The sequence below is a fragment of the Arachis stenosperma genome, chromosome 9, assembly GCF_014773155.1.
Source record: "Arachis stenosperma cultivar V10309 chromosome 9, arast.V10309.gnm1.PFL2, whole genome shotgun sequence".
Lineage (NCBI taxonomy): Eukaryota > Viridiplantae > Streptophyta > Magnoliopsida > Fabales > Fabaceae > Arachis > Arachis stenosperma.
The window spans coordinates 53,895,087-53,967,175 of record NC_080385.1 but is presented as its reverse complement, the minus strand read 5'-3'; the positions used below and the strand labels follow the sequence as shown (position 1 = coordinate 53,967,175).

The window sequence follows — 72,089 nt, the reverse complement described above, 5'->3', positions numbered from 1 at the left end:
ATCAACCATGCGTCGTGTATCAGGAATCCAAGAGATATTCACTCAATCTAAGGTAGAACGGAGGTGGTTGTCAGTCACACGTTCATAGGTGAGAATGATGATGAGTGTCACGGATCATCACATTCATCAAGTTAAAGAACAAGTGATATCTTGGAACAAGAACAAGCGGAATTGAATAGAAGAACAATAGTAATTGCATTAATACTCGAGGTACAGCAGAGCTCCACACCTTAATCTATGGTGTGTAGAAACTCCACCGTTGAAAATACATAAGAACAAGGTCTAGGCATGGCCGTGAGGCCAGCCCCCAGTGATCTAAGAACTAGATGTCCGAAGATGAAAAATACAATAGTAAAGGGTCCTATTTATAAGGAACTAATAGCTTAAGAATTACAAAGATGAGTAAAAGACATAAAAAATCCACTTTCGGGCCCACTTGGTGTGTGCTTGGGCTGAGCAATGAAGCATTTTCGTGTAGAGACTTCTCTTGGAGTTAAACGCCAGCTTTTGTGCCAGTTTGGGCGTTTAACTCCCACTTTGGTGCCAGTTCCGGCGTTTAATGCTGGGATTTCTGAGGGTGACTTTGAACGCCGGTTTGGGCCATCAAATCTTTGGTCAAAGTATGGACTATCATCTATTGCTGGAAAGCCCAGGATGTCTACTTTCCAATGCCTTTGAGAGCGCGCCAATTGGGCTTCTGTAGCTCCAGAAAATCCACTTCGAGTGCAGGGAGGTCAGAATCCAACAACATCTGCAGTCCTTTTCAGTCTCTAAATCAGATTTTTGCTCAGGTCCCTCAATTTCAGCCAGAAAATACCTGAAATCACAGAAAAACACACAAACTCATAGTAAAGTCCAGAAAAGTGAATTTTAACTAAAAATTAATAAAAATATACTAAAAACTAACTTAATCCTACTAAAAACATACTAAAAACAATGCCAAAAAGCGTACAAATTATCCGCTCATCATTTATGAATGTTGAAATTGTTGGCTCTTGAAAGAATGATGAAAAAAAGAGAAATGTTATTGATAATTTGAAAAATCATAAAAATTGATTCTTGAAGCAAGAAAAAGCAATGAAAAAAAGAGAGAGAAAAAGAAAAAGAAAAAGCCAATAGCCCTTAAAACCAAAAGGTAAGGGTAAAAAGGATCCAAGGCTCTGAGCATCAATGGATAGGAGGGCCTAAAGAAATAAAATCCTGGCCTAAGTGGCTGAACCCAACTGTCCCTAACCATGTGCTTGTGGCATGCAGGTCCAAGTGAAAAGCTTGAGACTGAGTGGTTAAAGTCGTGATACAAAAAAGTGTGCTTAAGAACTCTGGACACCTATAATTGGGGACTTTAGCAAAGCTAAGTCACAATCTGAAAAGGTTTACCCAGTTATGTGTCTGTGGCATTTATGTATCCGGTGGTAATACTAGAAGACAAAGTGCTTAGGGCAACGGCCAAGACTCATAAAGCAGCTGTGTTCAATAATCAACATACTAAACTAGGAGAATCAATAATACTATCTGAATTCTGAGTTCCTATGGATGCCAATCATTCTAAACTTCAAGGGATGAAGTGAGATGCCAAAACTATTCAGAAGCAAAAAGCTACTAGTCCCGCTCATCTAATTAGAATTGAGCTTCATGAAAAAACTTTGAGATTGCCTCTTGATCCTCCTACTATCCTATTTTATTTATCTAGTTGCTTGGGGACAAGCAACAGTTTAAGTTTGGTGTTGTGATGAGGGGATATTTTATACGCTTTTTGGGGTATTTTCATATAATTTTTAGTAGGATCTAGCTACTTTTTAGTATATTTTTTAGTTTTTATGAAAAAATCACATTTCTAGACTTTACTATGAGTTTGTGTGTTTTTCTATGATTTCAGATATTTTCTGGCTGAAATTAAGGGACCTGAGCAAAAATTTGATTCAGAGGCTAATAAAGGATTGCTGATATTGTTGGATTCTGACCTCTCTGCACTCGAAGTGAAATTTTTGGAGCTACAGAAATTCAAATGGATTGCTCTTAATTGCGTTGGAAAGTAGACATCCAGGGCTTTCCAGAAATATATAATAGTCCGTACTTTGTCCAAGTTTAGACAATGCAAACTGGCGTTTAACGCCAGCTTTCTGCCCTATTCTGGTGTCAAACGCCAGAAACAAGTCACAAACCAGAGTTAAACACCAAAAATAAGTTACAAACTAGCGTTTAACTTCAAGAATAGCCTATGCACATGAGAGCTTCAATGCTTAGCCCCAGTACACACTAAGTGGGCCCAGGAGTAGATTTCTGCACTATCTATCTTAGTTTACTCATTTTCTGTAAACCTAGGCTAGTTGAGTATAAAAACTACTTTTAGAGATTTATTTCGTATCTCATGACATTTTACATCTGAAACTGTACCTTTGACGGTATGAGTCTCTAAATCCCATGGTTGGGGGTGAGGAGCTCTACAGTGTCTCGATGAATTAATGCAAGTATTTCTGTTTTCTATTCAATCTCGCTTGTTTCTATTCTAAGATGTTCATTCGCACTTCAACTTGATGAATGTGATGATCTGTGACACTCATCACCATTCTCAACCTATGAATGCGTGCCTGATAACCACTTCCGTTCTACCTTAGATTGAATGTATATCTCTTGGGTTTCTGGTTCACGAGTTTGACTGCCTCTCCTGACAACAGAGCGTTCAATCCGTGAGTCCAGAGTCTTCATGGTATAAGCTAGAACCAATTGGCAGCATTCTTGAGATCCGAAAAGTCTAAACCTTGTCTATGGTATTCCGAGTAGGATCTGGGAGGGGATGTCTGTGACGAGCTTCAAACTCACGAACGTTGGGCATAGTGACAGACGCAAAAGGATCACTAGATCCTATTCCAACATTAGTGAGAACCAACAGATGATTAGCCATGTACATGGACCCTTTTCACTGAGAGGATGGATGGTAGCCATTGACAACGGTGATCCACCAACATACAGCTTGCCATGGAAGGAGACCTGCGTGCATGAAGAAGAAGACAGTAGGAAAGCAGAAATTTAAAGGACAGAGCATCTCCAAAACTCCAACCCATTCTCCATTACTGCGTAACAAATATTCCTTTCATGCTCTTTCACTTTTCACAATTAAAACTAAGAACCCTATTGATATCTTGACTAAGAATAATAAGATAACCATAGCTTGCTTCAAGTCGGCAATCTCCGTGGGATCGACCCTTACTCACGTAAGGTATTACTTGGATGACCCTTCCAGATCCCCTTTCTAAATCAAATTCTCCTCTATTTATACACTTTCCAATTCAGTCTTCAAGTCCTTGGATTGGGCTTTTTGGCCAATGTTGAAGCAGGCTCGAATGGGTTTTGGTTGGTACTTGAATTCTTCTTCAGGAGAACGTAACGTTCTTAAAGAGAGCGTAGCGTTCATACACCCACGCGTACGCGTCTCCCGTGCGTGTGCGTCATTCAGCATTTTGGTGAATCCACGCGTACGCGTCATCCACGCGTGCGCGTTGCCTTCAGCTCTCTTAAAGAGAGTGTAGCATTCGCACCAAGAGCACTCTCCCACGCGTACGCATCGCTCACGCATACACTTTCCCTTCCACGCTGTAGCTTCATCCATGCGTGCGTGTGCTTCTTCACAAATGCCATATCCATGCGTACATGTCGATAGCCAATCTTTGAATCCAACTTCGAAGGCATCGCATGTGCTCTTTGTGGAAAACGTAGCGCTCTTCGTTTGTGGAACGATGCTCCTTCCCACGCATATGCGTCGTCCACGCGTACGCGTGCCCTTTCGAAAATGCTACTTCCACCCGTACGCGTCACCCACGCGTACGCGTCGCTATTCAAGTTTTCTTGGGTGAAGAATGTAGCGCAGCATAGCACTATGCTGCTCTTCTCCCTTGCTTCCTTTTTCACCTAATATCAATCAAACAATTCCATCAAAGTTTGCTATAATTACAAGGTTTTAGCATCATTCATATCATCAAGTAAAATTTGCCTAAAATCTTATGAATAAGCATATAAACAACCATGTTTAATTGAATCAGGGGTGCCTAAAATTCCACTCCAATTACTTACTTATTACCTAAGAAATGCATGAAAACTAAGTAAAAATGAATGAAAAAGGCTTGTGAAACTAGCCTAAGATGACTTGTCATCAAGTACGCACACTGGCCAATTTTTCTCTTGTGCATATGCACACTAGCCAAATCTTCCAACCCCAACTTCGTGTAATGATCGAAGCCGTTAGTGTGCTAACATTGGCACCTTCCTCCTTGTGTAGTAGCGTTGGTGAGCTAACTTTGGTCACTAATGTTGCTTTCTTCCTTGACCAACGTTGGCACTGGCGTTAGTGGGCTAACTTAGCCACTAATGCCAGCTTCTTCTTCTTCTTCGAGCACGTTAGCACTAGTGTTAATAACTAACTTGGCCACTAATGCCAGCTTCTTCCTTGTAAAACACATTAGCACTGGCGTTAGTGGGCTAACTTGGCCACTAACGCCAGCACTTCTTCATTGAGCCAGCGTTAACCATGGCGTTCGTATGTTAACTTGGCCACTAATGCCACAGCCTCTCTTCTTCTTCTCTGTTTCTCCTTTGCTTCTCCTTGCCTATCATCAATCAAACAAGTGCATCAAAGCTTTGCCGTAATCACAAGATAATGCATCATTCAATACATCAAGTAGTTCTTGCATAAATCTAATGAAAATGATTATAATTCAATTATATATGATGAATCAAGACATGCATACATAAATCATCCAAATGCTTGCTTATTGATGAAGATAATGCGTGAAACCAAGTAAAAACTATAGAAAATTGCTTGTGAAACTAGCCAAAGATGCCTAGGCATCAAGGGTCAAAATTGGCCCAAAAAGCTCAAGTGAGTTGCTATCCCTAACTATACGCTTGTGGTGTGAAGGTGTCAAGAAAATCTTGAGATTTAATATTTAAAGTCGTGATCCAATGCAATAAAGAGTACGCTTAAGAACTCTGAGCACCACTGTCTAGGAATTTTTAGCAAAGCTAAATTCGAATCCAAAGGGTTCTCCCAGTTAAGTGCTTGTCGCGTTTATGTATCAGGTCGTAATACTTGAAAATCAAACGCTTAGAGTCACGACTAGACTTAAAGGTGCAAAGCACAAAAAAGAAGCTATATTCAAGAATCAAGAAAAACTAAAAGAGAAGAATCAATAATATCATCCGGATTCTAGTTCTAAGGGATGCCAATATTTCTGAGACTCAAAGGAAAGTGAGGTGCTAAAGCTATTCACAAATAAAGAACTAATAACCCCATTCAGTAATGGGAACTGAGCTTCATTGACAACTCTAAAACCTGATGTATTTTTCTCTTCTATTTAGTCCAATCTTGTTTTTGGTTGTTTGAGGACAAGCAACAGTTTATGTTTGGTGTTGTGATAAGTGAATATCTTATACCTTTTTTCATAGCATTTTCATAGTGTTTTTAGTTATATTTTATTAAGTTTTAGTATGCTTTAGTGAAAAATTCATCTTTTGGATGCTACTTTGAATTTTTGTGTTTTTCCTACGATTTTAGGCAAATTTCGGGCAAGTTTGGCAGACTCTTGATCAGGGACGAAGAAAGGATAGCAGATGCTGTCAATCCTGACCTCCATGCATTCCAAAGAGTATATTGTGAGCTACAGAGATTTAATTAGCGCGGTCTCAACAACATTGAAAGCTAACTTTCAGAGCTTTCCAGCAATATATGATAGTCTATACTTCATTTCCAGAATCATGCCCAAAACTGGCGTTGAACGTCCACATCTGAAGTTTAGCGCCCATGAAGGACCAGCCCTAGCGTTGAATGCCCAAAACTGGCATTCAACGCCAGGTAGGGAGCAGAGAGCAGCGAGTTCAGCCACTAATGGGTGTTCAACACCCATTCTCCAAGTTGAACGCCAAGTCTTGACTGAAGCAATCACCAATGTGGGCCCAAATTGGATTTTGGCACTCCTTAGTTTATCTAGTCTTATCTTTGTACTTTTTAAATTAAAATTAACATCTTTTAGAGTTAGCATCTCCTATTTAAAGAGGAGATCACTTATGTTTATTATCATTGGATCATTGAACATTATTTTCGTTTTCTTTGTAAAGCATGAGTAACTAAACCTCTTAGGTTAAGGTTAGGAGCTCTGCTTATTCCCATGGATTAATATTATTACTTTTCTATTTTAATATATGTTTGATTCTATTTTATGATGTATTATCCTTCTTTATCTAAATGAATTTGGGGTGGAATGGAAGTATGACCCCTTATTCTACATGAGTTCTTACGATTCCTGACCCGAATAGTATTGAGCTATAGCTTGAGAATACATCACCTGAATCAATAACTTATCTGGGCTAATTGAGATATATGACATAAAATCTCGTTAGTTATGGGTAATAAGGTTCCTGTGGGCTAAGGCTAGAATATTAAGCTTCATTCTCTTATCCGAAAGATCTGACCTTGTTTGTGGCACTTTAAGTAGGATCAAGTGAGAGTGAATTGCGTGAGCTTCATCCTCGTTCATATTAAAACACAATTGACAACGGCATTTGATATGGATTAGAGGAGATTAATTGACCACGACCAATGGCATTAATCACTTACAGCTTTGCCATAAAATGAATCATTCATTGTTAAAGTGGTTGGTAAAAAGTATTAATCTGGAAAGATAAAGCATCTCCAAAGCCTTAACTGATTTCTCATTATTGTTTCCACGTGAATTATTTACTGTTTTCTTTACTATTTTATTTTATGTGCCTACAACAACAACCAGTATCTTTTTATTCGCCTGACTAAGATCTGTAGGATAACTACTGCTTGCTCAATCCAACAATCCTCGTGGGATCGACCCTCACTCATCTGAGGTATTACTTAGAAGACCCGATACATATACCGGTGAAGTTGTGCGAGTTCAATTTCGCGCACTAGTAAGCATAAAAGATGGCTCTCCAGATAGATGTTGGCCCCCTAGTTCATTTGCAGCATTAGCCACATCTCCCTCAATCATTATATCATCTTCCTTCACATCTTTAGCTAGACCAAACAATTTCATAATTACTTTCAAACTCTTCGTTGCTTTCAGTATTATAACCCATCCAGTCTATATTGCATTTCAGAAAATCAACATCATCAATTTTCTTAAACTAAATATACAACTCGATAAATGAGGCATGTGCTCTAGTTTGATGGTAGGTCAAAAACATTCCTTGCATACTAGCTTCATCAGTCACATACATTATTTGAAATTGAACGAAACTACCAAATACTAGCACATGCTATCTGTACAAAATATTTGTTACTCTCTTTAGTATTTGATCTATACTTTGAGAAAGGACACTCATAAGTCCTTTATATGTTATTGAAAGAGGAACAATAATAACACATGGATTTTCACATAAAAAGCTCACGTCTTCATGTGTATGAAGCAAAATCTGATCATTATAGTATATTTTTAAACTAACATAACCTTCCATTTTATATACTCGTCACACTCACTCAAAAATTTTTTCACTAATTTGCAGAACACTCTCAATATGCAAAACAAAACTCTCATTACTTCATTTCTGCATTCCAGCACAATACAACACTCCTTTATAGTTGATTATATATATATATATATATATATATATATATATATATATATATATATTTTATTCTTACTAGCACAAAACACCATCTATATTTTCACTTTTTTTGCAGTACACCAGTGATATTTTTTACCAGATATTATTTTAAAAATGTCCCATGTAACAAAACGTTAATGATGTTTTTAATTATCTTAATTTTAAAAAAAATAAAAATTTAGCAAAATGTCAATGACGTTTTTCATTTTGTAAATTAATAAAAAATAAAAAACAGTAGTGTTGTTTTATGCATCAAAAACTTTTAACAAGTATTTTTAATCAAAATGTTGTCGCCATTTTGTATTTAAATAATTAAAAAATTATTGTTCACACTTTTGTGACTTTCAAAAAGTTAAAAACTATCCCATAGTAGTGTAAAACTCATACCAAAATATCAAAACATATCACACAATTGTCTACAGAAGCTTTCTTCGGTGGAAAAAGAATAATCTGGACCTTAAAGGACCAGGTTGTAAACTCGAATAATAAAAACTACATGAGTTAGTTCACAAATAAACAGAGTAACAGTTGGGAGGAAATTGGAAAAAGTTTTGAATTTCTTATTACAAGAAAGAACCAAAATCCATTAACAGGTAGGGTTAAATTGGGCTGGGGTCACTGACAAGCTTCGTTTGGAACCCATAGAAGGAGACGACGCTTACGGTGGTGGAGATTGAGTGATTGAACTCCAAAACCCTAATCAAAATTTTTCGATTCCAATTGAGGAGAAACATCGCGATGCTGCATCTCAAACTCCTTCCACCACCACTGACTCACCCGCATATGAGCCTACATCAACATGCCACCGTGCCGGAGCTCTAAAGCGTAAGGCCAGCTCCCTCTCACTATGACACGTCAAATCTGCATAGTGTCATTGCTACATCGTCTTCCCTGGCATGTTCTGCCGTTTGTTCTGCTTTTGCTCTGGTGGATGTGAAGCACTCGGAGTATAGTTTAGGTGTAACACCCTAATTATCCTAAGCCTTACCTCTAGCCGTAAAGCAAAGGTTAATCAAAGGTTACGACAATTCTAAGGCTTATACATATTTATATAGAAGGAAATAATATATTCTAGAAGCCCGATGAAGAATTAAGCACAAAAATAGAATTATAAAAGCGTGAAACGTTCACACGAAGCTAACGCACAAAACACAAAGTATAGATACTAGAGAATAAAACATATATAGATATAAGAGTATAATAATTATAGGGAACTAGCCGCAGCTTGCGAAGAGTAAGCCGACTAGTTACAAACAAAAAAAATATAGAGTTTCAGAGTTAAAACAGCTTATACAACTTATCTCTCAAGTAAGCCTCTAAGGCCGTAAGTCTGAAACAAAAAGTGTGAGAGAAAGTACTACAACAAAATAAAACAGAAATAAACCAGGAAGAAACCATACTCTACTCTACCACCATGTCCACAATTTCACCGAAGTGAATTACGACCTGCATCTGAAAAACAACAACAAAGTATGGAATGAGAACTGGAGGTTCTCAGTATGGTAACAGTGCCCAATAATGTAAGATATAAGGTTCCGGGATGCCGAAGGCAATCCTAGAACTTCACATCGATATAGAATATTCAAGCCTTTACAAAACAAAATAAATAACTTAAACCATAAACCATAAACAGGGTTATCTAAACTTAGGGGATTTCTAACTAATACTAAACCACACCGCTGTATCCCACAGCCTTCACCAACCTACCCTCCATGCGTCCCCATCGCCACCGCCTACCTATCCTCCCTAGCACTAGACAATCACAAATAATGCAAGCAAGTAAAACATAGATAGTATTCATATATAACAAGTAATTCAAGAAGCAAGTAGGCATATTATACAATTAGGAAAACTCAAGTAATCAAAGCAAACAAACATATAAGAGATGCATATGATGAATGCCTTTCCTATTAGCTCGTGATATCACTTGTCAGTCTATAAATGCCAATCCGATACATCCTTTCAGATGTAGCTTTTCTACCACGCCCACGGATATAGTGCCGAGCACACTCTATTGAACCACGGATATAGTGCCGGGCACACTCTATTCATCCACGGATATAGTGCTGGGCACACTTGCATGCACAACCCAAGGGTATAGTACCTGGCACACTCTTGCAGTAGAAAAGTTTATCAATCATAATTCAATCCCAGGGACATAATACCCTGCATACTATCATGCTTAACCCAAGGATATAGTGCCTGGCACACTCTCAACATTCATCAAGATCATCATTCCTCTTTGAGTTACCACCACACTTAACCCAAGGATATAGTGCCTAGCACACTCTCAACATTCATCAAGATCATCATCCTTTTCTGAGTTCTCAACTCATCACAACCATCAACGATTCATAATTTTCATTCCGGACTCAGTAGTTCATCATCTTCTAAATTCATTGTCAGTAATCACCAAGTTCACTACTCTTCCTTCTCTCTCAACCAAACTCATCCTCCCTACACTAGAAACCTAAACCTCCATTCTCTAACTTTTCAAGGTAATACCCAGATAATTCCACCCAAGACCTTCTCTATGTTTAACATTCAAAAATAAGCCAAAAAGTCTTAAATAGGTGTAACAGAAGTTTACAAGCTTATTGGAAAGGTGAAATAGTTAAAAACAAGATTTCGATTGAAAAACAGGCTACGTGCGTACGCACAAGGGTGTGCGTGCACACGCCCAGAAAGGGTTTTCAAAATGTGTGTGTACGCATAGAGGTGTACGTACGCACAAGTAGTAAAATTTCAACTCTGTTCATCCGCACAAGGTGTGCGAACGCCCTCAACAGAGTGCACCTTCCAACGTGTGCGTGCGCACAGGTTGCAAAATTTCATTGGTTGTGTGTGGCCACAGGTCGTGCTAGCGCTATCAACAGCAAGCCTTCCCCTGTTTGTGCGTGCGCAAAGGTTCAAAAACTCACAGGGGTGTGAGTGCACACACAAACGAGAAATCACAAATTCGGTAGCATTCACAGAATTCAGAATTTCAACACAAAACTTTGATTGATCATAACTTCCCTTACAAAAATCTATTCTCTACAAACTTTATATCAATTTAAAGCTCCCAAAGCCATCTTTAATTTAAAACAAGTTTCATGCAATTTTAAGCTTTGAGGCTCAAGTTATGATCCGTCAAAGCTCACCAAAAATCCATTTTTATCAAAAATCTCTAAACCTCAATTTTAACCAACTCTCAACTCAAAACCAAATCAAAACCTACTCAATCATCATAAAACACCACCACACATAACATCTTACCAATTCATATCATTCCCCTAAATTTCACAACTAAACCACTCAACCATTACACCATATATCACTAACAATCTAAAATTTCCAATTTAATCATAAATCCACACTCGTAATCATCATCAACCAACAACAACATCAACAACCACTACAAATCCTCATCAATTCTAACAATCATCACCAAATAATATCTAACATTAACCAAATCCATAAAAATCTTTATTCCTCAAATTATCCTCATAAAACTCACATCCTTCACCAATTGTCATCAACATCAATATTCATACTCCTCATCAATTAATCTCAACATTAGCAATCATTATCAACATTCATATTTCCACAATCAACATACACACTCATCAACATCAACAAACGTCATAATATATCATTAGCACCAATAATTTCTCAACAATCACCATCACCCACAAAAATCAATAACCACTAGCAATTAACATCAATCCATCATCATATTAGAATCCACCACAATCATACCCCAACATATACATTTTTCTTAACCTCCATCATCATGCATATGCCACAAACAACCACATATCCAATCCAATCTTATCATATAGTTCACTAGCCGAAGTGTCCAGAAACATTACATATTACATAAAGGAAACTGAAATCATACCTTGGTCGATTCCCAATATGCGCAAAACACCAAAAGCTTGATTCTAACAAGATCAACAAGCCTCAAGCACCAACACCACTTCTAAGACTCACCAACTATCAAGTCATACACATGTAATATATCAACATCAAGCTTAGGATTCACAAAAACAACTAAAAACAAAGGTTTAGTGAAACCTTACCTTACTCAATGAGATTAGGAGTAAAATCCAATAATACTCCAATGCTAGATCAGCCCTAAACAAACAAAATCACAAAACCTACTCAAAAACCAAACCCAAAAATGCAGAAAAGTTAGGGCAGGAAACTGGAGTGTGAGCTTCGAGCTCTTATCAAATTTTCTTAGATAGAAATGAAGAGCCTGACAAGAGCTTCGCGTGGCCATAAATGGCTCGTCAATCAGAGTTCCGTAGCTCAAGTTATGGCTCCTAGAAGGTGACGATGAATAGTAAAATCACCTTGATAAACCACTATTTTATGGTTTATCTTGTGCTCAATTGAGTGGTTTTTATCAATTCTTTACACACTTATTCATATAATTTACATGAGTTTACATTTTTCCTTCCTGATTTTGTGCAATGATTGAAACCATGCTTCTTTGGCCTTATATTTGCTAATATTAATCCTCTCTTATTACTATTCGATGTCGTGATATGTGTGTTAAGTGATTTCAGAGATTACAGGGTAGGAATGACTTAGAGGAGGAAAAGGAAGCATGCAAAAGTGGAAAGAATAAAAGAAATTGAAGGAACTGCAAAGCTGTCAGCCCTGACCTCTTCGCACTCAAATGGTCATAACTTGAGCTAAAGAGGTCCAAATCATGCGAATTCAGTTGCGTTGGAAAGCTAATGTTCGGGGCTTCGAAATGATATATAATTTGCTATAGTGCCCGTACAGATAGGTGATGCGAATGCATGCTCCACGCGGATGCGTTGCAGTGACGAAAATCAGCGTGACAGAATTCACAATCAGCGATTTCTGGGCTGTTTCTGACCCAATTTTTGGCCCAGAAAACACAGATTAAGGCTATAAAGTGGAATAATCCATTCATTCATACAAATTCACAATTTTAGTTTTTAGATGTAGTTTCTAGAGAGAGAGGCTCTCTCCTCTCTCTTAGGTTTTAGGATTTAGGATTTCTTCTTCTCAATTTCAAGGTTCAATGTTCTTTTTATTTATTTTCCCAAATTAATTTATGAACTTTTCCATGTTACATTTGATATCTTTATTAATTCAATTTGAGATATTTCAGATTTATGATTTTAATTTAGCTTTACACTCTTAGCTTTGGTTGAGTAATTAGTAACACTTGAGTTATCAAACTCAGCTGTTGATTGAAATTGGAATTCTTTGCTGATTAATTTGTACTCCAATAACTCTAGTCTTTCCATAGGAGTTGACTAGGACCTGAGGATCAAATTAATTAGTCCGCTTGACTTTCCTTTATTTAGTAAGGGCTAACTAAATTGGGAGCAGAGTCCAATTCTCATCACACCTGATAAGGATAACTAGGATAGGACTTCAATTTTTCATACCTTGCCAAGAGCTTTATTAGTTATTAATTTAATTTCTTGCAGTTTACTTTTCTTGTTCAACCTATTTAAAAACCCCAAAAAGATACTTTTTCCATAACCAATAATAAGAACACCTCCCTGCAATTCCTTGAGAAGACGACCCGAGGTTTGAATACTTCGGTTATCAATTTTATTAGGGGTTTGTTACTTGTGACAACCAAAACTTTTGCATGAAAGGATTTTCTGTTGGTTTAGGAACTATACTTACAACGCAATTATATTTGTGAATTTCTTTACCGATAGAAAAACTGATCGTCAAAAATGGCGCCGTTGCCGGGGAATTGCAAACGTGTGCCTTATTATTGGTTATTGTGAATACTTTTCTTGTTTGTTTTCTTTGCTTTGATATAAAAATTCTAAGTTGGTGTCATTTTATTGTTTTTCTCTTTCCTCATTAATTTCAAAAATATCTTTTCTCTTTATTTTAATTATTTTTTTTCGAAAATTACAAAAAAAATTTCAGATTTTTATTTTAAAATTTTTATCTTATCTTATCTTAGTTTTGAATTTCAAAATTCAAATCTTTTTCAAAATCTTATCTTATTTCAAAATCAAATTTCAAATTTCAATATTTAAATTTCCAAAAATCAAAATTCAAAATTCAAAATTTTAATTTAAAATTTTAAAAATCAAATCTTTTCAAAATTTAAACCTTTTTCAAATCTTTATCTTATATTGTTGTTAGTATTTCTAGTTTTAGGAGTTTATTTTCATTAATTTTTATTAGTTTTTATTTCCTTTAGCTGCCATGAACTCTCACAACTTTGGCCATGAGTCTGGTTACAATTATGTTGCAGGGAGAGGAGATTACAATGAGAACATGCATCAAGGATGGGAGAATCAAAAGTGGAAGGAGCCACAAGAATTTGATCAACCCTCTTGGCAACAACCACCTCCAATTGACTATCAACAACCATTCTGTGATGCATTGATGCGGGCAGAAATTGGCGAATTAAAAATTATTAAAATATATACGTTGCAAGTATAGTTCTTAACTCGCCAGAAATCCACTTATCATATTAGAAAGGTGTCACAGAAATTTAAAATTAAAATACTGGGAGTATGAATCCCAGGTCCTCTCCCAACGAGTTGCAGAAAAGTGTGCTATTTTATTAATCAGATGTTTTCAAAAAGGTTTGAGTTGAGTAAACAGGAAATTAAATTGGAGAATTTGAATAATGTAAATAAAAGCCTTGACTGGGAGTTGATTAGTTGGAAGCCCCATTATTGTTGGATTACTCTCTAGATTAATTGATAATTAAAGGTTATCCTGTTTATTTATCTCTTACTAGGTAAGGGAAAGTCAAACAAGTTGGAATGCTACGTCCGTTCACAAGTTGCAACCCACTTAATTAAAAGGGATTGGTGTTAGTGACTAGAGGGCAATCCAACAATAAACCCAATTACAATCTTTCTTTTAAGCTTTCCAACTCAAGGGTTCCTTTCAATCAACTCCCCATCAAGTTAGGGAACTACTCGCTCATTGTGAATGTAAAATTCATAACATATGAAAAGGAATTAAAGAAAGATATTGTAAATAAAAATAAAAATAATCAATTAAAAATAAAAGTAATCCTTGTATTAAATAATCCTAAAAATATTCCAATGGTAAAATTAAACAAAGCAAAGGACATGGAAGAGTAAAGCCAAGTAAAGAAAACGAACTAGAATGACTAAGTCTTGATAAGGTAATAACTCTTCTCAGTATCCCAATGCAAAAAGTGGTAGAAAAATAAAATCCTAAGAACCATGAATGTGTAGAGAGAAAAACCTAGAGGAGGAGTAAAAACTAGATCTAAAACTAAAACTGTGTAGAATGAATGTTGTCTCTCGTTTCTTCATGTTCCCTGACTCTAGTCTGTAATTCCGGGCTGAAAACTGGGTTGAAATCCGGCCCAGAAACTCTGCCAGAAACTTTTGAAATTCTGGAGATCGTGCATGTCACGCGGACGCGTCGTTCGGCGCTTTTCTTTTCCATGCGGGCGCGTCGTCCAAGTCTCCGCGTCGCTTTTGCTTTTCCAATCCGCGCGTCCGTGTCACTCATGCGGCCGCGTCACTGCGAATTCCTTTCTTCCGCGCGGTCGCGTCGCTGACGCGTACGCGTCACTTCTCGCTGGTTATCTCCTCAATTTCTTGTATTCCTTCCATTTTTGCAAGTTTCCTTCCCAATCTCCCACTCATTCATGCCCTATAAAGCCTGAAACACTTAACACACAGATCATAGCATCGAATGGAATAAAGGGGGATTAAAATACCTAATTAAAGGTCTCCAGGAAGTAAGTTTTCAATCATGTAATAATTTTAGGAAGGAAATATAATGCATGCTAATTATATGAATAAGTGGGTAAAGACCATGATAAAACCACACAATTAAACACATTGTAAACCATAAAATAGTGGTTTATCATGCATATCAAGGCAATGGCTATAGTGAGCACTCTTTTGATTATCAACAACCACCACCATACGCCTATGAACCCCCTCCTCAACATAGGTTTGAACCACCATACTTACAAGCCCCTTACCATCAAACACCCCCATATGACCCTAATCTATATCCACCATACCAACCACACTATGAGCCAAACGAACCATACATAGAACCACCCCAATTCCAAAATAATTACTCTCATGAACCACAACCTCTATATTCATCATCTCCATACCCTTACCAAGAAGAACCACCTTCCTATTATGAACCCTTTCTCCAAAATAATGATCCCTCCTATCTACCCCAAACTCCACTGGATAACAACACTCTTAGTGTTATGCACCAAAGACAAAAGACCATAGAAAACACACTTACCGGCCTGACCTCTACTATACAAGCTCTCGTCTCCCAGATTGGGTCATCGAATACCTCCGAAATTCAACCCTCAAGCTCTAGTGCGCTTCCTTTTCAACCACATAATGATCTTTCCATCCCATCACCATCCTCCATAGAAGAGCACTCACATCCATCAATCCAAGAGCAAGATGATCCCAGTTATGCTATTGACATAGAACAAGAGAGTAGGGATCATCTTCGTGAATTCATACTTTATAAGGAGTTAGAGGAGGCCCTAAAGGTGAAGGTAGTAGAGACCCTTGAAGTCGAAGGAGTGGTTGAAGAATTAGTGAAGGAAGACATCAAGGAAGAGTCTGATTTTGTCTTAGAGCAAGAGGAAGCCCAAAAGGTGGAGATAGGAGAGACCCTTAAAGATGAAAGAATAGTTGAAAGGAGTTGTCATGGAAAAAAATCATCAAGGATGAGTACGATTTTATATTAAAATAACTGGACAAAGCAGTAATTATTGAAGAGGAAGAAGTGGTTGAAGACTTGGGAGATGCTGAACTTCCATGGGAAAGTCAAGTCATAGAGCCTCCTTACAAGATGGTAGCATTTGATGTTGAACAACCTCCAAGGCATGTCATGGTTAAAGACTTGGAAGAGGTTGATCAAGAGATGGAGATTCAAGAAGAAGAAGCACAACCTCCCATGTCCTTGGAAAGTAGTGAAGAGGAGATTGAATTGGAAGAAAGCTACCAAGAGGAAGAGGTTGAAATTGAAGAAGCTTACAAGGAGGTGGAAGTTGTCAAAGAAGAGCACAAGGGAGTAGAGCTTGCAAAATCATTAGAAACACCTCTCCCAAAGCCATTACCGTCCAATACAACAACATTCAAGTGGGTAAAATTCTTATCCTTAACCTTTACTTTCCCACTTGAATATAGGCTTCTAGAGACGGATGGTCAACTTAGAGCTCTGGTGCACGAAATTGTGATCATCAACAATGGCGCCAATAAACTTGGTAGTGCTCTCAAACGTGAATCACACTTAGTCACAACTCCGCACAACTAACCAGCAAGTGTACTGGGTCGTCCAAGTAATACCTTACGTGAGTAAGGGTCGATCCCACAGAGATTGTTGGTATGAAGCAAGCTATGGTCACCTTGTAAATCTCAGTCAGGCGGATAATAGATGGTTATGGATTTTCAAATAGTAATAAATAATAACATGAAATAAAGATAGAGTTACTCATGTAATTCAATGGTGGAAATTTCAAATAATTGCAAAGAGATGCTGTGTCCTTTCTGAATCTCTGCTTTCCTACTGCCTTCCTCCAATCCTTCTTACTCCTTTCCATGGCAAGCTGTATGTAGGGCATCACCGTTGTCAATGGCTACATCCCATCCTCTCAGTGAAAATGGTCCATATGCTCTGTCACAGCATGGCTAATCATCTGCCGGTTCTCAATTATGTTGGAATAGAATCCCTTGATTCTTTTGCGTTTGTCATCACGCCCAACAATCGCGAGTTTGAAGCTCGTCGCAGTCATTCAATCCCGGAATCCTACTCGGAATACCACAGACAAGGTTAGACTTTCCGGATTTCCATAAATGCTGCCATCAATTCTAGCTTATACCACGAAGATTCTGATTAAGGAATCCAAGAGATATGCGCCCGGCCTAAAGTAGAACGGAAGTGGTTGTCAGTCACGTGTTCATAGGTGAGAATGATGATGAGTGTCACGGATTATCACATTCGTTATGTTGAAGTGCAACGAAAATCTTAGAATAAGAACAAGCGGAATTGAATAGAAAATAGTAGTAATTGCATTAAAACTTGAGGTACAGCAGAGCTCCACACCCTTAATATATGGTGTGTAGAAACTCCACCGTTGAAAATACATAAGTGATGAAGGTTCAGGCATGGCCGAATGACCAACCCCCAAAACGTGATCAATAGTCTCCTAGGATGGATAATAAAATAAAACTAAGACCAAAGATGTCTAATACAATAGTAAAATGTTCTATTTATACTAAACTAGCTACTAGGGTTTACAGAAGTAAGTAAGTGATGCATAAATCCACTTTCGGGGCCCACTTGGTGTGTGCTTGGGCTGAGCTTGATCTTTACACGAGCTGAGGCTTATCTTGGAGTTGAACGCCAAGTTGTAACATATTTTTGGCGTTCAACTCTGGTTCGTGACGTGTTTTTGGCGTTTGACTCCAGAATGCAGCATGGAACTAGCGTTGAGTGCTAGTTTACGTCGTCTAATCACGAATAAAGTATGGACTATTATATATTGCTGGAAAGCTCTGGATGTCTACTTTCCAACGCCGTTAAGAGCGTGCCATTTGGAGTTTTGTAGCTCCAGAAAATCCATTTCGAGTGCAAGGAAGTCAGAATCCAACAGCATCAACAGTCCTTTGTCAGCCTTTTATCAGAGTTCTGCTCAGGTCCCTCAATTTCAGCCAGAATTTACCTACAATCACATAAAAACACAAAAACTCATAGTAAAGTCCAGAAATGTGAATTTAGCATAAAAACTAATGAAAATATCCCTAAAAGTAGCTAGCTCCTACTAAAAACTACCTAAAAACTATGCCAAAAAACGTATAAATTATCCGCTCATCAATCTCTTTGTGGGATTAAGAGCAAGAGGAAAATGGTTAGTGGTTGGAGTTGTCAAGCAAGGTTCAACATGGTTGTATGCTCCAAGTTGAAATGCAAGGTTTGGTGTAAAGCTCAATTGAATGGGTCTAGGAAGCTGTTTGGATGCCTTAGTGAGAATTTCAATTTCATGCCACCCAGATGGAATCATGATAATCAACATTAAGACGGATGCAAAGGCAAGATTTGGGACCCCGGAATTAATTCTAGCAATGAACACTCTTGGGGCCTTGTCACTTACTTTAGATTGCTTGATGGCTGTGTGGGCCTAATCTGGGACCCCGAAGGTTACTGGAAGTACAAACATTGGTGGAGATTCCAGGATGAGTTCAAGCACAAGCCACCATAACAAGGGACTCACCAAATGTCCAACTTAAGGATTTAACTAAAAGTGCTAGGTGGGAGACAACCCACCATGATATAATCGTTCTTTCTCAGTCTTAGTTTTATTTTACTTTGTTTTCTTCTCAGTTTTATTTTATCCTATTTTTATTAGTGTTCATTCATCATGTCAGCATCTGCATTAGCATTCTGCATTTTGCATATAAAAAAAAACGCACGCGACGCGTAAGCGTCGCTGACGCGTTCACGTTACAAGAGCATTAGGAAGAAAAGTGAATAGAAAGTCACACGAAAGCGTGGCTGGAGGCGTGCCTCAGGCACAAATACGCCCACGCGACCGTGTCACTGACGTGTTCACGTCGTTTGCGAAATAGCCTCCCTACGCGTCCGTGTCGCCCACGCGAACGCGTGGTCTTGTAAAATCGGCGTAAATGGGTGCATGGCAAAGAGTTATGATGGAGTAGGGCTGGACTCGTGCTAGAAGCACAAGCCCTACCACGCGTACGCGTGCCTCACGCGTCCGCATCATTGATGCCAGGGCATCTAGGCCAGTTTCACTGACCTTTTCTTTACAATTTTAGGGTAGTTTCATGCATTTTCCTAGTGAATAAGGCAAGTTTTGGGTGAAAATACACTTACACCTTCATTTAAGCAACTATTGTGAATTTTGCATAATTTTATGAGATTTTTGCCAGAATTGCATGATAATTTGATGATGCATAATCTCAGGACTTTGGCTAGAGCTTTGATGCACTTTAATTGCTTGATTTCAGGACAAATGAAGCATGGGAGAACCACGTTAGCATTAACATTAACTTAGTTAACGTGACTACTAACATGGGATGGTAAAGAGCTTGCAACGTTAATGAGAAAAGTGATCACCAATAACGCCTGCGAAGCCATTCATAACTTACGTTAAGAGCCACGTTAACTAAGTTAACGTGGTACTTAACGCAGAAGAAAAAGAAGACTCCACGTTAACGAGAAACATGAACTCCAATAACGTTTCTCCTCAACGTTAGTGGTAAAAGTGAACACCACTAACGTTGGGAAACTAGGCAATGACCCACGTTAAGAGTCACGTTAACTTAGTTAACGTGAACTCTAACGTGGAAGAGGATCAACAACGCCAACGTTAGTGACACTCACTTTTGTCACTAACGTTGGATCATTAGCATTGCCTACGTTAACTCTCACGTTAAGATTGTTAACGTGAAAGTTAACGTGGAGTTGAATTCAAAGGACCAACGTTAGTGACACTCACTTTTGCCACTAACGTTGGGAGATGGCTTCATTACTACATTAAGAGCCACGTTAACTTAGTTAACGTGGGTTCTAACGTAGGGACTTAAGGCAATTGGAGCGTTAGTGACAAAGCTGAGTGTCACTAACGCTCTCGAATGTGATAGATACCCACGTTAAGAGCTACGTTAGCCAAGCTAACGTGAGATCTAACGTAGGGCCAAGGAGGCAAGCAACGTTAATGGGAAAAGTGATTCCCATTAACGTTTGTGAAAAGGGGCACAAGCCAACGTTAATGGGAACAGTGAGTCCCATTAACGTTGGCCAATGATTGAGTAGGAAACGTTAGAAGTCACGTTAAGATTTCTAACGTTGAGATTAACGTGGGTATATAAGCGTGGAACGTTAGTAGAAAAAGTGAATGCCACTAATGTTTTCGCACCCAAAATGTATTCAACGTTAATCTCACTAAATGCTCAAGCCTAATTCATACTTCTCTGCAAGCTGGGCCCACTAAAAATGAGAATTGCTTCAACTTAAGGTCCAGAGCCCACATCCAAGACTTGAAGAACTCACTAGAAGATCATGAGGAGTAGTATATATAGGAGTAGTTTTGAACTAGAGAGAAGTTTAGCACTTTTGGGAACTACTCTCTGCATATTTACTTTTCTGTACTTCTAGCATAGATTCTTCTTTTCTGCCATTTTTCATTTCTAGAGCTATGAACAACTAAACCCCTTTCATTGGGTTAGGGAGCTCTGTTGTAATTTGATGGATCAATTATAGTTTTCATTCTTCTTCTTCTTTCTTTTCTCTTGATCTTACTAGAAAGCTTTCGATCTTAATTCAATTGGTTAGTTGTCTTGGAAAAGAAACTCTCCATAATTGGATCTCCTTTGAACCTTGGAAAAGGGATGAGGAAATCATGCTAGAAATGCTTTCTCATGTTGGACCAATTTGGGGTTTGGATGGATATTGTGACATTTAATCCTCCCAACACTTTGATTTGGAAATACATGTGGTATAATCAGTGACCACACTTTCATCTCTTCCCATGAGCAATTAAATCAAGGAATTGGGCAATTGTTCAAGCTTAGAGAGATTGGATTGCCAAGGAGATTAATGAATGCATTGATTGAGGAAGAGATGAGAATAAACTTGATCCGGAGAATGCAACATCTCCTAAACCCAATGATCTTCCCATTTCTGATCTTATCCATTCTATTTACTTTCTGCTATTTAATTTCCTGCTCATTACGCCAACTCCCCATTTAAGATTCTGCACTTTAATTTCTGTTATTTACTTTCTAGTCATTTAAATTTCTACATCTCAACCTCAATTCTGTTTAGCTCAACTACCATAATCTTCTAACTAAAGTTGCTTGACCAATCAATCCCTGTGGGATTCGACCTCACTCTATTGTGAGTTTTACTTGACGACAATTCGGTATACTTGCCGAAGGGAAATTTGTTGAGAGACAAGTTTTCATGCATCAATCATTTTTCAAAAATGGCCATTCACGCGATCGCGTCACCCATGCGAACGCGTCACCCAGATTTTTGGCAAAATGAGTTTGAAACAGAGAGTTGCGCGAATGCGAGGCTGCACTCGCGCCAATCGCACAAATTAGGCCACGCGATCGCGTGACCCACGCGACTGCGTCACCTGACCTTATCGCACACCACGCGACCGCGTCACTCATGCGTCCGCGTCGCCTGCGCCACACAACTTATCTAGATCAGCACCAATTATCTTATCTTTTCTTTTCTAATCCTAATTTCTTCTATCTTTTCTTCTTTCTTCTTTCTTTCTTACTTTATCTCTTTAACTTCTAATCCCTCTTCACTTCAATTCTATTTTACTTAATTTATTTGCATATTTCATTCATTGCATTTTAATTTTGTGCATATTTTTCTTTTCTTTTCTAAATTTATTATTTTTTCATTGGTGTTACTTGTTCATATTCAACTGTTACGTCTTTTCTAGTATTATTTTGGTGCTCAGTGACTTGTTTTACACTGTTGGGTAATATTATTTAAGTCAATGCTAATATTTTATGATGCTTGTATTAATTTTGCATTGACATGAATTTATATTGTCTTTCATTACCCACACTCCTCCCTTTTGTTGCAATTCTTGCACTATTGATATGTCGTTTGCTCCTACTGTCTTCTCACGTACATGTTGAAGCTTCCATGTAATTGAGACCCTCATTATTTGGCATTAACCCACCCATACTTTATTTATTTTTTTATCTTTATTTCTGGGTTACTTTTTCTTCTTTTTCCTCTTCTTTCAAGCTGGCCACCGAGAAAGAGAAACAGAAACTTCTATATGGCACAACAGACAAGTCCATCTGCACAATCTCTAGAGAAAAGTATCAGTTATAGTAGTCCATCCACCTGCACATCTCAGCATGCACCGAGGACAGTGCAATCTTTAAGTGTGGGGAGGTTGATACCGATCTCCATGGGTTAGTTATTTTCTTCTCAACACCAATGTTTTATTTTATTTAGTACATTGTTGCATTTGCATGTTGCATTGCATGTTTTTTTTTATTTTATGCATTTAGCTACTGCTTGGTTAAAGTAATGAGTTTCTTTTTAAGACCCTATTTTTGAAAAAAATTTCACTAATTTAAATCAAAACTTTTGTGTTAAATTTGTTTGGAAGTTGTATTTGGAACATAGTTTAAAGTGCTAAGAACACACAACCCATAAGATTTTGAGCCTAATTTCATGGTTACACTATTTAAACCATAAATTTTATTCTTGTGTGTTTTCTTCCCTACGATTGCAATCTTTGCTTTGTTCTATTCTATATGTCCACTATTTAGCGTATTTACATGCTTGCATATGATTGAGGCCATTACTTGTTTTAGCTCACTTCTCCCAAATAAGCCTACCCTTTTGTGTCACCCTTGTTAGCCACGTTGAGCCTTTTAATCCCTTTCTGTTCTATAACCACATCACTAGCCTTAAGCAAAAAAACAAATTAAATACCCCAAAATGAATCTTTGGTTAGCTTAAGTTATAGATTGTGTATAAATTAAGTGTGGGGAACTGTGGGAACATGGGTTAATAAGGGAATGTGTTATGTTTTTACTTTGATAAAATATTGGGAATTTGGGTACCTACTCATGTGAGACTAGAAAAAATTAAAAATCCATGTGCATTGATAAGTTATGTTTATTTTTCTATTTAAAAAAATAAAAAATAAAAAAAATAAAAATTAAAAATTAAAAAAGAGAAAAAAATCCAAAAAAATATTCAATAAATAAATAAATAAATAAGGGGACAAAATTACCCCAATGCTAAGTTAAGTTAAGAAAAAGATCAATGCATATGTGATAAAATTAAAATAAAGGTTGATTCATGAGTATGTAATGCAAAAGTGGAAATTTTGGGTAGCTAGGCATGAATTTAAAAGTATATAGAGTGTGTGTATAGGTGAGAGCTTAGGTTAGTCAAAGATTCATATTATAGCTCACTTGGCCAAACATATACCCTCACCCTTACCTTAGCCCCATTACAACCCTAAAAAGACCTCATGATATTTGCATTGGTATACTAAATATTTGTTGATTGGTTAGATGAAGAACAAAGTTTAGAAAGCATGATTAGAGAAGAGTAGATTGAATTACCCTATACACTTGAGAGACTAGAGTGATATACACTACCAGTGAGGGTTCAATGCTTGATTCTATATTCCCTGCTTTCATGAGCTATCTTCTTACAAGTTTACTTGTTTTTACTGTATGGTTTGAATTAGTGGAATTTGATTTATGTTTGTCTTGGAGAACTTATTTATTTTTAACCAAGTAGGAAGAAGCACATTTAGTTGTATTCATATAGATAGGTTGCATTTCATACATTTTACCATTCCTCTTCACTCTTTTATAGCTTCTCTTGGGCTTAGCATGAGGACATACTAATGTTTAAGTGTGGAAAGATTGATAAACCACTATTTTATGGTTTATCTTGTGCTCAATTGAGCGGTTTTTATCAATTCTTTACACACTTATTCATATAATTTGCATGAGTTTACATTTTTCCTTCCTGATTTTGTGCTATGATTGAAACCATGTTTCTTTGGCCTTATATTTGCTAATATTGATCCTCTCTTATTACTATTCAATGCCGTGATATATGTGTTAAGTGATTTCAAAGATTACAGAGCAGGAATGGCTTAGAGGAGAGAAAGGAAGCATGCAAAAGTGGAAGGAATAAAAGAAATTGAAGGAACTGCAAAGCTGTCAGCCCTAACCTCTTCGCACTCAAATGGTCATAACTTGAACTACAAAGATCCAAATGATGCGGTTTCAGTTGCGTTAGAAAGCTAACGTTCGGGGCTTCAAAATGATATATAATTTGCTATAGTGCCCATACAGATAGGTGACGCGAACGTGTGCTCCACACGGACGCGTCGCAGTGACGAAAATCAGCGTGACAGAATTCGCAATCAGCGATTTCTGGGCTGTTTTTGACCCAGTTTTCGGCCCAGAAAATATAGATTAGAGACTATAAAGTGGGAGAATCCATTCATTCATCATCATTCATTCATACAAATTCACAATTTTAGTTTTTAGATGTAGTTTCTAGAGAGAGAGGCTCTCTCCTCTCTCTTAGGTTTTAGGATTTAGGATTCCTCTTAAAGCACAAGGAAAACGTGATAAATAAAAATTTTTTGAAAACTAAAAATTTGAAAAAGCACAAGGAAAATAAGAAAAGACACAAAACAAGACAAACCAAAGATCAAATAAGAAAAATTGACAAGAACAATTTGAAGATCATGAAAAACACATGCATGAATTTTCGAAAAATGCATAAATTTTTACAAACATGCAATTGACACCAAACTTAAAACAGGACACTAAACTCACAGAAAAACTAAAAATTAATAAAGAAAAATAATATTTTTGAATTTTTTTTTAAAAAAAGGGATAATAAAAGATGCAATTCTAGTGACTCTAAACCAAAAAGACTAATTTTTCCTAATCAAAGCAACAAGATTCACCGTCAGTTGTTCAAACTCAAACAATCCCCGGCAACGGCACCAAAAACTTGGTCCACGAAATTGCAATCACACTTTTGCAATCCGCACAACTAACCAACAAGTGCACTGGGTCGTCCAAGTAATACCTTACGTGAGCAAGGGTCGAATCCCACGGAGATTGTTGGCTTGAAGCAAACTATGGTTATCTTATTAATCTTAGTCAGGATACCAATTATAGTTATCAATTAACTTGCAAATAAACAAGAGAGCATGGATTAATTAATACTTATTATGCAGTAATGGAGAATATGTTGGAGTTTTGGAGATGCTTTGTCTTCTGAATTCCTGTAACATAATGCTTCCTCACTTTCAAACATGCAAGGCTCCTTCCATGGCAAGCTGTATGTAGGGCATCACCGTTGTCAATGGCTACTTCCCATCCTTTCAGTGAAAATGGTCCAAATGCTTTGTCACAGCACAGCTAATCATCTGTCGGTTCTCGATCATGTCGGAATAGGATTCATTGATCCTTTTGCGTCTGTCACTACGCCCAACACTCACGAGTTTGAAGCTCGTCACAGTCATCCAATCCCTGAATCCTACTCAGAATACCACAGACAAGGTTTAGACCTTCCGGATTCTCAAGGATGCTGCCAATAGATTCTAGCTTATACCACGAAGATTCTTATTAAGGAATCTAAGAGATAATCATTCAATCTAATGTAGAACGGAGGTGGTTGTCAGGCACACATCCATAGGTTGAGAATGGTGATGAGTGTCACGGATCATCACCTTCTTCATATTTAAGTGCGAATGAACATCTTAGATAGAAACAAACGTGTTTGAAGGGAAAACAGAAATAATTTCATTAATTCATCGAGACGCTGCAGAGCTCCTCACCCCCAACAATAGAGTTTAGAGACTCATGCCGTCAAAAATTACAAAGTTCAGATCTAAAAATGTCATGAGATACAAAATAAGTCTCTAAAAGTTGTTTAAATACTAAACTAGTAGCCTAGGTTTACAGAAAATGAGTAAACTAAGATGAATAGTACAGAAATCCACTTCTGGGGCCCACTTGGTGTGTGCTGGGGCTGAGACTTAAGCTTCTCACGTGCCTGGGCTGTTTCTGGAGTCGAACACCAGGTTGTAACCTGTTTCTGGCGTTGAACTCCAACTTGCAACCTGTTTCTGGCGCTGAACGCCAGACTGCAACATGGAACTGGCGTTAAATGCCAGTTTACGTCATCTATCTTCGCACAAAGTGTGGACTATTATATATTGCTGGAAAGCCCTGGATGTCTACTTTCCAACCCAATTGAGAGCGCGCCAATTAAATTCTTGTAGCTCCAAAAAATCCATTCCGAGTGCAGGGAGGTCAAAATCCAACAACATTAGCAGTCCTTCTTCAGCCTAAATCAGATTTTTGCTCAGCTCCCTCAATTTCTGCCAGAAAATACCTGAAATCACAGAAAAACACACAAACTCATAGTAAAGTCCAGAAATATGAATTTTGCCTAAAAACTAATAAAAATATACTAAAAACTAAGTAAAACACACTAAAATCTACATGAAATTACCCCCAAAGCGTATAAAATATCTGCTCATCATCTTTCCATAGGAGTTGACTAGGACTTGAGAATCAAATTAATTAGTCCACTTGACTTTCCATTATTTAGTAAGGGCTAACTAAAGTGGGAGCAGAGTCCAATTCTCATCACACCTGATAAGGATAACTAGGATAGGACTTCAATTTCTCATACCTTGCCAAGAGCTTTATTAGTTATTAATTTAATTTCTTGCAATTTACTTTTCTTGTTCAACCTATTTAAAAACCCCAAAAAGATACTTTTTCCATAACCAATAATAAGAACATCTCCCTGCAATTCCTTGAGAAGATGACCCGAGGTTTGAATACTTCGGTTATCAATTTTATTAGGGGTTTGTTACTTGTGACAACCAAAACTTTTACACGAAAGGATTTTCTATTAGTTTAGGAACTATACTTACAACGCGATTATATTTGTGAATTTTTTATCGATAGAAAAACCGATCGTCACACCTCTTCTCCTCTCTTCTCTCAAACCGCGCCTCTTTCTTATATTGGGGTGAAAATGAGTTGAAATGCTCATTTAATGAGCATATATATGTTGGACTTTAGGCCCAGTCCAACCCGTTAACGTTTTTGGTCTGTTTGGTCCACTTTGGGCCAAAACCTTTAAGATTAGCGCCTGGTCTTTGATTCTAAATTATTTTTATCCTTTCAAAACAATAAACTAACTTTCAAAATCTTATTTTCCAAAATATGCAGTACTGGAAAGAGTAGAGCCGGTATTGCCAACTTAAGCGCCAGTACGCATTTTTACAAAAATCTTTCGAAAGAAAATACATTTTCCAATTCAGAAGAATTCAATGAAATCAAATTTTACCTTTAAATTTCCAAATTAAAACTTCTAAATTTTGAATCTACTCCGGACACTTAAAAATTATTATTTTATTAAAACGGTAATGCCGGTTCTTACATTGAGCGTGGACTCAATGCCGCTGGTTGAGGAGATCTGAGGGAAGAGCAAAATAGAGAGATTCAGAAAGGAGAAAGAGCTCGCCTCGCCACCGTCGTCGTTGCCATTGCCACCACAGTTCATCGCCTCTCCAGATCTGGTCGCAACGCCCAAGCCTCTAAGGATGTTCCATTACGACCTCCTCGACGAGAAACAGAACAATCTCGATTACATCCTCTTTCTCACTGTCAGGAACTTCCTCGAGCGTCGCCTCCATATTCTAGTCTTCAAATCCGGCATGGCCAAGTCCATCCATCAGTGCATATTAGGTCTTTTTACATCTTTTTCTATTTTTCCTCAATTTAGGGTTTTTAAATTCCTAATTTCTATCACTCATGTTTCTTTGTTTTTTTGTGCTTACTTTAACTTTAGAATCTAATTTCTTAAACATTCAGGTAGCTCAAAATTATAGTATGATCTCTTAGTTAGTTTCTAGGCTTTTGATAATTTATTTAATTATGTATCTTATTATAGCTTGGTTCAAATTATTGTAGATGAAGGATGATTTCAAGAAGTGACACAAATTTTACTGTGAGCAGCATTTTCACAGGCCATAGAGGATGTTCATTGAGCTGGAGGCTTTGGAGAAAATCATACAGGAAAGAATAGGTTTGTTACTTGCTTTGTTCATCTAAATTAAAGCAATATAGTTGTATTAAAGATACTGAATTAGACATGTTTTAGACATCTCACATGTTTATTCAGATTGAGAATTGCTAGTGAAAATGAAATCAGTAAACCTTGTCCCCAACCTGATTTATATTTCCTCAACAAAGTGTTCTAAAGCCAAAAGAAGACTAAAATTTGGATACATAATAATGATTCAATATGAACCTCATTTTTAAGTACACCGGATTCTTAACATATCTCTTGAAAGTTTCAAAATCATAGGCGACATGATCGAATCAAAGTTGTTGTTGTATACATTTTGCTTTCTCAATTTAACATTGCAAATCCCACCACTGGATGCCAAACAAAGCTTGATATTGATGATTATTGATGAGCGGATAATTTATACGCTTTTTGACATTATTTTTAGGTAATTTTTAGTAGGATCCAACTACTTTTAGGGATGTTTTCATTAGTTTTTATGCTAAATTCACATTTCTGGACTTTACTATGAGTTTTTGTTTTTTTCTATGATTTCAGGTATTTTCTGGCTGGAATTGAGGGACCTGAGCAAAACTCTGATAAAAGGCTGATAAAGTACTGCTAATGTTGTTGAATTCTGACCACCCTGCACTCGAAATAGATTTTTTGGAGCTACAAAACTCCAAATGCCGCGCTCTCAATGGTGTTGGAAAGTCGACATCCAGAGCATTCCAGAAATATATAATAGTCCATACTTTATTCGAGATTTGATGATGCAAACTGGCACTCAACGCCAGTTCCATGTTGCATTCTGGAGTCAAACGCCAGAAACACGTCAAGAACCAGAGTTGAATGCCAAAAACACGTTACAACTTGGCGTTCAACTCCAAGAGAAGCCTCTAAACTTGTAAAGCTCAAGCTCAGCCCAAGCACACACCAAGTGGGCCCCGAAAGTGGATTTCTGCATCAATTACTTACTTCTGTAAACCCTAGTAGCTAGTCTAGTATAAATAGGATATTTTATTATTGTATTAGACGTCTTTGACCATTCGGTCTTTTTGACCACATCTTTGGTCTCAGTTTTAATCTATTATTCATCTTAGGAGACTATTGATCACGTTCATGGGGGCTGGCCATTCGGCCATGCCTGGACCACCACTTATGTATTTTCAACGGTGGAGTTTCTACACACCATAGATTAAGGGTGTGGAGCTCTACTGTACCTCGAGTTTTAATGCAATTACTACTATTTTCTATTCAATTCAGTTTATTCCTGTTCTAAGATATTCGTTGCACTTCAACATGATGAATGTGATGATCCATGACACTCATCATCATTCTCACTTATGAACGCGTGACTGACAACCACTTCCGTTCTACCTTAGACCGAATGCATATCTCTTGGATTCCTTAATCAAAATATTTGTGGTATAAGCTAGAATTGTTGGCGGTATTCATGAGAATCCAGAAAATCTAAACCTTGTCTGTGGTATTCCGAGTAAGATTCAAGGATTGAATGACTGTGACGAGCTTCAAACTCGCGATTGTTGGGCGTGATGACAAACGCAAAAGAATCAATGGATTCTATTCCGACATGATCGATAACCGACAGATGATTAGCCGTGCTATAACAAGAGCATTTGGACCATTTTCACTGAGAGGATGGGATGTAGCCATTGACAACGGTGATGCCCTACATACAGCTTGCCATGGAAAGGAGTAAGAAGGATTGAAAGTTAGAAAGCAGTATGTTGCAGAGATTCAACAGGGACAAAGCATCTCCGTATACTTATCTAAAATTCTTACCAATGATTTACATAAGTATTTCTATCTTTATTTCCTGTTTATTTATTATTATTATTATTCGAAAATTCCATAACCATTTATTTTCCGCCTAACTGAGATTTACAAGATGACCATAGCTTGCTTCATACCGACAATCTCCGTGGGATCGACCCTTACTCACGTAAGGTTTATTACTTAGACGACCCAGTGCACTTGCTGGTTAGTTGTGCGAAGTTGTGAAGAAAGTGCTGAGTTAGTAAACGCACATACCAAGTTGAGCGCCATTGTTAGAGATCACAATTTCGCCTACCAAGTTTTTGGCGCCGTTGTCGGGGAATCAATTTCGAACAACAATTTCACAATTGTTTCCAGACCACAATGGTGCCAAGTTTTTAATCCGGCAACAACACCAAGTTTTTGGCGCCGTTGCCAGGGATTGTTCGAGTTTGGACAACTGATGGTTCATCTTGTTGCTCAGATTAGATAATTTTCTTTTTTGTTTTATTTTCAAAAAATTTTCAAAAATATTTCAAAAATTTATCACCTGTTTTCAAAAATTTTCAGAGTTTTTAAGAATGAATTCTAGAGTTTCATGTAACATGTTGAAGCCTGGTTGGCTGTAAAGCCATGTCTAATTCCTGGACCAGAGCTTTAGACTAACATTATATGATTCCTGGAATTCTGATTGAGGACTTTGGATTCATTACTTCCTTTCTCCAAAATATGTTTTCGAAAAATATAAAATAAAATCCAAAAAAAACCAAAAATATTTTTGTGTTTCTTGTTTGAATCTAGTGTCAATTTTTAAGTTGGGTGTCAATTACATGTTTTTAAAAATTATGCATTTTTCGAAAAATCATGCATAGTGTTCTTCATGATCTTCAAGTTGTTCTTGATAAGTTTTCTTGTTTGATCTTGATATTTTCTTGTTTTGTGTCTTTTCTTGTTTTTCATATGCATTTTTGCATTCATAATATCTAAACATGAAAGATTTCTAAGTTTGGGGTCTTGCATGTTTTCTTTGCATAAAAAATTTTTCAAAAATAAGTTCTTGATGTTCATCATGATCTTCAAAGTGTTCTTGGTGTTCATCTTGATATTCATAGTGTTCTTGCATGCATTTTTTGTTTTGATCCAAAAAGAAAAGAGAAAAACACAAAAATGACGTTTTATTTTTTCTCTCTCATCATTAAAAATTCAAATATATATATATATATATATATATATATATATATATATCTTTTCCTTATCTTGCTCATAATTTTCGAAAATTTGAGTTGACTTAGTCAAAAATTTTTAAAACTTAGCTATTTCTTATAAGTCAAGTCAAATTTTCAATTTTAAAAATCTTATCTTTTCAAAATCTTTTTCATTTTTCTTATTAATTTTCGAAAATATTTAAAAATATTTTTTTTCAAAATATTTTTCTTATCTTTATTTCAAAAATTTCGAAAACTTTACTAACAATTAATGTGATTGATTCAAAAATTTGAAGTTTGTTACTTTCTTGTTAAGAAAGGTTCAATATTTAAATTCTAGAATCATATCTTTTAGTTTCTTGTTAGTCAAGCAATCAAATTTTAATTTTAAAAATCAATTCTTTTTCAAAATATCTTATCTACCATATCTTTTTAAAAAATTTGACTTCAAAATATCTTTTCTAACTTCTTATCTTTTCAAAAATTAAATTTCAAATCTTTTTCAACTAACTAGTTGACTTTTTGTTTGTTTTAACTATATCTTATCTTTTTCAAAACCACCTAACTAATTTTAGCTCTCTAATTTTCGAAAATTACCTCCCTCTTTTTCAAAATTTTTTTAATTAACTAATTATTTTAAATTTTAATTTTAATTTTAATTCTTCCTTTAATTTTCAAAAATCACTAACCCTTTTTTTTAAATTAATTTTCGAATTCTCTCCCTCTCATCTTCTTCTATTTATTTATTTATTTACTAACACGTCTCTTCATCTCAAGAATCTGAACCTATCTTCACCCTTGTGTTTGGATTCTTACCTTTTCCTTCTTCTATTCCCTTTTTCTTCTACTAACGTAAAGGAATCTCTCTACTGTGGTAAAGAGGATCCCTATTATTATTTTCTGTTTCCTTCTTTTTTCATATGAGCAGGAGCAAGGACAAGAATATTCTTATTGAAGCAGATCCTGAACCTGAAAGGACTCTGAAGAGGAAACTAAGAGAAGCTAAATTACAACAATCCAGAGACAACCTTACAAAAATTTTCGAAAAGGAAGAGGAGATGGCAGCCGAAAATAATAATGCAAGGAGGATGCTTGGTAACTATACTACACCTACTTCCAAATTTGATGGAAGAAGCATCTTAATCCCTGCCATTTGAGCAAACAATTTTGAGCTGAAACCTCAACTAGTTGCTCTACTGCAACAGAACTGCAAGTTCTATGGACTTCCATCAGAAGATCCCTACAACTTTTCAACTGAGTTCTTGCAGATATATGAGACTGTTAAGACTAATGGAGTAGATCCTGAAGTCTACAGGCTCATGCTTTTCCCCTTTGCTATAAGAGACAGAGCTAGAATATGGTTGGATTCACAACCTAAAGATAGCCTGAACTCCTGGGATAGGCTGGTCGCAGCCTTCTTAGCTAAGTTCTTTCCTCCTCAAAAGCTGAGCAAGCTTAGAGTGGATGTTCAGACTTTCAAACAAAAAGATGGTGAATCCCTCTATGAAGATTTGGAAAGTTACAAGCGGATGACCAAAAGGTGTCTGGTGGACGAAATTGTGATCCACGCTCTTTGTACTTGTATAAAATTTAATAATTGGCTCTATTTGAATTCACAACTCCGTTCAACTAGCCAGCAAGTGTACTGGGTCGTCCAAGTAATAAACCTTACGCGAGTAAGGGTCGATCCCACAGAGATTGTTGGTATGAAGCAAGCTATGGTCACTTTGTAAATCTCAATTAGGCAGATTAAATGGTTATGTGTTTCGAAAATTAATAATGAATAGGAAATAAAATAAGATAGAAATACTTATGTAAATCAATAGTGGGAATTTCAGATAGGTGTATGGAGATGTTGTGTTCCTCTTGAAACTCTACTTCACTACTCACTCTTCCTTCAATCCTTCTTACGCCTTTCCATGGCAAGCTGTATGTAGGGCATCACCATCATCAATGGCTACTTTCAATCCTCTCGGGAAAATGGTCCTATGCGCTGTCACTGCACGGCTAATCGTCTGGAGGCATCACCCTTGGTTGATAGCTACATCCCATCCTCTCAGTGAAAATGGTCCAAATGCTCTGTCACAGCATGGCTAATCATCTGTCGGTTCTCAATTAGGATGGAATAGAATCCCTTGATTCTTTTGCGTTTGTCATCACGCCCAGCCTTCAGGAGTTTGAAGCTCGTCACAGTCATTCAATACCGGAATCCTACTCGGAATACCACAAACAAGGTTAGACTTTCCGGATTCCCAGGATCCTACTCGGAATACCACAGACAAGGTTAGACTTTCCGGATCCTCATGAATGCCACCATCTATCTAGCTTATACCACGAAGATTCTGTTGGGGAATCTAAGAGATATGCGCCCGGCCTAAGGTAGAACGGAAGTGGTTGTCAATCACGCGCGTTCATAGGTGAGAATGATGATGAGTGTCATGGATCATCATATTCATCAAAGTGTTGTGCAACGTATATCTTGGAATAAGAATAAGAGAGAATTGAATAAAAAGTAATAGTAATTGTATTGAAACTTGAGGTACAGCAGAGCTCCACACCCTTAATCTATGGTGTGCAGAAACTCCACCATTGAAAATACATAAGTGAAAGGTTCAGGCATGGCCAAATGGCCAACCCCCATGTGGTCACAAGACCGAATGATCAAAGACTTCTAATACAATAGTTAAATGTTCTATTTATAATAAACTAGCTCCTAGGGTTTACATGAGTAAGTAATTGATGCATAAATCCACTTCCGGGGCCCACTTGGTGTATGCTTGGGCTGAGTTTGATCTATTCACGAGCTGAGGCTTTTCTTGGAGTTGAACTCCAACTTATAACGTGTTTTGGGCGTTCAACTCCGGATCATGACGTTTTTCTAGCGTTTAACTCCAGACAGCAGCATGTACTTGGCGTTCAACGCCAAGTTACGTCGTCAATTCCCGAATAAAGTATGGACTATTATATATTGCTGAAAAGCTCTAGATGTCTACTTTCCAACGCCGTTAAGAGCGCGCCAAATGGAGTTCTGTAGCTTCAGAAAATCCATTTCGAGTGCAGGGAGGTCAGATTCCAACAGCATCAGCAGTCCTTTTGTCAGCCTTTTTCAGAGTTTTGCTCAAGTCCCTCAATTTCAGCCAGAAATTACCTGAAATCACAGAAAAACACACAAACTCATAGTAAAATCCAGAAATGTGAATTTAACATAAAAACTAATGAAAACATCCCTAAAAGTAGCTTGAACTTACTAAAAACTACCTAAAAACAATGCCAAAAAGCGTATAAATTATCCGCTCATCACAACACCAAACTTAAATTGTTGCTTGTCCCCAAGCAACTGAAAATCAAATAGGATAAAAAGAAGAGAATATACTATAAATTCCAAAATATCAATGAATATTAATTATAATTAGATGAGCGGGACTTGTAGCTTTTTGCTTCTGAACAGTTTTGGCATCTCACTTTTTCCTTTGAAGTTCTGAATGATTGGCTTCTTTAGGAACTTAGAATTTTGGATAGTGTTATTGACTTTCCTAGTTAAGCATGTTGATTCTTGAACACAGCTACTTATGAGTCTTGGCCGTGGCCCTAAGCACTTTGTTTTCCAGTATTACCACCGGATACATAAATGCCACAGACACATAACTGGGTGAACCTTTTCAGATTGTGACTTAGCTTTGCTAGAGTCCCCAGTTAGAGGTGTCCAGAGCTCTTAAGCACACTCTTTTTGCTTTGGATCACGACTTTAACCACTTAGTCTCAAGCTTTTCACTTGGACCTTCATGACACAAGCACATGGTTAGGGACAGCTTGGTTTAGCCGCTTAGGCCTGGATTTTATTTCCTTGGGCCCTCCTATCCATTGATGCTCAAAGCCTTGGATCCTTTTTACCCTTGCCTTTTGGTTTTAAGGGCTATTGGCTTTTTCTGCTTGCTTTTTCTTTTTTCTTTCTATTTTTTTCGCCATTTTTTTTCGCAAGTTTCTTCTTGTTCACTGCTTTTTCTTGCTTCAAGAATCAATTTCATGATTTTTCAGATCATCAGTAACATTTCTCCTTGTTCATCATTCTTTCAAGAGCCAACAGTTTTAACATTCATAAACAACAAGATCAAAAGACATATGCACTGTTCAAGCATTCATTCAGAAAACAAAAGTATTGTCACCACATCAATATAATTAAACTAAATTCAAGGATAAATTCGAAATTCATGTACTTCTTGTTCTTTTGAATTAAAACATTTTTCATTTAAGAGAGGTGAAGGACTAATGGATTTTATTCATAGCTTTAAGGCATGGTTACATACTAATGATCATGAAGTAAAGACACAAAACATAGATAAACACAACATTAAAAACCGAAAATAGAAAGAAATAAAGAACAAGGAATGAATCCACCTTTAGTGGCGTCTTCTTCTTGAAGGACCAATGATGTTCTTAAGCTCTTCTATGTCCCTTCCTTGCCTTTGTTGCTCCTCCCTCATTGCTCTTTGATCTTCTCTTATTTCTTGGAGAATGATGGAGTGCTCATGATGTTCCACCCTTAGTTATTCAACATTGTGGCTCAAATCTTCTAAGGAAGTGTTGAGTTGTTCCCAATAGTTGTTGGGAGGAAAGTGCATCCCTTGAGACATCTCAGGGATTTCTTGATGATGAGCTTCCTCATGCATCTCTTGAGAACCGTGAGGGGTCTCTCTTGCTTGCTCCATCCTCTTCTTGGTGATGGGCTTATCCTCTTCAATGAGGATGTCTCCTTCTATGATGACTCCAGCTGAGTAACATAGATGGCAAATAAGGTGAGGAAAAGCTAGCCATGCCATGGGTGAGGGCTTGTCGGCTATTTTGTAGATTTCATTGGAGATGACCTCATGAACTTCTACTTCCTCTCCAATCATGATGCCATAAATCATGATGGCCCGATCCACAGTAACTTCAGATCGGTTGCTAGTAAGAATGATGGAGCGTTGAATGAACTCCAACCATCCTCTAGCTACAGGCTTGAGGTCCAGTCTTCTTAGTTGGACTGGCTTGCCTTTGGAGTCTCTCTTCCATTGAGCTCCTTCCACACATATGTCCATAAGGACTTGGTCCAACCTTTGATCAAAGTTGACCCTTCTAGTGTAGGGGCGTTCATCTCCTTGCATCATGGGCAAGTGGAATGCCAACCTCACATTTTCCGGACTAAAATCTAAGTATTTCCCCCGAACCATTGTAAGATAGTTCTTTGGACTCGGGTTCATACTTTGATCATGGTTCCTAGTGATCCATGCATTGACATAGAATTCTTGAACCATTAAGATTCCGACTTGTTGCATGGGGTTGGTTAGGACTTCCCAACCTCTTCTTCAGATTTCATGTCGGATCTCCGGATACTCATTTTTCTTGAGCTTGAAAGGGACCTCAGGGATCACCTTCTTCTTTGCCACAACATCATAGAAGTGGTCTTGATGGCTCTTGGAGATGAATCTTTCCATCTCCCATGACTCAGAGGTGGAAGCTTTTGTCTTCCCTTTTCCTTTTCTAGAGGATACTCCGGCCTTAGGTGCCATTGATGGTAATGGAAAAACAAAAAGCTTATGCTTTTACCACACCAAACTTAAAATATTGCTCGCCCTCGAGCAATAGAAGAAAGAAGAGAAGAAGAAGAAGAAGAGAATATGGTAGAGAGGGAGAGAGGTAGGTTCGGCTAAGTGAGAGAAGAGGTGTTTGTGTTGTGTGAAAAATGAAGGAGAATGGATGGGTATTTATAGGGAGAGAGGGGAGTGTATGTTCGGCCATTTAGGGTGGGAATGGGTGGGAAAATGTTTTTGAATTTTGAAGGTAAGTGGGGTTTATGGGGAAGAGTGGATGGATGTGAGTGGTGAAGGGGGTAATTGGGAAGAGAGATTGAGGTGATTGGTGAAGAGTGTTGGGAAGTGTGACATGGGGAATAGGAGAGTGTAATTAGGATTAGGAGGTAAGGTGGGAATATGTTAGGTGGGGATCCTGTGGGGTCCACAGATCCTGAGGTGATCCTGTGGGGTCCACAGATCCTGAGGTGTCAAGGAATTCCATCCCTGCACCAAATAGGCATGTAAATTGCCTTGGCACACCATTCTGGCGTTTAAACGCTGTGTGGTGCACATTCTGGGTGTTCAACACCCATGTAAAGCATGTTTCTGGCGTTGAACGCCAGTTTCATGCTTGTTACTGGCGTTCAGCACCAGCTTTTCTTCTCTGGGCACATTCCTGGCGTTCAGCGCCAGAATGTTGCTTGTTTCTGGCGTTCAGCACCAGAATGATGCTCTGTTCTGGCGTTGAACGCCGGCCAGATGCATCTTGCTGGCGTTGAACGCCAGCCTGTGCTTCCTCCAGGGTGCGAATTTTTTTCTGCTGTTTTTGACTCTGTTTTTAATTTTTCTGATTTTTTTCGTGACTCCTCATGATCATGTACCTAATAAAACACAAAATAACAATAAAATAAAAATTAGATAAATAAAATTGGGTTGCCTCCCAACAAGCGCTTCTTTAATGTCAATAGCTTGACAGTGGCTCTCATGGAGCCACAAGGTGATCAGATCAATGTTGTATAGTCCCAATACCAAACTTAGAGTTTGGATATGGTGTCTTAACACCAAACTTAGAGTTTGGTTGTGGCCTCACAACACCAAACTTAGAGTTTGACTGTGTGGGCTCCTCTTGACTTTGAACTGAGAGAAGCTCTTCATGCTTACTCTCTTTTGTCACAGAGGGATGGCCATGTGCCTTAAACACAAGGTAGTCCCCATTCAATTGAAGGACTAATTCACCTCTGTTGACATCTATCACAGCTCCTGCTGTGGCTAGGAAAGGTCTTCCAAGGATGATGCAATCATCCTCTTCCTTCCTAGTGTCTAAGATTATGAAATCAGCAGGGATGTAAAGGCCTTCAACCTTTACTAACACGTCCTCTACTATTCCATAAGCTTGTCTCAATGACTTGTCTGCCAATTGTAATGAGAACAAGGCAAGTTGTACCTCAATGATCCCCAGCTTCTCCATTACAGAGAGTGGCATAAGATTTATCCCTGACCCCAAATCACATAGAGCTTTTTCAAAGGTCATGGTGCCTATGGTACAAGGTATTAGGAACTTGCCAGGATCTTATTTCTTTTGAGGTAGAGTTTTCTGAATCCAAGTATCTAGTTCACTAATGAGCAAGGGAGGTTCACTTTCCCAAGTCTCATTACCAAACAACTTGGCATTCAGCTTCATGATAGCTCCTAAATATTGAGCAACTTGCTCTCCAGTTACATCTTCATCCTCTTCAGAGGAAGAATAGTCTTCAGAGCTCATGAATGGCAGAAAGAGATTTAATAGAATCTCTATGGTCTCTATATGAGCCTCAGATTCCTTTGGATCCTTAATAGGAAACTCCTTCTTGCTTGAGGAACGTCCCAGGAGGTCTTTCTCACTAAGATTTTCGTCCTCCTCCTCCCTTGTGCATTCGGCCATATTGATTACATCAATGGCCTTGCACTCTCCTTTTGGATTCTCTTTTGTATTGCTTGGGAGAATACTGGGAGGAGTTTCACTGACTTTCTTACTCAGCTGGCCCACTTGTGCCTCCAGATTTCTGATGGAGGATCTTGTTTCACTCATGAAACTGAAAGTGGCCTTTGACAGATCAGAGACTATGTTGGCTAAATTAGAAGTGTTTTGTTCAGAATTCTCTGTCTGTTGCTGAGAAGATGATGGATATGGCTTGCTATTATTCAGCCTATTGCGTCCACCATTATTAAAGCCTTGTTGAGGCTTTTGTTGATCCTTCCATGAGAAATTTGGATGATTTCTCCATGATGAGTTATAAGTGTTTCCATAAGGTCCACCCATGTAATTAACCTCTGCCATGGCAAGGTTCTCAGGATCATAAGCTTCTTCAGAAGCTGCCTCTCTAGTACTGTTGGATGCATGTTGCCATCCATTCAGATTTTGAGAGATCATGTTGACCTGTTGAGTCAACACTTTGTTCTGAGCCAATATGGCATTCAGATCATCAATTTCAAGAACTCCTTTCTTCTGAGGTATCCCATTATTCACGGAATTCCTCTTAGAAGTGTACATGAATTGGTTGTTTGCAACCATGTCAATGAGTTCTTGAGCCTCTTCAGGCATTTTCTTTAGGTGAATGGATCCACCTGCAGAATGGTCCAATGACATTTTCAAAAATTCAGAGAGACCATAATAGAATATATCTAATATGGTCCATTCTGAAAACATGTCAGATGGACATCTTTTGGTCAGCTGCTTGTATCTTTCCCAAGCTTCATAGAGGGATTCACCATCTTTTTGTTTGAAGGTTTGAACATCCACTCTCAGCTTGCTCAGCTTTTGAGGAGGAAAGAATTTATCCAGGAAGGCAGTGACCAGCTTATCCCAGGAGTCCAGGCTATCCTTGGGTTGTGAATCCAACCATATTCTAGCTCTGTCTCTTACAGCAAAAGGGAAAAGCATGAGTCTGTAGACTTCAAGATCAACTCCATTCGTTTTTACAGTCTCACAGATCTGCAAGAACTCAGTTAAAAACTGATAAGGATCTTCAGATGGAAGTCTATAAAACTTGCAGTTTTGTTGCATTAATGCAACTAGCTGAGGTTTCAGCTCAAAGTTGTTGGCTCCAATGGCAGGAATGGAGATGCTTCTTCCATCAAACTTGGACGTTGGCTTTGTGAAGTCACCAAGCATTCTCCTTGCATTATTATTATTTTCGGCTGCCATCTCCTTCTCTTGTTCGAAAATTTCTGAAAGGTTACCTTTAGAATAATGTAATTTAGCTTCTCTTAATTTTCTCTTCAGAGTCCTTTCAGGTTCTGGATCAATTTCAACAAGAGTGCCTTTTTCCCTGTTCCTGCTCATATGAAAGAGAAGAAAACAAGAAAAGAAAGAAGAATCCTCTATGTCACAATATAGAGATTCCTTTATATTAGTAGAAGAAGAAAGGGGAGAAGAATGAAGAAGAATGGTTCGGATTTTTAGATGAAGAAAGGTGAAGAGAAGTGTTAGTAATTAAATAATTAAATAGAATAAGAAAAGAGGGGGAGAATTTCGAAAATAGTTTGAAAAAGGGTTAGTAATTTTCGAAAATTAAATATAAAATAAGATTAAAATTAAAATTTAAAACAATTAAAAAGAATTTTTGAAAAAGGGATGAGATATTTTCGAAAATTAGAGAGGGAAAAGTAGTTAGGTGGTTTTGAAAGAGATAAGAAACAAACAAAAAGTTAGTTAGTTGATTGAAAATAATTTGAAATCAAATTTGAAAAAGATAAAATTTTGAAAGGGATAAGATAAAAAGATAAGATAAAAAATTTTAAGAAAAAGATATTTTGAGAAAGATTTAATTTTTAAAATGACTTAACTAACAAGAAACTACAAGATAAGATTCTAGAATTTAAAGATTGAACCTTTCTTAACAAGAAAGTAACAAACTTCAAATTTTTTAATCAATCACATTAATTGTTAGCATATTTTCAAAAATTTGATATAAAGATAAGAAAAAGATTTTGAAAATATTTTGATTAAGAATTTTGAAATTTTCGAAAAAAAAGAAAAAATGGAAAAAAATATGATTTTTGAAAAAGATTTTGAAAAGATGAGATTTTTTTTTAAAATTTAAAATTTGACTTGACTTGTAAGAAACAACTAATTTTTAAAAATTTTTTGACCAAGTCAACCCAAAATTTCGAAAATTTGGAGGGAAATAAGGAAAAGATATTTTTTTGATTTTTGAATTTTTAAAGATGAGAGAGAAAAACAACAAAAATACTCAATGCATGAAATTTTTAGATCAAAACAATGAATGCATGCAAGAATGCTATGAATGTCAAGATGAACACCAAGAACACTTTGAAGATCATGATGAACATCAAGAACATAATTTTGAAAAATTTTTGATGCAAAGAAAACATGCAAGACACCAAACTTAGAAATTTTTAATGCTTGGAAAATATGAATGCAAAGATGCACATGAAAAACAAGAAAAGACACAAAACAAGAAAACATCAAGATCAAACAAGAAGACTTATCAAGAACAACTTGAAGATCATGAAGAACACTATGAATGCATGGAATTTTCGAAAAATGCAAGAAAAATTTTTAAAGCATGCAATTGACACCAAACTTAAAAATTGACTCAAGACTCAAACAAGAAACACAAAATATTTTTGATTTTCATGATTTTCTAATTTTTTGGATTTTTATTAATTTTTTTCGAAAATAAAGTTTAGAAAAACGAAAAATAAAAGAAAAATTTTGAAAAAGATTTTTGAAAAGAAAATTACCTAATCTGAGCAACAAGATGAACCGTCAGTTGTCCATACTCGAACAATCCCCGGCAACAGCGCCAAAAACTTGGTGGACGAAATTGTGATCCATGCTCTTTGTACTTGTATAAAATTTAATAATTGGCTCTATTTGAATTCACAACTCCGTTCAACTAGCCAGCAAGTGTACTGGGTCGTCCAAGTAATAAACCTTACGCGAGTAAGGGTCGATCCCACAGAGATTGTTGGTATGAAGCAAGCTATGGTCACTTTGTAAATCTCAGTTAGGCAGATTAAATGGTTATGTAAATCAATACTTATGTAAATCAATAGTGGGAATTTCAGATAGGTGTATGGAGATGCTGTGTTCCTCTTGAAACTCTACTTCACTACTCACTCTTCCTTCAATCCTTCTTACTCCTTTCCATGGCAAGCTGTATGTAGGGCATCACCATCATCAATGGCTACTTTCAATCCTCTCGGGAAAATGGTCCTATGCGCTGTCACTGCACGGCTAATCGTCTGGAGGCATCACCCTTGGTTGATAGCTACATCCCGTCCTCTCAGTGAAAATGGTCCAAATGCTCTGTCACAGCACGGCTAATCATCTGTCGGTTCTCAATCAGGTTGGAATAGAATCCCTTGATTCTTTTGCGTTTGTCATCACGCCCAGCCTTCAGGAGTTTGAAGCTCGTCACAGTCATTCAATACCGGAATCCTACTCGAAATACCACAGACAAGGTTAGACTTTCCGGATTCCCAGGATCCTACTCGGAATACCACAGACAAGGTTAGACTTTCCGGATCCTCATGAATGCCGCCATCTATCTAGCTTATACCACGAAGATTCTGTTGGGGAATCTAAGAGATATGCGCCCGGCCTAAGGTAGAACGGAAGTGGTTGTCAATCACGCGCGTTCATAGGTGAGAATGATGATGAGTGTCACGGATCATCATATTCATCAAAGTGTTGTGCAACGTATATCTTGGAATAAGAATAAGAGAGAATTGAATAAAAAGTAATAGTAATTGTATTGAAACTTGAGGTACAGCAGAGCTCCACACCCTTAATCTATGGTGTGCAGAAACTCCACCGTTGAAAATACATAAGTGAAAGGTTCAGGCATGGCCAAATGGCCAGCCCCCATATGGTCACAAGACCGAATGATCAAAGACTTCTAATACAATAGTTAAATGTTCTATTTATAATAAACTAGCTCCTAGGGTTTACATGACTAAGTAATTGATGCATAAATCCACTTCCGGGGCCCACTTGGTGTATGCTTGGGCTGAGCTTGATCTATCCACGAGCTGAGGCTTTTCTTGGAGTTGAACTCCAAGTTATAACGTGTTTTGGGCGTTCAACTCCGGATCATGACGTTTTTATGGCGTTTAACTCCAGACAGCAGCATGTACTTGGCGTTCAACGCTAAGTTACGTCGTCAATTCCCGAATAAAGTATAAACTATTATATATTTCTGGAAAGCTCTGGATGTCTACTTTCCAACGCCGTTGAGAGCGCGCCAATTGGAGTTCTGTAGCTCCAGAAAATCCATTTCGAGTGCAGGGAGGTCAGATTCCAACAGCATCAGCAGTCCTTTTGTCAGCCTTTTTCATAGTTTTGCTCAAGTCCCTTAATTTCAGCCAGAAATTATCTGAAATCACAGAAAAACACACAAACTCATAGTAAAGTCCAGAAATGTGAATTTAACATAAAAACTAATGAAAACATCCCTAAAAGTAGCTTGAACTTACTAAAAACTACCTAAAAACAATGCCAAAAAGCGTATAAATTATCCGCTCATCAGTGTCCTTCTGACATGCTTTCAGAGTGGACCATTCTGGATATATTCTATTATGGTCTATCTGAGTTTTCCAAGATGTCATTGAACCATTCTGCAGGTGGATCCATTCACCTAAAGAAAATGCCTGCAGAAGCTCAAGAACTTATTGACATGGTTGCAAATAACCAGTTCATGTACACTTCTGAGAGAAATTTCGTGAAAAATGGGACGCCTCAAAAGAAGGGAGTTCTTGAAATTGATGCTCTGAATGCCATATTGGCTCAAAACAAAATGTTGACTCAACAAGTCAACATGATTTCTCCAAGTCTGAATGGATGGCAAAATGCATCCAACAGTATTAAAGAGGCATCTTCTAAAGAAGAAGCTTATGATCCTGATAACCCTGCAATAGCAGAGGTAAATTACATGGGTGAACCTTATGGAAACACCTATAATTCATCAGGGAGAAATCATCCAAATTTCTCATGGAAGGATCAACAAAAGCCTCAACAAGGCTTTAATAATGGTGGAAGAAATAGGCTTAGCAATAACAAGCCTTATCCATCATCTTCTCAGCAACAGACAGAGAATTCTGAGCAGAGCACCTCTAATTTAGCAAACTTAGTCTCTGATCTGTCTAAGGCCACTTTAAGTTTCATGGGTGAAACAAGATCCTCCATCAGAAATTTGGAGGCACAAGTGGGCCAGCTGAGTAAAAAAGTCACTGAAACTCCTCCTAGTACTCTCCCAAGCAATACTAAAGAGAATCCAAAAAGAGAGTGCAAGGCCATTGACATAATCAACATAGCCGAACCTAGAGAGGAAGGAGAGGACATGAATCCCAATTAGGAAGACCTCATGGGACGTCTCTCAAGCAAGAAGGAGCTCCCTATTGAGGACCCAAAGGGATCTGAAGGTCATATAGAGACCATAGAGATCCCATTAAATCTCCTTCTACCATTCATGAGCTTGGAAGACTATTCTTCCTCTGAAGATGATGAAAATATAATTGGAGAGCAAGTTGCTCAATATCTAGGAGCCATCATGAAGCTGAATGCCAAATTGTTTGGTAATGAGACTTGGGAAGGTAAACATCCCTTGCTCGTTAGTGAACTAGATACATGGGTTCAGCAAACCTTACCTCAAAAGAGACAAGATCCTGGCAAATTCTTAATGCCCTGTACCATAGGCACCATGACCTTTGAAAAGGCTCTGTGTGACCTGGGGTCAGGCATAAATCTTAGGCCACTCTCTGTAATGGAGAAGCTGGAGATCATTGAGGTACAGCCTGCCATATTCTCACTACAGATGGCAGACAAGTCAATAAGACAAGCTTATGGATTAGTAGAGGACGTGTTAGTAAAGGTTGAAGGCCTTTACATCCCTGCTGATTTCATGATCTTAGACACTAGGAAGGAGGAGGATGAATGCATCATCCTTGGAAGACCTTTCCTAGCCACAGCAAGAGCTGTGATAGATGTTACCAGAGGAGAATTAGTCTTTCAATTGAATGGGGACTACCTTATGTTTAAAATCCAAGGGTGTTCCTCTACAACCATGGAGAGGAAGCATGAAAAGCTTCTCTCAGTACAAAGTCAAATAGAGCCTCCACAATCAAACTCTAAGTTTGGTGTTGGGAGGCCACAGCCAAACTTTAAGTTTGGTGTTGAATCCCCACATCCAAACTCTAAGTTTGGTGTTGGGAGTCTACAACATCGACCTGATCACCTATGAGGCTCTATGAGAGCCCACTGTCAAGCTACTGACATTAAAGGAGCGCTTATTGGGAGGCAACCCAATTTTTATTTATCTAATATTATTTTTATTTTTTCTTTATGTTTTATTAGGTTCATGATCAGGTGAAGTCACAAAATAAATACTAAAATTAAAAACAGAATAAAAAATAGCAGAAGAAAAAGCACACCTTGGAAGAAGGGCTTATTGGCGTTTAAACACCAGTAAGGAGCATCTGGCTGGCGTTCAACACCAGAACAGAGCATGGATCTGGCGTTGAACGCCAGAAAAAAGCAGCATCCTGGCGTTTAAACGCCAGAAATACACCCTGAGGAGAGCTGGCACTGAACGCCAGAAACAAGCATGGAACTGGCGTTCAACGCTAGAAACATGCTGCAAATGGGTGTTGAACGCCCAAAACAAGCATGAAGCTGGCGTTCAACGCCAGAAACAAGCATCAATTTGGCGTTGAACGCCAGGATTGCATGCAGAGGGCGTTTTACACGCCTTATTGGTGCAGGGATGATAATTCTTGACACCTCAGGATTTGTGGACCCCACAGGATCATCTCAGGATCTGTGGATCCCACTTTTTTTTTTCTTTTAATATAAATGAAAAAAAATTTTTTAATAAAAAAATAATAATAATAATAATAATAAATAAATAAAATACTAAAAAAAACAAAAAAAATTTTCTTTTCCTCCATTTTCTTTTATTGCATTTGCTTATTTTCATTCATTGCATTTTAATTTTGTTTTTTTTTCTACCTTGTTCTCATTTTATTTTCTAAGTTTTCCATTTTAATAATGGTGTTGAACTTTTTTACTCAATTGTTGAGAATTTCTTGCATTATTTTGGTGCCTCTTGACTTGTTTGATATTATTGGGTGATGAAACTTTTAAATCAATGCTTCATCTTGTATGACTATTATGTCTTTGTGCATTGATATGACCTTATCTTGTCTTTCATGACCCACTTCTTCTTATTTGAACTTGATGTGCCATATGCTTTTCATGCTTCGATTTTACTCTTACATTGAGTATTAGTTAATATGCCATTAGCTTATATTGTTTTTTCACTTACATGCGTAGCTAACATGTAGTGGGAACCTTACTCTTATTTGGCATTAGCCCCGGCCTACGTTCTACTTGTTTTGATATCTTTGTTGTAGGCCTAATTGTCGTTCTTCTTTCTTTCCTTTTAGGTTGGCCACCAAGAAGGGAAAAAGGAAAAGTTTCTAAATGGGGCAACAAACAAGTCATCCGCACAGCCTTTCGAATGAGCTCATCAATTGTAGCAACCCGTCCACCTTGCTCTTCTTTGCATGCACTGAGGACGGTGCACTCTTCAAGTGTGGGGAGGTCGTCTGACCGATGTCCATGGGTAACAATTTCCTTTTTCAACACCAATGTTAGTTAGTTGTTGCATTTGCATGATAGGTTGCATGTTAGTTAGAATGTATACATATTTTTACCATTTCTTTCTCGTTAGTACTACTTGATTAGGGTGATGATTTCTTTCCCAAGAAACTGTTTTAGGGCACCCTACCAATTTGAAAAAAAATACTTTTTGGAACTTGCTTGAAAGAATGTATTTTGGAACATGGTTTTTGAGCTAAGAACACACAAGCATGTGAGTTTTGAGCCTAATGGTGTGGTTACATCTTATAACCACTTATCGTCCTTCTTGTGTGCATTATTCTCTTTCTATGGTTGTAATCTTTGATTTGTTTGATTCTTTATGTCCATTATTTTATGTATTCATGCATTTATATGATTGAGGCCATTGTTTCAAATAGCTCACTTACCCAAATAGCCTACGATTAACCCATTTTGTTCTTAATTTAGCACATTACAAGCCTTAAAGCGGAAAACAATAATTGTCCTTATTTGGATCTTTGATTAGCTTAGGCTAGTGCGTGTAAGTATCATTCAAGTGTGGGAATCCTGGGACATTGGACGAATAAAAGGGTATTTTTGTATTTCTATTGAAATTATTGAAAATTGGGTACATGCTCATGTATTGATCAATTGTAAAACCTTATGCATTGATGCTCTTGTATATAAAAAAAATGAGAAAAAGAAAAGAAAAAAAGAAAAAAATATGGAAAAGAAAAAAAATATAAAAAAAGAAAGAAAAAGAAGAAAAAGAAAGAAATAAAAAAGGGGACAAAATACCCCAAAGTAAAGCTCAAATAAAGATCAATGCATAAGTGTTGTGAAATGAAAAGGAATACATGAGTATGTGAAAAAGTGAGAAATGGGTAGTTAGGTTAGAACTCAATTGTATAGGATGTCATAGGTTAGGTGGGAAGTTTAAGCTTATTAAAGATTCAAATTTTAAGCTCACTTGACCAAATATGCACCCCTACCTTGACCCTAGCCCCATTACAACCTAAAGAAAAGACCTCATGATACTTGTATGCATGCATGAAATAATTGTTGATTGTTAGATGAAAAACAAATTTTGGAAAGCATGATTAGGGGAGAATTGAGAGAATCAACCCTATACACTTGAGCGACTAGAGTGCAAACACTTCCGGTGAGGGTTCGATGCTCAATTCCGTGATTCCCAGCTTTCATAAGCTTTCTTCTTGCAAGTCTATTTGAACTTCAATTTTTATATTTGAATTGGTAGGATTCATGAATCGTTATATGATCTTGACCCTACTTGTGCATGTATGACTTGGAGGATTGATTTATTTTTAACCAAGTAGGTAAAACCATTTTGCATTTAGTTACATCCATTTAGATAATTGCATATAGTTTAGGTTGCATATAGTTTATTTACATTGAATAAATGTTGATACCCTTTGTTTCTCTCTTGGCTTATGCATGAGGACATGCTTGGTTTAAGTGTGCGGAGGTTGATAAACCCCATTTGTAGGGTTTATCTTGTGCTTGATTTAGGGGATTTTATAACCTTTTACCCACATTTATTCAATGAAATAGCATGATTTTATAACTTCTCCCTTAATTGTGCTTAAGAGTGAAAACATGTTTTTTTGTCTTAAAATAAATAAATTTAATTCACCTTGATTCCATTAGATGACTTGATATGTTTGTTAAGTGATTTAAGGTTTAGAAGGCAAAGATTGGATCAAGGGAATGAAGAAAGAAAGCATGAAAAGTTGGAGAACTCATGAAGAAATGAAAGAACCGAAAAGCTGTCAAGCCGACCTCTTCGCACTTAAACGACCATAACCTGAGCTACAGAGGTCAAAATGATGCGGCTTCAGTTGGGTTGGAAAGCTAACATCCGGGGCTTTGAAACGATATAAGATTTGCCATAGTTGCATCGTGCATAGGGGCGCGCACGCGCACGGTACGCGGACGTGCCGATGGTGGCACGTGACTCACTTAATGCAACATGTGGCCAGCGATTTTAGAAGCCTTGTGGGCCCAATCCAACTCATTTATGATGCTATTTAAGCCAAGGATTGAAGAGGAATCAACATACTTTTAATCATTAGTCATAGTTTAGTTTTAGAAGTAGTTAGAGTTAGAGAGAGAAGCTCTCTCTTCTCTCTAGAATTAGGATTAGGAATTAGGGTTAGATTAGGATCTTATAGTTCTAGGTTTAATTCAAGTCTCCTTCTACTTCTACCTCCAATTGGTGATTGCTACACTTTGGTTCTTCTCTCTATCCCTATTCTCTTGTTGTAATTTCTCTTATTTTGTAATTGAGATACTCTTGTTCTCTTTATTTTCTTTCAATAATGCAATTTGAGGTAATTCATGATAATTGTGATTTCCTTGATTGTTGTTGTTAATTCTTTACATTCAATTGTAGTTAGAATTCATTCTTGTTGTGATTGACTATACTTTTCTTTTGTGCCTTCCAAGTGTTTGATTAAATGCTTGGAAGAATGTTAGACTAGAATTTTATGTTCTTGGCTTGAGAAGGTAACTTAGGATTTCTTGAGTCACTAGTGTCCAATTGATTGATAGTTGATAGCCATTAACTCTAGCCTTCATTAATCCAATTAGTGGAAAGCTAGGACTTATGGACTAGGATTGATATAACTCACTTGACTTTCCTTTGTTAATTGATTTAAGGATGACTAAGTGGGATTAATCCTTGCAACTACCATACTTGTGGCTAGTGATAATGATGAAGACCCTTGACAACCAAACCTTGCCAAGACCATTTTGTGAATAAAGTTTTCCTACCATTTACTATTCACATTCCTCATCCAAAACCCCAAAATAAACAAGTCCATAACCAATAACAAGAATACTACCCTGCAAGTCCTTTGAGAGACGACCCGAGGTTTAAATACTTCGGTTTATAGATTTTAGGGGTTTGTGCTTGTGACAAACAAATTTTTGTATGAGAGGATTATTGTTGGTTTAGAGACTATACTTCGACGAGATTTCATTTGGAAAATTCTAAACCGTTAAAAATCCAATCATCAAGGATCCCCACCTACCTCAACTCACCTTCTCTCCTCTTCACACAATCCAATAACACTCTTCCCCAAAAACCCTTCACGAATCACCTCAATCTCTCTTCCCCATCACCACTTCACCACTCATATCCATCCACTCTTCCCCATAAACCCCACCAACCTTCAAAATTCAAAATCTCTTTCCCACCCAAACCCACCCTAAATGGCCAAAACTACTCCCTCTCCCTTCACTATATAAACCCTCCATTCTTCTTCATTTTCACACAACACAACCTTCTCTTCTCCTCCTTGGCCGAAACACAACCCTCCCTTCCACTCCTCTATATCTTCTTTTTCTTCATCTATTCTTTCTTCTTTTGCTCGAGGGCGAGCAATATTCTAAGTTTGGTGTGGTAAAAGCACAGCTTTTTTGTTTTTCCATAACCATTGATGGCACTTAAGTCCGAAAAAACCACTAGAAAAGGGAAAGGGAAGACAAAAGCTTCCACCTCCGAGTCATGGAAGATGGAGAGATTCATCTCCAAAGTCCATCAAGACCACTTCTATGAAGTTGTGGCCAAAAAGAAGGTGATCCCCGAGGTCCCTTTCAAACTCAAGAAAAATGAGTACCCGGAGATCCGACATGAGATCCAAAGAAGAGGTTGGAAAGTTCAGACCAACCCCATTCAACAAGTCAGAATCTTAATGGTTCAAGAGTTCTATGCCAATGCATGGATCACTAGGAACCATGATCAAAGTGTGAACCCAAATCCAAAGAATTATCTTACAATGGTTCGGGGGAAATACTTAGATTTTAGTCCGAAAAATGTGAGGTTGGCATTCAACTTGCCCATGATGCAAGGATATGCACGCCCCTACACTAGAAGGGTCAACTTTGATCAAAGGTTGGACCAAGTCCTTATGGACATATGTGTGAAGGAGCTCAATGGAAAAGAGACTCCAAAGGCAAATCGGTTCAATTAAGAAGACTGGACCTCAAGCCTGTGGCTAGAGGATGGTTGGAGTTCATCCAACGCTCCATCATCCCCACTAGCAACCGATCCGAAGTTACTGTGGATCGGGCCATCATGATTCATAGCATCATGAATGAAGAGGAAGTAGAAGTTCATGAAGTCATCTCCCTTGAATTCTACAAAATAGCCAAAAAGTCCTCCACCATGGCAAGGCTAGCTTTTTCTCATCTTATTTGCCATCTATGTTACTCAGCTGGAGTTATCATAGAAGGAGACATCCCCATTAAGGAGGATAAGCCCATCACTAAGAAAAGGATGGAGCAAACAAGAGAGACCACTCATGGGTCCCAAGAGACGCATGAGGAAGCTCATCACTAAGAAATCCTAGAGATGCCTCAAGGGATGCACTTTCCTCCCAACAACTATTGGGAATAACTCAACACTTCTCTAGAAGATTTGAGTTACAATATGGATTAATTAAGGGTGGAACATCAAGAACACTCCATCATTCTCCATGAAATTAGAGAAGATCAAAGAGCAATGAGGGAGGAGCAACAAAGGCAAGGAAAAGAAATAGAAGAGCTCAAGGACATCATTGGTTCTTCAAGAAGAAAGTGCCACCATCACTAAGGTGGACTCATTCCTTGTTCTTATTTCTCTATTTTTTTTCGGTTTTTATGCTATATGTTTGTTTATGTTTTGTGTATCTACTTCATGATCATTAGTATGTAGTAACTATGTCTTAAAGCTATGAATAATTCCATGAATCCTTCACCTCTCTTAAATAAAAAATGTTCTTAATTCAAAAGAACAAGAAGTACATGAGTTTCGAATTTATCCTTGAAATTAGTTTAATTATATTGATGTGGTGACAATACTTTTTGTTTTTTGAATGAATGATTGAACAGTGCATATTTTTTATCTTGTTGTTTATGAATGTTAAAATTATTGGCTCTTGAAAGAATGATGAACAAAGATAAATGTTATTGATAATCTGAAAAATCCTAAATTTAATTCTTGAAGCAAGAAAAAGCAGTGAATAGCAAAAGCTTGCGGAAAAAAAGTGGCGAAAAAAATAATAATAAAAGAAAAAAAAGAAAAAGCAAGCAGAAAAAGCCAATAGCCCTTAAAACCAAAAGGCAAGGGTAAAAAGGATCCAAGGCTTTGAGCATCAACGGATAGGAGGGATCAAGGAAATAAAATCCAGGCTTAAGCGGCTAAATCAAGCTGTCCCTAACCATGTGCTTGTGGCATGCAGGTCCAAGTGAAAAGCTTGAGACTGAATGGTTAAAGTCGTGATCCAAAGCAAAAAGAGTGTGCTTAAGAGCTCTGGACACCTCTAACTGGGGACTTTAGCAAAGCTGAGTCACAATCTGAAAAGGTTCACCCAGTCATGTGTCTGTGGCATTTATGTATCCGGTGGTAATACTGGAAAACAAAATGCTTAGGGCCACGGCCAAGACTCATAAAAGTAGTTGTGCTCAAGAATCAACATACTTAACTAGGAGAATCAATAACACTATCTGAAATTCTAAGTTCCTATAGATGCCAATCATTCTAAACTTCAAAGGATAAAGTGAGATGCCAAAATTGTTCAGAAGCAAAAAGCTACTAGTCCCACTCATCTAGTTAGAACTAATATTCATTGATATTTTGAGCTTTATAATATATTCTCCTCTTTTTATCCTATTTGATTTTCAGTTGCTTGGGGACAAGCAACAATTTAAGTTTGGTATTGTGATAAGCGGATAATTTATACGCTTTTTGGCATTCTTTTTAGGTAGTTTTTAGTAGGATCTAGCTACTTTTAGGGATGTTTTCATTAGTTTTTATGCTAAATTCACATTTTTGGACTTTACTATGAGTTTCTGTGTTTTTCTGTGATTTCAGATATTTTTTGGCTGGAATTGAGGGACCTGAGCAAAACTCTGATAAAAGGCTGACAAAGGACTACTGATGCTGTTGGATTCTAACCTCCCTGCACTCGAAATGGATTTTCTAGAGCTACAAAACTCCAAATGCCACGCCCTCAACGGCGTTAGAACGTAGACATCCAAAGCTTTCCAGCTATACATAATAGTCCATACTTTATTCGAGATTAGTCGACGCAAACTGGCGCTCAACGCCAGTTCCATGTTGCATTCTGGAGTCAAACGCCAAAAACACGTCACGAACCAGAGTTGAACACCAAAAACACGTTACAACTTGGCGTTTGATGAGCGGATAATTTATACGCTTTTTGGCATTGTTTTTAGGTAGTTTTTAGCAAGTTCAAGCTACTTTTAGGGATGTTTTCATTAGTTTTTATGTTAAATTCACATTTCTGGACTTTACTATGAGTTTGTGTGTTTTTCTGTGATTTCAGGTAAATTCTGACTGAAATTGAGGGATTTGAGCAAAACTCTGAAAAAGGCTGACAAAAGGACTGCTGATGCTGTTGGAATCTGACCTCCCTGCACTCGAAATGGATTTTCTGGAGCTACAGAACTCCAAATGGCGCGCTCTCAACGGCGTTGGAAAGTAGACATCCAGATCTTTCCAGCAATATATAATAGTCCATACTTTATTCGGAAATTGACGACGTAACTTGGCGTTGAACGCCAAGTACATGCTGCTGTCTGGAGTTAAACGCCAGAAAAACGTCATGATCCGGAGTTGAACGCCCAAAACACGTCATAACTCGGAGTTCAACTCCAAGAGAAGCCTCAGCTCGTGGATTGATCAAGCTCAGCCCAAGCATACACCAAGTGGGCCCCGGAAGTGGATTTATGCATCAATTACTTACTCTTGTAAACCCTAGTATCTAGTCTAGTATATATAGGACCTCTTACTATTGTATTAGACATCTTTGGTCTCAGTTTTGTTTTATTCTTCATCCTAAGAGGCTATTGATCACGTTTTAGGGGGCTGGCCATTCGGCCATGCCTGAACCTTTTACTTATGTATTTTCAACGGTGGAGTTTCTGCACACCATAGATTAAGGGTGTGGAGCTCTGCTGTACCTCAAGTTTCAATACAATTACTATTACTTTCTATTCAATTCTCTTTTATTCTTATTCCAAGATATACGTTACACTTAACTTTGATGAATGTGATGATCCCGTGACACTCATCATCATTCTCACCTATGAACGCGCGTGATTGACAACCACTTCCGTTCTACTTTAGGCCGGGCGCATATCTCTTAGATTCCCCAACAGAATCTTCGTGGTATAAGTTAGATAGATGGCGGCATTCATGAGGATCCGGAAAGTCTAAACCTTGTCTATGGTATTCCGAGTAGGATTCTGGGATTGAATGACTGTGACGAGCTTCAAACTCCTGAAGGCTGGGCGTGATGACAAACGCAAAAGAATCAAGGGATTCTATTCCAACCTGATTGAGAACCGACAGATGATTAGCCATGCCGTGACAGAGCATAGGACCTTTTTCACTGAGAGGATGGGATGTAGCCATTGACAACGGTGATGCCCTACATACAACTTGCCATGGAAAGGAGTAAGAAGGATTGGATGAAAGCAATGAGAAAGTAGAGATTCAAGAGGAGCACAGCATCTCCATACACTTATCTGAAATTCCCACTATTAATATACATAAGTATTTCTATCCCTTTTATTTTCTTTTTGTTATTAATATTCGAAAATCAATAAACCAATTTAATCTGCCTAACTGAGATTTACAAGGTGACCATAGCTTGCTTCATACCAACAATCTCTGTGGGATCGACCCTTACTCGCGTAAGGTTTATTACTTGGACGACCTAGTACACTTGCTGGTTAGTTGAACGGAGTTGTGAAAACAACTGATGCCATAATAATGATTTCATACAAGTACAAAAGAACATGGATCACAATTTCGTCCACCAAGTTTTTGGCGCCGTTGCCGGGGATTGTTCGAGTATGGACAACTGACGGTTCATCTTGTTGCTCAGATTAGGTAATTTTCTTTTCAAAAATCTTTTTCAAAATTTTTTCTTTTATTTTTCGTTTTTCATAACATTATTTTCGAAAAAAAAATTTAATAAAAATACAAAAACATTAGAAAATCATAAAAATCAAAAATATTTTGTGTTTCTTGTTTAAGTCTTGAGTCAAATTTTAAGTTTGGTGTCAATTGCATGCTTTTAAAATTTTTTCTTGCATTTTTCGAAAATCCCATGCATTCATAGTGTTCTTCATGATCTTCAAGTTGTTCTTGATAAGTCCTCTTGTTTGATCTTGATGATTTCTTGTTTTGTGTTGTTTGTTGTTTTTCATATGCATTTTTCGTTTGTTAGAGTCCATGCATTAAAGATTTCTAAGTTTGGTGTCTTGCATGTTTTCTTTGCATCAAAAATTTTTCAAAATTATGTTCTTGATGTTCATCATGATCTTCAAAGTGTTCTTGGTGTTCATCTTGACATTCATAGTGTTCTTGCATGCATCTTGTGTTTTGATCCAAAATTTTCATGTTTTGGGTCATTTTTGTGTTTTTCTCTCTCATAATTAAAAATTCAAAAAAAATTATCTTTTCCTTATTTCCCTCCAAATTTTCGAAATTTTGGGTTGACTTGGTCAAAAATTTTTAAAAAAATTAGTTGTTTCTTACAAGTCAATTCAAAATTTCAATTTTTTAAAAAAAAATCTTATCTTTTTAAAATCTTTTTCAAAAATCATATCTTTTTCATTTTTTCTATTTTCTGAAAATTTTAAAAATTGTTTTTCAAAAATCTTTTTCTTATCTTTTATATCTAATTTTCAAAAATTAGGTAACAATTAATGTGATTGGTTCAAAAATTTGAAGTTTGTTACTTTCTTGTTAAGAAAGGTTCAATCTTTAAATTCTAGAATCTTATCTTGTAGTTTCTTGTTAGTTAAGTCATTTTAAAAATTAAATTGATGGTGTTTTTCGGAAAACGAATTTTCCAACACACAAATCCAACCGACAAGTATACCGGGTCGCATCAAGTAGTAATAACTCACTTAGAGTGAGGTCGATCCCACAGGGATTGATGGATCAAGCAATTTTAGTGGGTGATTAGTTTAGTCAAGCTAACATTGAATGAGTTGTGTGAAGTTGAGCAATAGAATGTAAATTTGCAGGGAATTTAAATTGCAGAAATTAAAGTGGCAGGAAACTTAAAGAACAAGAAAGTAAAATAGCTGAAACTTAAATTTCAAGAAATGTAAATTGCATTAAATGTAAAGGGGAGTGGGTGCTGGAAATTAAAGGAAGCAATAGATTAAGCAACTGGAAATTTAAATTGCAGAAAATGTAAATGTGCAGGAAATTAAATCAAGCTCAATGTGAACAGAAATGTGAAAGTGCAGAATGCAGGAAAGGAAATTACAGAAAAGTAAATGTAGTAGAAGACTGAGATCAATTCTCAAATCTCAAAGAGCAATTGACAATTTCAATGAAACAGTAAAAAAAACAGAAGAGTAGCAAAGAGCTCAGCTAAATTGCAAAATAAAATTGATCTCAGGGAATCAAAGAGACTAGAAAACAAGTCTAGATCTCAATCCCTTCCTTGATCCAACAGCAAACAAGATGCAGAAAAATTAAAGATGAAAGCAGTAAGAGAACTTTGATTCAAATTGCAATTCACTAAAATTTTGCAGCAAGGCAAACAAGAGAAATCTCAGAGGGAGAATGAAACAGAATTCCTTCACTTCTCAATCCAAGATTCAAAACAGAAATGAGAACTAAGAGAGCTTTCTAATGGAGCTTCCCCCTTTTGAAATGAGAGTGATGCCTTTATATAGGCTTTACAAAATAAAAATGAAAATGACATTAAAACAAATTACAAAAATGAAAATCCTAATTTAATTGATCCATGTGCCTTTGAGTGATGATGTGGGCTTTGCTTGCTTTGGATTTGAGGAGAAATGGGTTTGGTTGGCCTTGATTCAATTTGGTGAGGAATTGAATTAAATTGAATTTTTGTTGATTTTGGCCCATATGCTCCCAGGAGGTTGCCCTGCCCTTGTGGAGGGCAGGGCAGAATTTGATGCATGCGGCCATGGTGCAGGCGTGGCGTGTGAGCTTGGTGCGCAGGATGCTGCCCTACCCTCGCGGAGGGCAGGGCAGAAAAATTTGGTGCGCCAGATTGGTGCTTGGTGCGTGCGTGGTGCGGCCAGATGATGCTGTGGTGCGCCAGAATTGTGCCTTGGTGCGCCAGATTCATGCCACAACAAAATGCTGCCCTGCCCTTGCGGAGGGCAGGGCAATGTTTCCAAAAGTGAAGCTCCGTGTTCGAAACTCGGTGGATGCACACGCTACTTCTTTTCCTTGGTTTATTTTTGCTTATTTTTGGCCCTTAAAGATGCCTTCCGTTCCTACCTCAATTGTGCGCCAAATATGGATTTTTATATATCGTTGGAAAGCTCTAAATGTCAGCTTTCCAACGCAACTAGAAGCACATCAATCGGACGTCTGTAGCTCAAGTTATAGCCCTTTGAAGTAGGCATGGTCATGCTGTGAGCGGCCAGATTTTAACTTAGCGAAATTTTGCTCCAACCTCACTTTGTTTCATCATGATTCTGCCCTGCCCTTGGCAAGGGCAGGGCAGTGTGCGTGCTGGTTGTTTTCCTCTTTAATTTGGTCATGGGCCACGCTTTTAAAAGCGTGGCCTAAGGCTCCAAAGTGTACCCCAACTTCAAAGTGTATCCCAAAGCTCTTTTTTTTCTCCTTTTTTGTGCTTCTTTGCTTCTTTTTCTTCTTTTTTTCCTACAAGATTTATAAAATTAAAAGATCAAGAAAATATATCATTTAAGCACAAAAGCATTCAATATTTAAGCGCAAATCATCAATTTCTTGTATGAAAAAGCATAGAAAATGGGTATATGATGACTTGTCATCACAACACCAAACTTAAACCTTGCTTGTCCCCAAGCAAGAAAAGAATCATGCAATAGAAATTGACAATCCAAGGTAAGAAGAGTAGCAAGTTAATGTTCATGGCAAGCTAGTTTTCTATGCATGCTACAATTACAAAAGAGATGTAAATGATTGATGCTTCTATCTAGCTTCTTTTATGAAATCTTTTTCTTATAATTCTTCCTTGAAACAAGCTTTTGAATTTTTTTTTCTTCTTCTTTTTTTTTTTAGCTTCTCCTTTTGGGTGCTTTGCCCCATGAGTTAATAACAAAGCTACGACTTCTAAATGCTTTGTTTTCAAGTATTACCACTTGATACATAAGCACCACAAGCATTTAATTAGAGGACTTCATTAAGCTCATCATATTTTTTTTTTGACTCTCTAATCATTGATGCTCAGAACCTTGAGCTTTGAGGGAGTGCTTTTGCACTTGAGCCTAGCCTTGACTTCTAAGTGTTTTGTTTTCAAGCATTTGGCTTGATACATAAACACCACAAGCACTTAACAAATAAATTGCCATTGGTACTCAGAGCCTTCAGCTTTCTCATTCTTTCCCTTTTTCTTTTCTTGCTTTAATTGTATTTGCTTCTTCAAGGTTTTCATGATTTCAAAAGATTTCACAAAATGTACTAGATGAAAAACTTCAATTAAATAAAATCCAATGCAATTGAGCAAAAATCAATCATACTAGCTTTCCAATACTTGTATGCACATGCTAAATTCTTCTTTAATTCCTTGTTTGTTTATGATCATGATGCTTTACTTCTTTTGAATTCACAGGATTCAAGTTGGTAATTATAATGTCACAGCACCATGTTTCAATCAAAATTCAAGCTATGCTTAGTCATACCACACATGCATACAAAGAAGATAATGTGACAATCATGCAATTTAAAGTGCTAGAAACAAATGAGAGGAAAATGAACTTTACAACCTTGTAGTTCATCTTCATTATTGTTGTCCTTTTTCTCCAATTCTTCCATTTCCCTTGCCAACTTAGAGTGCTTGCTCATCCTCAAGCAACAATTAGAACAATGGCTATGGGGCTAAGATGGATCATGAGTGTCTTACACAATGAAATGTTAGTAGCATATGTGTTTTAAGCAAGCAAAATGAAAGATAACAATCAAGGCACAAGAGACAAAGACATTTTGATTGCAAACATAAGAGGGTGTGCATGATACATTGCATAAAAAATAAGTGGCACACTAAACTTAGTGTGACACTTTCACTTGAAATTAATGCAAGTATCTAGTAAGCATTGGAACCAAATTTTGTTGCATAGCAACACCAAACTTAGAATGCCATCATATGCCAATTTATTGAAATTTAAACAAACCACAAAAAGAAAACAAAGCAGAGAAGAAATGTTACCTACGGTTGGGTTACCTCCCAACAAGTGCTCTTTTAGTGTCATTAGCTTGACATGTTGTTCTTCACTTTCTTCCTCTTCTTCCAATTGGTTAAGAGGAATGACTTCAAGGAAGGAGAAGTTTCAGCTATTATCCCTTGTCTTAGTCTCCTTTCAGCAAGCTTTCTTTTGAAATTGGCTTGATTGAGCTTGCTTGCTTGATCAGGGGGAGGATTGTTTGCAGTTGACCTTTTCTTGAATATTGTCCTTGATATCTTGGTCACAATCCTCTTCTTGGTGTTTTTGTCAATTGCCTTCACTTCCTTGAGTCCAAGTCTTGGTGGTTGTGTAATTGTTGGAGTTTTGTCTTCATCAAGAGTTCCTTGCAGTGATGGTTCAATGACCCCTTCCTTCATGTGATTTTCTGCTTCACTTGAGTTTGACTTCTCTTGAGTGTCTTCCTCCCTTTCTTCTTCATGATTTTCCATTAATGCCTCTGGGAGGGAATCTTTATGTTTCATTGTCACCTCAAGTGGCTATTGTGAATGTAAAAGTTCAGGATCAAATGCCTCCTCCACCTCATTTTTCATTAAAATTTTGCTTGACACAGAGGCTTCCTCATCTTGCCTTTCCACTTTCTTCGTTGCTTTCAACAATTGAGCTGTGTGCACTTCCATGTTTGTGAAGAAGTTCTCTTTTCTTTTCCATAATTTCTTTTCCTCCTCCCAACATCTTTTGAGCATGGACTCAATCCTTGAGAGTCCTTGGCTTGTGGAAGTTTGTGTTGGTTGTGAGTCATGGGATGGATTTTGTGTTGAGGCATAGTTAATTGATGAAGAATTTTCAAATGAGAAACTGGGAAGTGAGGGTGGATAATTTTTCATGTGATTTGACTGCTCAAAATTTGCAGTTTCTTGGTGATACTCCCATCCACCATGAGGATAATGATATGAATCATTTTGTGGTGGTGGATGGTATCCCTCATAATTCTCTTGCTCATCTTGGGGTTCTGAAGCAAACCTCCATGGATTGGAGTGCTCAGAATTTGTGTCTTCCTGGTGATATTCCCAACCATAATTAGAATACTGACTTGAATCATATTGTGATGGCGGGCAATATCCCATGAAGTTTGTTTGACTAAAAAATGAGGTGAACTCCATTTGAATTTTGAAAAACACAACACCAAGAAAAATTGAAATTACTCATATCAGAGATGAGAATTTCTTAGTGAGGCAAAAACTCAAACACCTTGGTTTCACTTTAAAACAGAGAACAAAAACAAAAAATGCTTGATCTAAACTTCTCACCCACTTAATCATTGTTGATCTAATCAATCCCCGGCAACGGCGCCAAAAACTTGATGGTGTTTTTGCGGAAAACGAATTTTCCAACACACAAATCCAACCGACAAGTATACCGGGTCGCATCAAGTAGTAATAACTCACTTAGAGTGAGGTCAATCCCACAGGGATTGATGGATCAAGCAATTTTAGTGGGTGATTAGTTTAGTCAAGCTAACATTGAATGAGTTGTGTGAAGTTGAGCAACAGAATGTAAATTTGCAGGGAATTTAAATTGCAGAAAGTAAAGTGGCAGGAAACTTAAAGAACAAGAAAGTAAAATAGCTGAAACTTAAATTTCAAGAAATGTAAATTGCATTAAATGTAAAGGGGAGTGGGTGCTGGAAATTAAAGGAAGCAATAGATTAAGCAACTGGAAATTTAAATTGCAGAAAATGTAAATGTGCAGGAAATTAAATCAAGCTCAATGTGAACAGAAATGTGAAAGTGCAGAATGCAGGAAAGGAAATTACAGAAAAGTAAATGTAGTAGAAGACTGAGATCAATTCTCAAATCTCAAAGAGCAATTGACAATTTCAATGAAACAGTAAAAAAAAACAGAAGAGTAGCAAAGAGCTCAGCTAAATTGCAAAATAAAATTGATCTCAGGGAATCAAAGAGACTAGAAAACAAGTCTAGATCTCAATCCCTTCCTTGATCCAACAGCAAACAAGATGCAGAAAAATTAAAGATGAAAGCAGTAAGAGAACTTTGATTCAAATTGCAATTCACTAAAATTTTGCAGCAAGGCAAACAAGAGAAATCTCAGAGGGAGAATGAAACAGAATTCCTTCACTTCTCAATCCAAGATTCAAAACAGAAATGAGAACTAAGAGAGCTTTCTAATGGAGCTTCCCCCTTTTGAAATGAGAGTGATGCCTTTATATAGGCTTTACAAAATAAAAATGAAAATAACATTAAAACAAATTACAAAAATGAAAATCCTAATTTAATTGATCCATGTGCCTTTGAGTGATGATGTGGGCTTTGCTTGCTTTGGATTTGAGGAGAAATGGGTTTGGTTGGCCTTGATTCAATTTGGTGAGGAATTGAATTAAATTGAATTTTGGTTGATTTTGGCCCATATGCTCCCAGGAGGTTGCCCTGCCCTTGTAGAGGGCAGGGCAGAATTTGATGCATGCGGCCATGGTGCAGGCGTGGCGTGTGAGCTTGGTGCGCAGGATGCTGCCCTGCCCTCGCGGAGGGCAGGGCAGAAAAAGTTGGTGCCCCAGATTGGTGCTTGGTGCGTGCGTGGTGCGGCCAGATGATGCTGTGGTGCGCCAGAATTGTGCCTTGGTGCGCCAGATTCATGCCACAACAAAATGCTGCCCTGCCCTTGCGGAGGGCAGGGCAATGTTTCCAAAAGTGAAGCTCCGTGTTCGAAACTCGGTGGATGCACACGCTACTTCTTTTCCTTGGTTTATTTTTGCTTATTTTTGTCCCTTAAAGATGCCTTCCGTTTCTACCTCAATTATGCGCCAAATATGGATTTCTATATATCGTTGGAAAGCTCTAAATGTCAGCTTTCCAACGCAACTGGAAGCACATCAATCGGACGTTTGTAGCTCAAGTTATAGCCCTTTGAAGTAGGCATGGTCATGTTGTGAGCGGCCATATTTTAACTTAGCGAAATTTTGCTCCAACCTCACTTTGTTTCATCATGATTCTGCCCTGCCCTTGGCAAGGGCAGGGCAGTGTGCATGCTGGTTGTTTTCCTCTTTAATTTGGTCATGGGCCACGCTTTTAAAAGCGTGGCCTAAGGCTCCAAAGTGTACCCCAACTTCAAAGTGTATCCCAAAGCTCTTTTTTTTCTCCTTTTTTGTGCTTCTTTGCTTCTTTTTCTTCTTTTTTTCCTACAAGATTTATAAAATTAAAAGATCAAGAAAATATATCATTTAAGCACAAAAGCATTCAATATTTAAGCACAAATCATCAATTTCTTGTATGAAAAAGCATAGAAAATGGGTATATGATGACTTGTCATCATAAATCTTTTTCAAAATGTCTTTTTCTTAAAACTTTTATCTTATTCTTTTTCAAAATTTTATATTTTTCAAAATTTGATTTCAAAATATCTTATCTAACTTCTTATCTTCTTATCTTTTTCAATTTTGATTTCAAATCTTTTTCAACCAACTAACTAACTTTGTGTTTGTTTCTTATCTTTTTCAAAACCACCTAACTACTTTTCCATCTCTAATTTTCGAAAATACCTCTTTCTTTTTCAAAAATTATTTTTAATTAATTAATTGTTTTAAATTTTAATTATATTTTATCTTTAATTTTCGAAAATTACTAACCCCTTTTTCAAAATTATTTTCGAAATTTCTCTTCTCTTTTCTTCTTCTATTTAATTATTTAATTACTAACACTTCTCTTCACCTCTCTTCATCCAAAAATCCGAACCCTCTTCTTCATTCTTCTACCCCTTTCTTTTTCTACTAACATAAAGGAATCCCTATACTGTGACATAGAGGATTCCTCTTTCTTTTCTTGTTTTCTTCTCTTTCATATGAGCAGGAACAAGGATAAAGGCACTCTTGTTGAAATTGATCCAGAACCTGAAAGGACTCTGAAGAGAAAATTAAGAGAAGCTAAATTACAACAATCCAGAAACAACCTTTCAGAAATTTTCGAACAAGAGAAGGAGATGGCAGCCGAAAATAATAATAATGCAAGGAGAATGCTTGGTGACTTCACAAAGCCAACGTCTAAGTTTGATGGAAGAAGCATCTCCATTCCTGCCATTGGAGCCAATAACTTTGAGTTGAAACCTCAGCTAGTTGCTTTAATGCAACAAAACTGCAAGCCTTATGGACTTCCATCTGAAGATCCCTATCAGTTCTTAACTGAGTTCTTGCAGATCTGTGAGACTGTAAAGACGAATGGAGTTGATCCTGAAGTCTACAGACTCATGCTTTTCCCTTTTGCTGTAAGAGACAGAGCTAGAATATGGTTGGATTCACAACCCAAGGATAGCCTGGACTCATGGGATAAGCTGGTCACTGCCTTCTTGGACAAATTCTTTCCTCCTCAAAAGCTGAGCAAGCTGAGAGTGGATGTTCAAACCTTCAAACAAAAAGATGGTGAATCCCTCTATGAAGCTTGGGAAAGATACAAGCAGCTGACCAAAAGATGTCCATCTGACATGTTTTCAGAATGGACCATATTAGATATATTCTATTATGGTCTCTCTGAATTTTCGAAAATGTCATTGGACCATTCTGCAGGTGGATCTATTCACCTGAAGAAAACGCCTGAAGAGGCTCAAGAACTCATTGACATGGTTGCAAACAACCAATTCATGTACACTTCTGAGAGGAATTCCGTGAATAATGGGATGCCTCAAAAGAAAGGAGTTCTTAAAATTGATACTCTGAATGCCATATTGGCTCAGAACAAAGTGTTGACTCAACAGGTCAACATAATCTCTCAAAATCTGAATGGGTTGCAACATGCATCCAACAGTACTAGAGAGGCAGCTTCTGAAGAAGCTTATGATCTTGAGAACCCTGCCATGGCAGAGGTTAATTACATGGGTGAACCTTATGGAAACACCTATAACTCATCATGGAGAAATCATCCAAATTTCTCATGAAAGGATCAACAAAAGCCTCAACAAGGATTTAACAATGGTGGACGTAATAGGCTGGGCAATAGCAAGCCATATCCATCATCTTCTCAGTAACAGACAGAGAATTCTGAACAAAATACTTCTAATTTAGCCAATGTAGTCTCTGATCTGTCAAAGGCCACTTTCAGTTTCATGAGTGAAATAAGATCCTCCATTAGAAATCTGGAGGCACAAGTGGGCCAGCTGAGTAAGAAAGTCATTGAAACTCCTCCCAGTATTCTCCCAAGCAATACAGAAGAGAATCCAAAAGGAGAGTGCAAAGCCATTGACATAGTCAATATGGCCGAATGCACAAGGGAGGAGGAGGACGAAAATCCTAGTGAGGAAGACCTCCTGGGACGTCCTTCAAGTAAGAAGGAGTTTCCTATTAAGGATCCAAAGGAATCTGAGGCTCATATAGAGACCATAGAGATTCCATTGAATCTCCTTCTGCCATTCATGAGCTCTGAAGACTATTCATCCTCTGAAGAGGATGAAGATGTAACTGGAGAGCAAGTTGCTCAATATTTAGGAGCTATCATAAAGCTGAATGCCAAATTGTTTGGTAATGAGACTTGGGAAAGTGAACCTCCCTTGCTCATTAATGAACTGGATATTTGGATTCAGAAAATTCTACCTCAAAAGAAACAAGATCCTGGCAAGTTCTTAATACCTTGTACCATAGGCACCATGATCTTTGAAAAAGCTCTGTGTGATCTGGGGTCAGGGATAAATCTAATGCCACTCTCTGTAATGGAGAAGCTGGGGATCATTGAGGTACAACCTGCCTTGTTCTCATTACAACTGGCAGACAAGTCATTGAGACAAGCTTATGGATTAGTAGAGGACGTACTAGTAAAGGTTGAAGGCCTTTACATCCCTGCTGATTTCATAATCTTAGACACTAGGAAGGAAGAGGATGATTGCATCATCCTTGGAAGACCTTTCCTAGCCACAGCAGGAGGTGTGATAGACGTCAACAGAGGTGAATTAGTCCTTCAATTGAATGGGGAATACCTTGTGTTTAAGGCACATGGCCATCCCTCTATGACAAAAGAGAGTAAGCATGAAGAGCTTCTCTCAGTTCAGAGTCAAGAAGAGCCCACACAGTCAAACTCTAAGTTTGGTGTTGTGAGGCCACAACCAAACTCTAAGTTTGGTGTTAAAACCCCATATCCAAACTCTAAGTTTGGTGTTGGGACTATACAACATTGACCTGATCACCTTGTGGCTCCATGAGAGCCACTGTCAAGCTATTGACATTAAAGAAGCGCTTGTTGGGAGGCAACCCAATTTTATTTATCTAATTTCTATTTTATTCTATTTTATTGTTATTTTGTGTTTTATTAGGTACATGATCATGAAGAGTCACGAAAAAATCATAAAAATTAAAAACAGAATCAAAAACAGCAGAAGAAAAAAATTCACACCCTGGAGGACGCACAGGCTGGCGTTCAACGCCAGTAAGATGCATCTGGCTGGCGTTCAACGCTAGAACAGAGCACCATTCTGGCGCTGAACGCCAGAAACAAGCAACATTCTGGCGCTGAACGCCAGGAATGTGCCCAGAGAGGAAAAACTGGTGCTGAACGCCAGTAACAAGCATGAAACTGGCGTTCAACGCCAGAAACATGCTCTACATGGGCGTTGAACGCCCAGAATGTGCACCAATGGGCGTTTAAACGCCAGAATGATGCACGAAGGCATTTTACATGCCTATTTGGTGCAGGGATGGAATTCCTTGACACCTCAGGATCTGTGGACCTCACAGGATCCCTACCTACCTCGCCCTCTCTCTTTCCATTCATGGTCATCCCTTCTGTTTTTCATTCACCACCTACATCTATCCACTCTTCCCCATACACCCTACCTACCTTTACAATTCACCTTCTCTTTCCCACCCAATCCCACCCATATAGCCGAATACACACATCCCTCCATCTCCCCCATCTCTTCTTCTTCTTCTTCATCTTTTCTTTCTTCTCTTGCTCGAGGGCGAGCAATATTTTAAGTTTGGTGTGGTAAAAGCATAGCTTTTTTTGCTTTTCCATTACCATTAATGGCACCTAAGGCCAGAGAAACCTCAAAGGGAAGACAAAAGCTTCCACCTCTGAGTCTTGGGAGATGGAAAGACTCATATAAGCCGTCATAGCTCAGTGGTAGAACATGTGGCTGCAAATCAAGAGATCCCTGAGATACCTCAGGGGATAAGTTATCCTCCACACAAATATTGGAAGCAACTAAGGGTAGGAACACCAAAATTACTAGGAATCATTCAACAGAAGCAAGGAAGAGACATAGAAAAGCTAAAGAACATCATTGGTCCTTCAAGAAGAAGACGCCACTAAGGTGGACTCATTCCTTGTTCTTATTTCTTTCTGATTTTCGGTTTTTAATATTGTGTTTATCTATGTTTTGTGTCTTTATTTCATGATCATTAGGATGTAACCATGTCTTAAAGCTATGAATAAATTCCATTAATCCTTCACCTCTCTTAAAAGAAAAATGTTTTAATTCAAAAGAACAAGAAGTACATGAATTTCGAATTTATCCTTGAATTTAATTTAATTATATTGATGTGGTGACAATACTTTTGTTTTCTGAATGAATGCTTGAACAGTGCATATGTCTTTTGATCTTGTTGTTTATGAATGTTAAAATTGTTGGCTCTTGAAAGAATGATGAACAAAGAGAAATGTTATTGATGATCTGAAAAATCATGAATTTGATTCTTGAAGCAAGAAAAAGCAGTGAAAAAGAAGAAAATGGCAAAAAAAAATTTAGAAAAAGAAGGAGCAGTAGAAAAAGCCAATAGCCCTTAAAACCAAAAGGCAAGGGTAAAAAGGATCCAAGGCTTTGAGCATCAATGGATAGGAGGGCCCAAGGAAATTAAATCCAGGCCTAAGCGGTTAAATCAAGCTGTCCCTGACCATGTGCTTGTGTCATGAAGGTCCAAGTGAAAAGCTTGAGACTGAGTGGTTAAAGTCGTGATCCAAAGCAAAAGAGTGTGCTTAAGAGCTCTGGACACCACTAACTGGGGACTCTAGCAAAGCTGAGTCACAATCTGAAAAGGTTCACCCAGTTATGTGTCTGTGGCATTTATGTATCCGGTGGTAATACTGGAAAACAAAGTGCTTAGGGCCACAGCCAAGACTCATAAGTAGCTGTGTTCAAGAATCAACATGCTTAACTAGGAAAGTCAATAACACCATCCGAAATTCTAAGTTCCTAGAGAAGCCAATCATTCTAAACTTCAAAGAAAAAAGTGAGATGCCAAAACTGTTCAGAAGCAAAAAGCTACAAGTTCCGCTCATCTAATTATAATTAATATTCATTGATATTCTGGAATTTATAGTATATTCTCTTCTTTTTATCCTATTTGATTTTCAGTTGCTTGGGGACAAGCAACAATTTAAGTTTGGTGTTGTGATGAGCGGATAATTTATACGCTTTTTGGCATTGTTTTTAGGTAGTTTTTAGCAAGCTACTTTTAGGGATGTTTTCATTATTTTTTATGTTAAATTCACATTTCTGGACTTTACTATGAGTTTGTGTGTTTTTCTGTGATTTCAGGTAAATTCTGACTGAAATTGAGGGATTTGAGCAAAACTCTGAAAAAGGCTGACAAAAGGACTGCTGATGCTGTTGGAATCTGACCTCCCTGCACTCTAAATGGATTTTCTGGAGCTACAGAACTTCAAATGGCGCGCTCTCAACGGCGTTGGAAAGTAGACATCCAGAGCTTTCCAGCAATATATAATAGTCCATACTTTATTCGGAAATTGACGACGTAACTTGGCGTTGAACTCCAAGTATATGCTGCTGTCTGGAGTTAAACGCCAGAAAAACGTCATGATCCGGAGTTGAACGCCCAAAACACGTCATAACTCAGAGTTCAACTCCAAGAGAAGCCTCAGCTCGTGGATTGATCAAGCTCAGCCCAAGCATACACCAAGTGGGCCCCGGAAGTGGATTTATGCATCAATTACTTACTCTTGTAAACCCTAGTAGCTAGTCTAGTATATATAGGACCTCTTACTATTGTATTAGACATCTTTGGTCTCAGTTTTGTTTTATTCTTCATCCTAAGAGGCTATTGATCACGTTTTAGGGGGCTGGCCATTCGGCCATGCCTGAACGTTTTACTTATGTATTTTCAACGGTGGAGTTTCTGCATACCATAGATTAAGGGTGTGGAGCTCTGCTGTACCTCAAGTTTCAATACAATTACTATTACTTTCTATTCAATTCTCTTTTATTCTTATTCCAAGATATACGTTACACTTAACTTTGATGAATGTGATGATCCCGTGACACTCATCGTCATTCTCACCTATGAACGCGCGTGATTGACAACCACTTCCGTTCTACTTTAGGCCGGGCGCATATCTCTTAGATTCCCCAACAGAATCTTCGTGGTATAAGTTAGATAGATGGCAGCATTCATGAGGATCCGGAAAGTCTAAACCTTGTCTATGGTATTCCGAGTAGGATTCTGGGATTGAATGACTGTGACGAGCTTCAAACTCCTGAAGGCTGGGCGTGATGACAAACGCAAAAGAATCAAGGGATTCTATTCCAACCTGATTGAGAACCGACAGATGATTAGCCATGCCATGACAGAGCATAGGACCTTTTTCACTGAGAGGATGGGATGTAGCCATTGACAACAGTGATGCCCTACATACAACTTGCCATGGAAAGGAGTAAGAAGGATTGGATGAAAGCAATGAGAAAGTAGAGATTCAAGAGGAGCACAGCATCTCCATACACTTATCTAAAATTCCCACTATTAATATACATAAGTATTTCTATCCCTTTTATTTTCTTTTTGTTATTAATATTCGAAAATCTATAAACCAATTTAATCTGCCTAACTGAGATTTACAAGGTGACCATAGCTTGCTTCATACCAACAATCTCTGTGGGATCGACCCTTACTCGCGTAAGGTTTATTACTTGGACGACCCAGTACACTTGCTGGTTAGTTGAACGGAGTTGTGAAAACAACTGATGCCATAATAATGATTTCATACAAGTACAAAAGAACATGGATCACAATTTCGTCCACCAGCGTTCAACTCCAAGAGCAGCCTCTGAACGTGTAAATCTCAAGCTCAGCCCAAGCACACACCAAGTGGGCCTCGGAAGTGGATTTCTGCATCAATTACTTACTTCTGTAAACCCTAGTAGCTAGTATAGTATAAATAGGACATTTTATTATTGTATTAGATGTCTTTGACCATTCGGTCTTTTTGACCACATCTTTGGTCTCAATTTTAATCTATTATTCATCTTAGGAGACTATTGATCACGTTCATGGGGGCTGGCCATTCGGCCATGCCTGGACCACCACTTATGTATTTTCAACGGTGGAGTTTCTACACACCATAGATTAAGGGTGTGGAGCTCTGCTGTACCTCGAGTTTTAATGCAATTACTACTATTTTCTATTCAATTCAGTTTATTCCTATTCTAAGATATTCGTTGCACTTCAACATGATGAATGTGATGATCCGTGACACTCATCATCATTCTCACTTATGAACGCGTAACTGACAACCACTTCCGTTCTACCTTAGACCGAACGCATATCTCTTGGATTCCTTAATCAGAATCTCTGTGGTATAAGCTAGAATTATTGGCGGTATTTATGAGAATCCGAAAAGTCTAAACCTTGTCTGTGGTATTCCGAGTAGGATTCAAGGATTGAATGACTGTGACGAGCTTCAAACTCGCAATTGTTGGACGTGATGACAATCGCAAAAGAATCAATGGATTCTATTTCGACATGATCCAGAACCGACAGATGATTAGCCGTGCTGTGACAAGAGCATTTGGACCATTTTCATTGAGAGGATGGGATGTAGCCATTAACAACGGTGATGCCCTACATACAGCTTGCCATGGAAAGGAGTAAGAAGGATTGAAAGTAAGAAAGCAGTATGTTGCAGAGATTCAACAGGGACAAAGCATCTCCATATACTTATATGAAATTCTTACCAATGATTTACATAAGTATTTCTATCTTTATTTCCTGTTTATTTATTATTATTATTCGAAAATTCCATAACCATTTATTATCCGCCTAACTGAGATTTACAAGATGACCATAGCTTGCTTTATACCAACAATCTCCGTGGGATCAACCCTTACTCACGTAAGGTTTATTACTTGGACGACCCAGTGCACTTGCTGGTTAGTTGTGCGAAGTTGTGAAGAAAGTGCTGAGTTAGTAAACGCGCATACCAAGTTGAGCGCCATTGTTAGAGATCACAATTTTGCCTACCAATTATCAGAAGCTGTAATTTCTTCACTACTTTGTGTTTTGGTCATTTGGATTGTTTTTGTGGCACATTGTTATGTTATGAGTTATGACATTCTACTTTGTATTCTAGGCGAGCATTTTGGGACAAGAAAATCTCACAAGAGGTTCTTCGTGATGTTTTGGGTGAGGTGTGCTAAAATTTTAGTTAAGCAATTTTGAGATTGTCCTAATCATCTTCATTGTTGTTCTACCAACAAGAATTCAAATACCACGTCTACAAAATCACTGGTGGTTGTGACAAACAAGGATTTCCAATGAAGCATGGAGTATTGACCACTGGTTGCGTTCGCCACTTGCTCCATAGAGGTAATACATTACACTATTATATGTCTCTTAATTTTCTTTGAGATTAAGATTATAATGACAATCAGTATAGAGTGCACAATATATAAAGCATTCATTCAAGTCTTGTTTTCTGTGTTTTAATTCTTCCATATTCAATAACCTCTTTGATTTGAACTTGGTAATTGTGAAAAGGGATGACAATGATTTATCAGGCCTGATATACATTGAAAAGACAAGAATGAAGGGTCCAAAGAAAGCCTCCAAAAGAGAGAAGCAAAGAAGAAAATTGGGTTGGACCCTAAATTTGTCAATGTTGTTACTGTTCTTGAACCATTCTTGTCTAAGGTGTGCTATTTTATTTGGTACTTGGATAATTTGATAGACAAATTCTTGGCTTTTTGTGTTTTTAAAGCAAAACTGTGTATTCTCCAGTTGTGTGATTAGGATTTTAGCTGTAGAATTCGGACACTTTTAAGAAAATGTTAATTTTTGGTTTTCACATGTCACTGATTGATGAAATTCAGGGTTTTTTATTTATTTTGATTGTGCAACTGAATGGTTTTCAGTAAAATAGTAATTGTTTATTAATGTTAATGTGATTATTGTCTTATATAATAATTGCTTCATAAGATACTGATGTATGTGTAACTCTAATTAGTGGTCAATGAGTTGATAATGAGATACATCCCCGTTGTTATGATTGAGGAGTTATGATTTAGTTCTAGTTTAGTCGTTATTTCTAGAAATAGAAATCTATAAATGATATGCTAGAGGGTCTTCATTTCTATGCATATTTCATTTCACTAGTTAGTATAGTCACTAGTTGTTATTTAATCTGTAACTTCACTGGTAAGAGGCACACACTCATCCTTGCACACAACCACATTGAGGTGGAAGCCACCTACACCAGATTTAGTGGCAGACGAGATGGTATCTTCAGGGTCATTTCCGGAGGCTGGACAGACTTTGCTAGTCTGTGCAAATTCAAGCCCGGAGGTGTTGGGGTGCTCGAGGTCATCTCAATGGAGCCCGTCACAATACTACAGGTCCGATGTCGCAATGAAGCTGGAAGCTAATCAATCTTGCTATCCTTTTCTTTATTAATCAGACTAGTATTTTGTGGATTATGTTGGTATATAACTTTTTTAGGAATTCCATTACCTTATGTACTCATTCTGCCCAACCAAAACACTATGGTTTTTATACACTATTACTATTAAGGGTGTATTTGGCAAACACGTTGAAAAGGATAAAAATGTGTTTAAGTTCTTTGAATAATGTTCTTTGATGTTTGATAACTTTTTTGTGAACGTAGACGTCATTTTGTATCCTAAACGCGCGTTCACTTGAAGGAATAAATTGTAGCTTCTGCGTTCACTTAACGTGCGTTGAGGTTTGTTGCTGGTCATTATTAGTTTTAATAATTTTCTCCATAATTTTTTATTATTTTTAATACTTTCTTTTATATTTTAATTTTTTATTGTAATTTTCTTATAATATGAATTATTGATTTTATTAAAAATGATAAAATAAACAAAAAGTAAAGTATCGTTTTTGTCCCCAGCGTTTGGGGTAAGTCTCAAAGTTATCCCTTAACGTTTAAATCGTCCTATTTAAGTACCCAACGTTTCAAAATTGACTCAATGTTGTCCTGCCGTTAGGGATCTGTTAATAGAATTGATAGCGGGACAAAATTGAGACAATTTTAAAACGTTAGAGACTTAAATAGGACGAAAACGTTGGGGAACAAAAATAATACATACAAATAAATTTTAATTTTATCCTTTAATAATATCTATTTTTACGGGACAAAGTTATTTTTTAATTACATCTAAGTAAATTATACTTAATCACATTGCTTTTGTTCTAAATAAATTTATTTTTTTATAATTTTACTCTTAAAAATTTTTACTCATCATAAA

The 72,089-nt window shown here is 37.4% G+C and overlaps 1 pseudogene; it reads left to right on the top strand.

Moving 5' to 3' along the window:
* The first annotated feature begins 27,781 nt into the window (after positions 1 to 27,781).
* Positions 27,782 to 71,243, top strand: LOC130949521 (uncharacterized; annotated as a pseudogene).
* Positions 71,244 to 72,089: the final 846 nt, after the last annotated feature.